This window comes from Myotis nattereri, assembly GCF_964212035.1.
Source record: "Myotis nattereri genome assembly, chromosome: 1".
In the NCBI taxonomy this organism is placed as follows: Eukaryota; Metazoa; Chordata; class Mammalia; order Chiroptera; family Vespertilionidae; genus Myotis; species Myotis nattereri.
The window spans coordinates 45,656,361-45,728,449 of NC_138075.1; the positions used below are offsets into that span (position 1 = coordinate 45,656,361).

Genomic DNA, 72,089 nt, shown 5'->3' on the forward strand with positions numbered 1-72,089 from the left:
TGGAGAAATGGACAGACTCGAGGGATATTTAGGAGGTAAAATGGATAGGATATGTAGGGTAGACCCGTGGGGGCGCGCACGTACAGTGCGATTGAAACTTCGTGGCTCGTGCAGAAGTCGGTATTTTGTGGAAGAGCCACACTCAAGGGGCCAAAGAGCCGCATGTGGCTCACGAGCCGCCGTTTGCCGACCACTGGGTAGACAGAAGGAGTTGTCAAGGATGACTTGTAGGTTTCTGACTTGCCTAGCTGGATAGATGGTATGCAGTGAACTGGGAAAATTAGAAATTCAGTTTTGTACATGATGAGTTACAGGTACCAGTGAGAAACTTAAGAGCTGTAAAATGGAAAGTAGGGATCTGGAGCTCAGATTTGATGCCTGGGATGTAGATAAAGAATTAGTCAGTTATCCGTAATGCCATGTGTATAAATGAGTGAAGAGGGCCTACGATGGAGTCTTGGATACTTACTGACCAGGTTAGAGGAAGATGCATCTTCAAAGAAGATCCAGGAGGAGTGTCCAGAAAGGGAGAAAAGTCAGGTGAGTACTGTGTTTCAGAAGTCAGCGGAAACATTTGTCCAGAAAAAGGAACTGATCAAAAGTTTCAGATGTTGCTGAGAGGTCAAGTAAAATAGTACTGAAAAGCATTCTTTCAGGTTATCAACCTGAGGATTATTTCCCTTTCTTCAAAGGAACCTTACCTAGAAGATTAATATGTAAACAGATTTTTGTTATAAGCTTCTCTGGTTGAAGTGGCAGGTGAGGTTCCTGTCCTCTGCATATTTCACACCCATTTGGATCATAGTTTGAAACCCTCTGAAAAGTTCAGATCATTTTATGATAGATGAAACTCAACAATTGATGTAAAATGATTTGTTCAAAAGTATATTATTATTTAGTGTTTAGAACCCGGTTCTTCTGATTTTTAGCTCAGTTCTTTTCCATATCTATTATCATTTCCAGCTTTCATCATGTCTGAGTTTGAAATATGGTTTAACTGACTGAAGCACATGTATTTTGCTGCAGGTGGATCCTAACTGTGTAATAGGAAGACTGCTTGGATGAATAAACGTGTTTACTTCCCCCCCCCCCCCCCCCCCAGAGGAAAAGATGCTGGAACCACAGGAGAATGGCTTGATTGACCTACCAGATTATGAGCATGTAGAAGATGAAACATTTCCTCCTTTCCCTCCTCCAGCTTCTCCAGAGAGAGATGATGAAGGAGCTGAGCCTGATGACGGTCAGTATAGAGTTCTAAAAAAAGTGTCTATGTTCAGTTATCCATCTATCAGCTTAGAAATGATACATTTTACAAGTGAAGCTTAAATTATTTAAGTAATATTAAATCTTGGTATATCTCACCAGAGTCAGGAAGAGGAGCACCTGTTCCTGTACCTCCAAGGAGAACAGTTAAAAGGAATATCCCCAAACTTGATGCTCAGAGGTATATGTACTGTTGCCTTAAACATTCGTATTTTTTTTAATATCTTTTTTTCTTCCTTATGTTACAATCTGTTGGTAAGGATGATTTGAAAATCAGATATTTATAAAGATATTAGAGGCCCCGTGAATGAAATTTGTGCACTGGGGGGCAGGGGGAGGTAGGTCCAGGACCCTTGCTCCTTACCGCCCACCTGCTCACTGCTCCTGCTTGGCTTGCTGCTCCTTAGTGCTGCTGCAGAGTCAGGAGAGGCTCCCGCCACCACCGCTGCGCTGACCAGCCGTGAGCCTGGCTTCTGGCTGAGTGGCACTTCCCCTGTGGCAGCACACTGACCACCAGGGGGCAGCTCCTGTGTTGAGCGTCTGCCCCCTGGTGGTCAGTGCGCATCATAGCGACTGGTCGTTTTGGTCGTTCCGCCATAACAATCGCTTAGGCTTTTATTATATAGGTTTTTTTCAGTTCAGATAATATCTTTTCTTCTTATGGTCTTGGTTTGGCCTTGATAGTTCTAGAAAACTTGGAATTTAAAAACATATTTTTATTCACAGATTGATTTCAGAGAGAGGGCTTCCAGCATTAAGACATGTGTTTGATAAGACAAAATTTAAAGGTAAAGGTCATGAGGTAAGAAATGCCTGGTTTTTATCTTTGTTTTTGAAAATATAGTTGTCCCTCACTATCTGTGGGAGATTGGTTCCAGGACCCCTGTGGATGCTGGAATCCACAGATGCTCAAGTCTGTTATATAAAATGGCATAGTATTTGCATATAACCTACTTTAATTATCTCTAGGTTACTTGTAATGCCTAACAGAATGTAAATGTTAAGTAAATAGTTGTCATTATATTACATTGTTTAGGGAATAATGACAAAAAATGTCTGTACATGTTCAATACAGATGCAGCAACCATCATAGGCCTAACTACATAGCACATGTCAGCAATAGCATAACATTTATTTTCCCTGAATATTTTTAATTCACAGTTGGTGGAATCCATGTATGCAGAACCCACTCATAGGTAGGGCTGACTGACTATAAAACTGGGTCTGCTATCATGTTAGGAATCTTAGAGTGTTTTACAGATGTAATCATTCATCATTGTATCTTTTGAGAAACTGTGATGTGGAAAGGGCACTGTTAGAAGAATCAGAAAACATGTCTTGGTTTTGCCACCGTATGACTTTAGTAAAATCATGTATGAGTCAGTAAGCCTGACTTTGTACTTCATAATTTTGAGGAATAAAATTTACTTTGTCTACTTCAGAGAGTGGTTTTAAGCTTTATGAGAGCAAGGACTTTACCTGTATTGATCACTTAGGTGTCCCTAAGATAAGGAACCATGCCTGGTTTATAATAGGCATCAGTTAAGTTTTGTTGAAAAATGGAGACATTTAAGAACTGTCACCCTTGCCAGGTGGCTCAGGAATTAGAGTATTGGCTCGCACACTGAAGGGTCATGGGTTCAATTCTTGGACAAGGGCACATACCTGGGTTGCAGGTTTAATCCCCCAGCCCCATGAGGCAACCAATCGATGGTTCTCTTTCCCCCTCTCTCTCTTCCTTCCATTATCTCTAAAAATTAATGGAAAAAATATCCTCAGTGAGGATAACAACAACAAAAAAGCTTTGTATTTCATTTAATATAAAAAACTTTTAATGTTAAGTTGAAATTTCAAACATAGGTATTCTGGTCTGAGACTGTTTAAACTGTTCTTGCTGGTCTTCAGTACTTTGTTCTTGGGATTTCTGAATGTATTTTCACAATGCTGAATTCTCAATGCTTTCTTCTCTATGTATGATTTAGGGGACCAACCACTTTGTTTAGTTATTCCTAAAAGATATCTTGATATATTTTATTAAAGCTTATTTTTAGGGTTACTTTACTGTCCTGCAAAACCACATGTGATTATCTTTTAACTTCTATTAAACTTTTTTTAAAATATATTTTTATTGATTTCAGAGAGGAAGGAAGAGGGAGAGAGAGAGAGAGAAACATCCACGATGAGAGAGAATCATTGATTGGCTGCCTTCTGCAAGTCCCCCAGTGGGGATCAAGCCCGCAACCCGGGCATGTGCCCTTGACCGGAAACGAACCTGGGACTTTTCAGTTCACAGGCCGACGCTCTATCCATTGAGCCAAACCGGCTAGGCCCTATTAAACTTTCATCTGTTTTATTTCCTCTGATTAAAAAAAAAAATTTGTATACAGTGCTCTTTTAGACTGCAATCCTCTAAGCCCTTAATAAATATTTTTCTTTTTAGAATTTCTTCACCTTATAAATGTAAAGTGACACCAATGACTTTGCCATTACTATTCAATTCTAAAATCTGCTGACCAGATCAGTTCTGAGAATGAGTTTTCTCTTTAGCATTTTTATTTTTATGTGCCAGGCTGAAGACTTGAAGACGCTAATCAGACACATGGAGCACTGGGCACATAGGCTATTCCCTAAACTGCAATTTGAGGATTTTATTGACAGAGTTGAATACCTGGGAAATAAAAAGGAAGTCCAGGTATGTGTTGAGATTATTATGAGTTTCATTCAGTGTTGAATAGTACGAGGTAAGATTTAGTTAAGGCTGAGTAGCTGTTTGGGGGTCTTAATTTTTAAATCTGTCTTGGTAGAAAGAAGGAAAATGAGTAGTTATTTAAAGAACATCTTTTTTGAAACTCAGAATGGAATAAATGACTATTTTCCTCTAAATGTTATTAACAAAAATATAAAAATGTCTCTTTCCAGACCTGTTTAAAACAAATTCGACTTGATCTCCCTATTTTACATGAAGATTTTATTAGCAATAATGGTAAGAATATAGGCTTGTCTACTTCATAACAATTTTTCTTTTAGAAATGGACTTAGTTGGGTGGACAGTATTACAGGGCTGGTTTTAGTCTATGTTGAGTATACTAGTATAATTAAAGTACAATAATGAGTTTAAATGCTTTGGTAGATTTAGAATGTTGTGTATGATATTTTTTTCTTTAGAGAAATGGCTGCAATGCTATTAAGAGATGTAAAAATGTATTTAGCCATAGAACATGAGCTTTTAAGAACTCTGATGGTGACCCACTGATCCTTTGTGGTGCTTATTAGTAAAAATATATGACAAAATACATGTACACCATTAAAAACGTGGCTCTGGGAAAATTAGGCAGAATAATTTGATGATGAAATAGTTTTTATTTCACTTAAGAGTGCAGATCCTGGCCTAGCCGGTGTGGTTCAGTGGTTGAGTATTGACCTATGAGCCAGGAGGTCATAGTTCGATTCCTAGTCAGGAAACATGCCCAGGTTGCGGGCTCGATCCCCAGTAAGGGGTGTGCAAGAGGCAGCAGATCAGTGATTCCCTCTCATCATTGATGTTTCTGTCCCTCTCTCCTCCTTTCCTCTCTCTGAAATCAATAAAAACATAAAAAAAGAGTACAGATCCTGGGTATAGGACTTTAGTAAGACCTATGTGACTGTTCCTGGTATTGATTGCATTTGTTGGCTGTACAGTGCAACCATAGGCAGTCACACACATCAAAACATATGGTTCCTGCCGACAGGGTCTGTATAGTTATCAGATTTCCTGTGCGATGGCTCCATACATGTTTGTTTGCTTTTTAAACTTTTAATATATGTGGTGGAAAATACAGGCTCCATATAGAATTCCCCAAAGTTATTTATAAATTACTTTTAGAAGTGAAAGATTGTGATTTAAATAATCCAAGATTAATTGATATTTTGGTAATATATGGTATGTACTGATGGCATAGGATTTGACATATGGAAAGGGATTAGCTATTACAGTACTAAATCCCACACCATCTACCACTGAATTAGTTTATTCAGTGACACTTTTAACCCCCCCAATCAAATCTTGGTTTTTACCTTACTAAAATACATAAATCCACATGGAAATAAGTCATTAATTGTACTTAATAAATCTCAATGTTCATTTTTAAATCCATTCACCAATGCAAGGTTTTTTTGTTGAAGTTTACTAGAAAATTTCATTTACCATTTTGTAATCAATTGGTTTTCTTAAAAATTAAGCAGGGGTTATACTTTAATATTTTTTACTAATGTGTAGTCTTGTTACTCCTCTGCTCAAATCCCTTTAGTGGCTCCTTATTTTGCTCAATGTAAAAGCCAAAACCCTTATAATGTCCAACTTGGCCCTACAGAATCTGTTCTGTGTCCTCAACCCATTCCCCTTGCCTCTATGACTGTATCCCTCCCTACACTGCTTCAGCTACGCTTGCCTCCTTAGCTGTTCCTTGAACCTTCCAGGCACATTTCTGTCTTAAGGCTTTTGCACTCTCTCACTCTGCCTTAAACATTGTCCTCCAGCCTCCAAATTTTTTACTATCTTCAGGACTGTGCTCAACTGTCAACTCTGTGAAGTCTTCCTAACCACATTGGTAAAATTATACTTAATTGTTAATCCTGATTTCCCTATGCTTTTTTTTTTTTAATATATTTTATTGATTTTTACAGAGAGGAAAGGAGAGAGATAGAGAGTTAGAAACATCGATGAGAGAGAAACATCGACCAGCTGCCTCCTGTACACTCCCCACTGGGGATGTGCCCGCAACCCAGGTACATGCCCTTGACCGGAATCGAACCTGGGACCCCTCAGTCCGCAGGCCGACGCTCTATCCACTGAGCCAAACCGGTTTCGGCTCCCTATGCTTTTTAAAATATATATTTTTATTGATCTCAAAGAGGAAGGGAGAGGGATAGAGAGATAGAAATATCAATGATGAGAAAGAATCATTGATTGGCTGCCTCCTGTACACCCCCTATGGGGGTTGGAGCCCGTAACCCGGGCATGTGCCCTTGACTGGAATTGAACCGGGACCCTTCTGTCCGCTGATTCAAAACAGCTAGTGCTCCGTATGCTTTTTTTTTTTAATCCTCACCTGAGGATGTTTTTCCATTGATTTTTAGGGAAAGTGGAAGAGAGAGGGAAAGACAGAGAAATATCAATGTGAGAGAAACACACTGATTGGTTGCCTCCTGCAGGAGCCCCGAACAGGGCCGGGGCCAGGGGAGGAGCCTGCAACCAAGGTACCATGCCCTTGACTGGAATTGAACCCCTGGGACCCTTTGGTCTGCAGGCTGATTATCCACTGAGCCAACCCGGCTAGGGCCTCCCTATGTTCTTTTAAATAGCATTTGTTTCTCTTTATTAAATAATTTGCTTATCTTTTAGATTATGTGTACCAACATGATAGCATCCTGTAACACATTGAATATATCTGGCTTTAGCTTCTTTGCCACAATAGTCTGCCTATGACTTGCAGTAAATGTATTTCATGTGTGGTTCTCATTTGTTTTTAATCCCATTTTTATCCTAGTCTCAGCTCCAGCAGTGGTTACATTCACATTGTTTTTCCATAAAACATTGTATTAAAGAGGCGATTTCTTGTTGATGATATCTTTCCTTTTATAGTTCACAAAAAGTAGATCTTTATCTATTTCATTATTATTAATTCAGAATCTTGTAAGCCCTATGAGGTGAAGCATATTAGAAACCCTACATATTGCACAATTGGTTCTAATACATTGCTTAACTTCCCCAGCAAAGTTTTCTACTTGTATGCCATTAATATTTCCCGATAAAGGAATGCATTTTAGTTTCTTGCCACGAATTTTTTCCATGTCAGGAAGGCAGAAACCTCAAAAGGGGTTTGAATTGTAAAAGACTGGATTAAATATATGAATTTTAAACCTCACTAGAATAATTGTAAAGGTTTGTCTTCATGTTTGAAATGTTTTGATATTTGTGCTGGTTTTTACTATCACCAGCTGATCTCAGTGCATAGTATCTACATAAGGATGGTGTATGTAAATTAATATTTCATTTTCTTTATTATTATTTTTTAATGATGGTCTTGGTGATAAGAAAATTTTTTTTCTTGCCTAGTTGTCAGATTTGATGAAGTTATGTTTTAACCCTATTATGTGAATGATGTAAAAAGAAGGGAAAGGATCAGCTTTGCCATTTATTTTTTACTAGAGGCCCGGTGCACGAGTTAGTGCACGGTTAGGGTCCCTTGGCCTGGCCAGTAATCATGGCCTATGGGGGGGCCAGTCGGCATGGGGGAGGGGCAGTGGGAGGTTGGCTGTGGGAATGCACTGACCACCAGGGGGCAGCTCCTGCGTTGAGCGTCTGCCCCCTGATGGTCAGTATGCATCATAGTGACTGGTCTACCAGTCGTTTCAGTCGTTTGGTTGTAAAGGTCACTTAGGCTTTTAGATATATATTTTTTTAGTTTGCTTGTACTTGTATTATCTTCTACTTTCAGGTGTTTATTTTGCAAACAAATCTTTTTAAACTACCACTTGTTTATTATGTTGGGGTTGTTTTGGTTAAAATTAGTCTGTTAGTCTACTTAACTGGGCAATCAGAATCAGCTGTGTGTCACAATATGCTGAAATTAAAAAATGAGTGAGCCCAACTCTCCTCCCCTTCCTCAATGTGGAGCTGCCTTTATTAAGTTAGCTTATGCCATAGGAAAGCTGACATATGGATAAGTGATAGTTTATCACTGCCCATTCTTATTTTAAATATGGTAGTAAAATTTAACTTTTCATAATTCTTAAATGAATTATAAATGGAAGATTTAATATTTACTTTCCATAACATCGTGGATTATTTTGGGGGTATCCTACTTTGAAATAACTAGTGTACATGGCTTTAAGAGTTGATTAAGAGTAAAAATGTAGAGAATAATGCGCTGAATTAAAAATATTAACTTGGAACTATGTCCACGGATCTCTAAATTTCTCTCCCTAGTTTTGTGTCTGGGTTTTACCCTATTAAAAATAGCCTATATAAAATTATTACTGTGTATTATGGCAAGCTATTAAAATGTTTTTGTTTAACATAAAATAAGAATATTCTTTGGATTCTTTAAGTTCTTTTATTAGTCCAAGCATAAAATATTTCTAATCATAACTAAGAACTTTTGCTTTCCATTCATATATATATTTTAATCCTCATCTGAGGATATTTTTTCCATTGATTGTTATTTATTTTATTTATTTATTTTAAATTGATTTCAGAGAGAGAGAGAGAGAGAGAGAGAGAGAGAGATAGAAACATCAGTGATGAAAGAGACACATTGATTGGTTGCCTCCTGCATGCACCCTGACCAGGGCCAAGGATCAAGCCTGCAACCAAGGTACATGCCTTTGACCAGAATCGAACCTGGGATCCTTCAGTCCGCAGGCCAGTGCTCTATCCACTGAGCCAAACTGGCTAGGGCTTCCATTGATATTAGAAAGAGTGGAAGGGAGGGGGAGAGACAGAGAGAAACATCGATGTGAGAAACACACATCGATTGGTTGCCCTCTGCATGTACCCCGACTACCGTCAGGGATTGAGCTTGCAACTGAGGTACGTGCCCTTGACTAGAATCGAACCTGGGCTCTTCAGTCAGCAGGTTGATGCTCTAACCACTGAGCAACCGGCCAGGGCCGTTCATGTATATTTTTAAATTAGTGTTTTTATTTGACTTAAAATGCCTCTTTAAAGTGACTTATAAATATTCCTTTTACTTGTTTGAATCAAACATGTTTGTAACATTCTCATGCCTCACCAATTGTTTCTTCTGGTCTGCACCTGTCACTTTAAACTGGTTTTAAATTAATAGCTATATAAGCTCTTTTTCTAACTAGTTTAATACTAGAGATGTACTCACTTTTTTTTTTTCTACTGCAGATGAAGTAGTGGAAAATAATGACCATGATGTAACTGCTACTGAATTAGATCCATTTTTGACAAACTCATCTGAAAATGCGACGTTTGCTTCTGAGTCAAGTAGAAGCCTAACTGAAGAGCAACAGCAAAGAATCCAGAGAAATAAACAGCTGGCCTTGGAAAGAAGACAGGCAAAGCTACTGAGTAATAGTCAGTCCTTAGACAATGGTAAATGTTACGCTGGTTTTTATGTGTTACCATTAATATAGCAAGGGCATGTTAGAAATTTTAACTTCTCTACAATCTTCCAAATAAAATACCTCTAGAAATAGAAAAATGATATAGTATATTAAGTTTATGTACAGTTGAGAGAAAAAGACTGTGTGTGTGTGTGTGTGTGTGTGTGTGTGTGTGTATGTGTATGTGTGTTACCTATTTGGAATCTCCAAAGAAGAAATTATCCAAGATGGTTTTCTGAATAGTTGAATACCTTTTAAAGAGTTATTTTAATAATTTAAAATTGATTCTGAGTCTTTCAAAAACTTATTCTTCCCTGACTCCTTAATGCATGTAATATAATTTTATCTTTAGGATCATAATTATGAACATTAATTATTATGGTACTTTTCCTAAACATATAAAATGCTTTTTGCACCCAGTGAGGATTTTAGAGCCATTTGCTAAGATGTGAATAAGTGATCCTAAAAATTTAAAAAAATATATATATTTTCATTGAATTCAGAGAGGAAGAGAAAGAGAGAGAGAGAGAGAAAGAGAGAGAGAGAGAGAGAGAGAGAGAGAGAGAGAGAAACATCAATGATGAAAGAGAATCAGAAGAGAGAGAGAGAGAGAGAGAGAGAGAGAGAGAGAGAGAGAGAGAGAGAGAAACATCAATGATGAAAGAGAATCATTGATTGGCTGCCTCCTGCACATCCCTCACTGGAAATCGAGCCTGCAATGTGGGTGTGCCCTGACCAGGAATTGAACCGTGACCTCCTGGTTCATAAGTCGATGCTCAACCACTGAGCCACACCAGCTGGGCCCTAAAATGCTTTGTTGTTTTTTTTGCCTTGTGTCACTTGTTGTGAGCTATCAGTTTGATTACCTGTTACATTCCCTTCTCTCTAGAAAAACTGCCATAAGATGAACTATTTTAATTTTTAAAAATATTTTTATTGATTTTTGGAGAGAGAGGAAGGGAGAAGGAGAGAGAAAGAGAAACATTGATGTGAGAGCAGAACATCAATTGGCTGTCTCCTGCATACTCCCTATCTGGGCACATGCCTGACCGGGAATTGAATCAGCAACCTTTTGGTGCATGGGATGACACCCAACTGAGCCACACCATCCAGGGCAAATTGTGCTGTTTTTAAAACAGACTGTGGGTTTGGAAACTAGACAACCATGTTTGTTAAAGTTGTATTTAAGCCCTGGCCGATATGTATGGTTCAGTGGTTGGATGTTGGCTTGTGCACTGAAGGGTCTTGGGTTTGATTCCAGCTCAAGGGTAAGTACCTGGTTGCAGGTTCGATCCCAGGCCCCTGTTGGGGCACGTGGGAAGACAGCCGGTCGGTTTCTCTCTCTGCCTCCCTCCCTTCCTCTCTTCCGCTTTTTGTAAAAATCAATGGAAAAAATATCCTCAGGTGAGAATTAACAAAAACAAAACAAAACTGTATTTAGAAATAACTGCCGCCCTGGCCAGGTAGCTCAGTTGGTTTGAGCATCGACTCAATATGCCAAAGTTCTGGGTTTAATCCCCAATCAGGGCACATATAAGAATTAACCAATGAATGCATAAATAAGTGGAACAACAGTTGATGTTTCTCAAATCAATCAATCAAAATCAATAGGTAGGTAGATAAATAAAATTGCAAATTGGCTTTGAATGAAGCAGGATGGCATGTCATTCTCTATTTCCAATCCAGTTTTTCCTTTTGAAATAGGAAAGTAAGAATTAGAGTAAGTACTGAAGATTATCATGTCATAAAACAAAGTTCACCCAAGATAATAAAATTCTCAAGTGGAAAGTATTGTGACTACATTATCATGATTTTTTATAATTAAAATGAATTTAAGTTTTAAATTTACAAATGGATGTTTTATTTCCATGTGAAAAATTACATAAAGATAGAACTATTGTTGATAGCAGTGTCTTCCTTGTCATCATCAATAAGCATTTTAAGGCTCATTTTCTATTTATAATATATGACTTTAAAAATTTGCCCATGTAGATACAAATACCTGAAATTTTCTTTACTATAGATCACTTTGACATACAGCTGTTAAGAGCATTTGAACTTTTAAAACGTGTCTAGTAGTTGTGATTTTGAATGAGAACAGTTGCATTTGGAAGTGATTCAAGTTTGAGTTCAGTACCTTTCAAGACCTCTTACATTAAATTTTTTTTAATTTTTATTTATTGATTTTTAGAGAAAGGAAGGAAGGGAAAGAGGAACATTGATTTGTTCTTCCATTTACTTATTCATTCATTGATTGTTCCTTGTATGTGCATGATAGCAGCCTTGGTAATAGAACCACAACATTGGCGTATTAGGAAGATGTTCTAACCAACTGAACCACCCAGCCAGGGCCAAGACCTCTTGCATTTTTGAATGGACTTTATACATGTATAAAAATGGCTTTATTTGGAAGTAATCATAATTAACATGAACTAAAATGGTCATATTTATCATTTCTATTGATCTAAGCTTGTGAAGAAATTTGTGTTAGGTAAGATTGGATGAGGTGCTTAAATAATGTGTAACAATGATTTCTCTTTCAGACTTGTTAATGAATACATCCAGGGCACAGACAGTTGAAGATGTTAATACGGGTGAGGATCAAAACAAGGAGAAGTCAGATGAACTTAAGGAAGACATTCTAGATAATCTGCATAATGATGCTGCTGCCAATACTGTAAATGAAGAGGAGGAATTAAAAATAGAGAAAACTCAACTGGACCAGTCCTTTTAAATGTACAGCATTAACTTTATGCTTCATTCCGAAAAGTTATTGAAGTTGAAGAGTCCTCAACTAAAAGGAAATTAATTTGGTATCCTCAAAGTTTGAGATTACTATATATTTTGTCTACTTTGAGTGAAATCCTTATGTAGTAAAACCTTTACAGATTCCTGTTTAAAATCTGGTATTTATAATTATACTTGCTTCTCATTAACTTTAGTTAAGCCTATTTACTTTCTTTAGTGTTGTATATAGATATGACTTCATAACAATGACTGGTAGTTAATAAGCACCTTCTGCTGCCAGTGTGCCATTCTGTGCCTTGTTTTCACTAAATTAGGTGGAGTTTTAAGATGTAAATATATATGAATATTAATTTCCATTTAAATAAAAAAAATAAAAATCTTATCAACTATCTAGAGATGCTTTATAAAAGTTTCTTTTTTAAAAAAAAATCTTTTTGTTGAGAATATTACAGATATCCCTCTTTTCCACCCCATTGCCTCCCTCCACCCTGTCCAGGCCTTCACCACCCTATTGTCTGTGTCCATAGGTATGTATATCTATATATATAAAATAGAGAAATATGCTAATTAACCGGGACACCATAATGGGTTGACCAGACAGGAGGTTGCATGCGCAGGGGCGGGGCAGCACGGGCCTCCATTCACCTGCACTGGGGGAGGGCCTGATTAGTAGCAGTCTCAGCTGCTTCCAAGGGTTGGAGAGGGAGGCAGAGCCGGACCGGAGGGTGGGCAGAGCCACCGCACGATTTTGAATTGCGCACTGGGCTCCTAGTATGCATATAAGATCTTTGGTTAATCTCTTCCTGCCTGCACCCCTTCCTACTGAGATTTGTCTATTTTATTCATCAGTTTATTTTGTTCATTAGAATCCTTGTTTGTTTGATTTTTAGGTATAATTGTTGATAGATATGTATTTATTGCCATTTTATTCTTCTCTTCCTCCTGTTCCTCTCCCTCCTCCTCTTCCTCTCCCTCCTCCTCTTCCTCTTCCTCCTTCTCTTCTTCCTCTTTCTCCTCCCCCTCTTCCTCCTCTTCTGTAGAGAAATCAGCAGTCATATGGGAGCTCCCTTGTAGGTAACTAACTGCTTTTCTTTTGTTGCTTTTAAGATTCTTTGTCTTTAACCTTTGCCATTTTAATTATGATGTGTCTTGGTATGGGCCTCTTGTTTGAGACTCGCTGCCCTTCCTGGACTTGTAAGTATATTTCTTTCACCAGGTAGGGAAGAGTTTTCTGTCATTATTCCTTCAAATAGGTTTCAATATCTTGTTCTCTTCTCCTTCTGGCACTCCCATAATGTGAATGTTGGTACGTTTGAAGTTGTCCCAGAGGCTCCTTACACTGTCTTCATATTTTGGGATTTTATTTTTCTTTTTGCTCTTCAGACTGGGTGTTTTTTGGTTCCTCATATTCCAAATCGTTGATATGATTCTTGGTATCCTCTACTCTGCTGTTCATTCCCTGTAAATTATTTTTCATTTCAGTTAGTGTATCCTTCATTTCTGACTGTTCCTTTTTCATATCTTTGAAATTCTCACTAAGATCCTGAGCGTCTCACTAAGTCCTTGAAACTCTCATTAAGATCCTTGAGCAACCTTATAATCATTGTTTTGAACTCTGTATCCTTTAGTTTGCTTGCTGTGATTTCATTTAGTTCTATTTCTGGAGATTTCTTCTGTTCTTTTATTTGTGACATGTTTCTTTGTCTCCACATTTTGGCTGCTTTCCTGTGTTTGCTTCTATGTATTAGGTAGAGCTGCTAATTGGTAAAGTGGCCTTGTGTAGTAGGTGTCCTGTAGGGCCCAATGACTTAGCCTCCCAAGTCACATAAGCTGGGCACTCTAAGTTCCCCCATGTGTGGGCTGTGTGCACAGTCTTGTAGTTGAGCCTTGATTGCTGTTGGCATCACTGGGAGGAACTGACCTCCAGGCCAATTGGCTGTGAGGGCCAGCTATGGCTACAGTGGAAGAGCTGCTGTGTGGGAGACACCCTTATGGAGCAGGGCTTGCTTCATTGGGGCTTTGGTGCTCCCTGAGTCTGCCCCTCGAGTGAGTCGCTTGTGGATGTGTAGAGTTATAATCTGCTATGGCCTGAAACTGTCCACCTAGGTACAGTGGCTTTGGGGGCTCCTGGAGGTGCAAAGTCAGCCACTTCCTGGGGCCACCTGGCAGGAGCTACAGAGCTATCTGCAGATGGCTGCTACTTGTGTTGGGCTTACAAGTGCCCAGCTGAGGCCAAGCTACGAAGCAAGGCAAGCTGGTGCTAGTGCCAGGTCTTGGGCTTCTAATTCATAGATATGGGGCACCCTGATGCCAGCTGCTGCATGTTTGAGAGGTTTTAGGAATGTCTGAAGCCTGAGCCAGGACAGGCCATTCATATGGAAAAGCCACTGCAAACAGCTTGGATGTGGTTGCAAATTGGGTGAGGTGTAGCCTCCGGGAATTTCCAGGTGGAGCCAACAGTGTGAACCAAGCTGATGGAAACTCAGATATGCTACAAGTCAGCTCTGTGGTAGGGGAGATCTCAGCATAGGAACCATGACCCCAGTGAGCACCCCCACCTGAGAGAAAGCCACCCTAGTTCTTGCTCCAATTCTAGATAATCCAGATTTCTCCCATATGTCCCTGGATCTTCCCCCCTTCCCCCGCCCCCAAGCTGCTGCCCCAGTGCTACAGCTCAGAGGAAGTGAGTCCAAGCACTGGCTCTTTATGAGAAATTGCCTGGGTCTCCAGCAGCCTTTGTATCACTCAGCCAATCCCTGCTGGTTTTTATAGCCCAAACTAGAGGCCCAGTGCATGAAATTCATGCACAGGTAGAGTCCCTAGGCCTGGCCAATTATTAGGGCTAATCTATGGGGCGACCGGCGGGGTGATTGGGCACCCCCTGCGGGCACCTGCTTTGGCTGGCCTGGCGCCACCCACTTACTGGCCCTGCTCCCCAATCGCTCTGCAGCCAGTCACCTTCCTCTGTGGGGTGACTGGCGGCTGGGTGATGGGGGCGGGGGAGGGCCTGTTGGCACCCACCTTGGTTGGTCTGGGGCCTGCAGTCTGGGAACAGCCCGTGTTGAGGGTCTCCCCCATGATGGACAGTGTGCGTCATAGTGACCGGTTGTTCCACCCGTCGTTCTGCTGTTCGATCAATTTGCATGTTAGGCTTTTAATATATAGGATTCCCAGCTCTGGAACCCTGGGACCCCTTGCTTCTCTCAGGTCGCCTCTGCAGCTGAGATATCCCTCCCGATGAAAAAAATGCCAGATGTGGGTGTCCGACCAGCCCCTTCCGTGCCTCTGCCCCTCCCACCAGTGTTCATGTATTTTCTTTACTTATTTGTAGAAGTTCTATTCAGTCAGATTTCAGGCAGTTCTGAAGGATGGTTGCTCTGTATTCTAGTAATTTAGATGTGGTTGTGGGACACTGTAACGTCATTTACCTATGCCACCATCTTGGTTCTATAAAAGTTTATTGCTCTTTAGTTCAGCAATTTTCACTTTTGGTAAAATGTTTAAGGTTTTTATATGTGTTCACATGTATTTTGAGAAATGACTTCAATATTTAAAGGGTCACATGAAAGGTTGATATATTGCCTGGCCTGCCTAGGAGTTAGGGAGGTTCAAATGCTCCTTGCTACCTACTGACCAGTTGGAGAGAAACTTGAAAAGTATTATGAAGATAGGGTGGTTTCACAGGAGACCTCTGAGTTAGAGATTCCAAGGATTGGGGATTTTAGAGGGGTAATTGCAGATAAGGAAGTACTACACTGACAACTAAGTTTACAGAAAATCTCTCTAGTTCTTGGCAGGAGATTCCCATTGGGGAAAGGGAAAGGCAAAGCTAGTTTTCACAAACGAGGAGATGGGAAAGTTGCTTTATATGAGAAAGACTGGCAGAGGGATGGTGCTGAAGTGGCTTCCATCCATGAAGCTGGGCAGCTTGCTCACTTCAGGCTTGCTGATTCAGGTGGGGTGACAAGGATGGTTTGGTTAAAGGCCAGGAAGTACAAGAATATATGAGATAATGGGGGCTAGGGAGGCTGTAGTCTTGCTGGGGGCTGTTATAGTAAGCGGCCAAGAGGCATAAGCTTTGAGGATTGTGGCTTGTTCTATCAATAGGGGGATCAACTAGAAGATGGAGCCCAGTCTCTTTAGATGCAACCAATGGCTAGAGAAACTGCTTTCTCAGAATGGCATGTTCTGGCTCTTCACCCTCACCAGCTGGACTAGAGATGACAAAGGGAAAGGGCAGTTACTTTTCCAGTGGGATTTGCTGGTGAAGTGACAAGTCTCCAACAAGAGCAAGACCAAGACCAATGTAACTCATCATCAAAAATGAGGGTGGAAAGGGAGGTTTGAGAGAACAGCTTACCTGAGCACCCCACCCTACTCCTATGCCCTATCACCAGCTGGTGCTGGGGATAGCATGGAGGTTAGAGTCAAATATGAAATAGCTTAAAAGGGATAGGTGGACAGGACCAAGTCTCACTATCTGAAAGTGACTGAAAAGTTAATCTGACAGATGTCAGAGGGGCCTATGACTCCAAATGGCCCACTGTTGCAATTAGTGGAAAGAACTGATTTGAAAGAACTGTTTTTAGGCAAGTTAACCAAATATTAATTCTGGGTTTATTAAAGAGCAACTGGCAACCTGATTTGCAGAGCCAACATTCACTATTCATTTCTGAAAAATCAGTTTCCATAGTGACCTAACTGTACTTTATTTAATGCAACTTTAATGATGAGAAAACATTTTACACATACAGTAGTCCTCCTTAGCTCCAGGGGATATGTTCCAAGACCTCCAGTAGGAGTCTGAGACTGGATGGTACCAAATCCTATCTACACTGTGTTTTCTCTATATATACATATCTATGATAAAGTTTAATTTACAAGTTAGAAACAGTAAGAAATTAACACCAATAATTAATAAAATATAATTATAACATGCTGGAATAAAAACTATGTGAAAGTGGTCTCTTAGCAGACTAGCATGAATTTCCTTTTCCTTCACAATTTCACAGACAGAAGATTCATTCTTACTGTAGATCTTAGTAACTTTAGCATATAATTTTTTTTCTTCCTTACTGAGAACTGTCACCTTTTCACTTAAGGAAGCACTTTATTGCTTCTCTGTGGCACATTTGAATTATCAGCATCACTTTGTGCTTTTGGGCCATTATGAAGTAAAGTAAGGGTTTCTTGAAACACAAACACTGCAATCCTGACAGTCAACCTGATAACCAAGATGGCTGAGTGACTAACAGGTTGGTTGCATACACTGCTTTGCTGTGGGTACACTGGAAGATTCGTGTCTTGTGCGTGATGGAGCAGGATAGCGATATTTCATGCACTTTGCAACTTACGAATTGTTTACTTCTGGAATTTTCCATTTAATATTTTCGGACTGTGGTTGACTGTGGGTAACTGAAACCATGGTAAGCAAAACTGCAGGTAAGGTGGGGGGGGGGGGCTATGGTAAGGGGGGACTACGAAATATTTACCCAATCTCAATCGATTAGAACATTGGGTGACACAAACATTCGACTAATGTTAATGTCGAAAAAAGGGTAAAACATTCACGTAAGATAAAACCCTTTTATTTTATTGAAGTAAGATGAGTATTTCCTATTCCATGACTGTTTGAGACATCTAGGAGAGCTAGGTCCCGTATCTCCTCTAGAAGCATGTACAGGCTTCTTCCCTTGGTTTGGCAGTATTTTTGAAAATCTTCCTGAATGATGTTTACTTTGACTTCTTGGGCAAGCTGAGCTTCCTCCACAGATCGAGTTACTTCCTTCACCAAGTCACTCTTTAGCAAGAGGGAACTCTGATGAAGAAGTTCTGAATCTGGTATCATGTACGGTTTGTTGCTCATTATTTCAAGCCTGATTGTATCAGAATGGCATCGTGAGGCCTGTACGGATATTCTCACCTGTCACAGAGGATAAAATGCGTATTACTAAATCACATTCTTTGTTCTTTACACTGAAAGCAATATGTAATGTAAATACAAGACTTACTGTTACATGGTCAAACAAATGGAACGTAATGGATTCCCCTCCTGTTGTGGTAGAGGTGATTTTGTTCTGAAATCGTTGAAGGGATCCTGGCTTCCATTCAGAACGGCTGTCTGGCCCACATGAGATTACTAAGCCATCTTTATTTTTTAGGTAAGCAGCACCTTTAATCCCAAACCTGAATCATTGCCAGAATAAAAATCCAGAGATAATATATTCTTAGTAGCAGATCTAGAATACTTATCTACAATGCTGGTTTTTCTTCTAAATTAAAAATAACTTTTCCTGTGATTTACCTCTAAATTTTTATTTCATTGATCAGATAGAAACAAAATATCTTGCTACATAAGTAAAATCCTATCCTAAGACTGATACAGACATACTAGACTCTAATCTTTTATACTTTTATAGTGAATTATACAGGATGGGGCAAAAGTAAGTTTACAGTTGTCAGTACGTGAAACGTAGAGTTTATTCTTTTATTATTTAATTACTAGAGGCCCGGTGCATAAAAATTCATGCACTGGAGGGCTCAGCCCAGCCTGCCCCCTCACAGTCTGGGAGCTCTCAGGGGCGGGAGGCAACCTGGCTATCAGGGGAAGGTGATGCCCCATCACATCTCTGCTGCTGCCACTGCCGGCAGCACAAGACTCAGCCAGTCCTGGTTACCTGAGCCTCGGACGGCCCTGGGCAGCTGAGGGAATTGGGGGTCTCCGGAGGCAGGCATCTTGTGGCTGTGGGTGCTGCCATCTTTGAGGGCATGGCAATTAGCATATTCCCTCTTTACTGGCTGTGGGCACCGCCATATTTGAGGGTGGGATAGCAATTAGCATATTTCCTCCTTATTGGCTGTGAGCACCGCCATCTTTGTGATGGTGTGAGGGTCAATTAGCACAGTCACTCTTTATTAGATAGGCTTGTATTATTTTCCATATGAATAACTGTAAACCTACCCTACCGTGTATAATACATTATGTACATATGGTAACTATAAATAATTGCTAAAAGCCCAGCTGGCGTGACTCAGTGGTTGAGCATTGACCTATGAACCAGGAGGTCATAGTTTGATTCCCAGTCAGGGCACATGCCTGGGTTGTGGGCTTGATCTCCAGTGTGGGGCAGCCCATCAATGATTCTCTATCATCATTGCTGTTTCTCTCTCTCTCCCTCTCCCTTCCTTTCTGAAATCAATAAAAATATATTAAAAAAATAATAATTGCTAAAATAAATAAATTATATCTAAAGTACTGTTTGTGTTCTATATTTTTAGTTTAACTATAATTTCTTAACAATTTTTATGTTAGACATAACATACCTTGGTATAAATACGAGCACTCCATTTGTTCTAATTGAATAAATAACCCCATCGGCTATGCAGCGCTCCTCCGTTTCTTGGTCTTTGTCTTTAAAATACATGCACTGGAAGAGCTCAGTAGACTGCTTCTGAGAATGCTGTGCTGCCTGTAAGAAGCACAACCCCAAAGCATGATGAAGACTTCTCTGACATCCCAGACGAAGCATGAAATTTATAGTCTCATAGGACCAAGGTCTTCAAACAAGCGAGGTCTGTCCCAGGCTGGAGCGTCATCCCATACACCACGAAGGTTGTGGGTTCGATTCCCGGGTGGGGCCCATACCTAGTTTCAGGTTTGATCCCTGGTCCAGGTGCATGAAGGAGGCAACTGATTGATGTTTCTTGCATCAATTAAAAACTTTTAATTTAAATAGCCAACATGGCTGGAGGCTATAATAATACTGCAAAGCACAGAACTATAGAACATTGGATATAGAAAATTATATTAAACATTAAGGTAGTTTCTAATCTTATGTGTCTACTTCTATGCTATGCAATATTGAAGCCACTAGCAACAATATGAAATAGAACACAAAACAGCTTCTAAAACAATGATGTAAGTATATTGACATGGTGTGCAAGCAATAACAGATGTTTTAAGTGGGAAAAGGGCAGATTTCAAAACAACAGGTATGGTAAAATATTTTTATAAATAAGCATTATCTAAAATTGTTAATAATGGTTATCTCTGGATGGTAAGATGATAGATGATTTTTTACATTTCTACATTTTAGGGGAAAAAATCTATTGTTAAGTCTTCCAAATCCACATTACGTTATCTCAGGACATTTGTAAATGTATTAAGAGCTACTCAACAAGCTTTATAATTTTTCATGTGATTTCATTGGTTAGAATGATTCTAACGTTTAATTTGCTAGAATATATGGTACTTCATTCTATTACACAATAAAAGGTGATTTAGCGAAGAGATACTGGGTGAAAAAAATTAAAACCCCTCTTACTCGGTTTCTATTGTTGATATGTTTGCATAATTCCTCAAGATCTTTGTTGCTGAACAAATTTTCCTTAACTTCCATTTTCTTATCTTTTGAAATGGCTGCCATTAACAATCGGTGTACTATGATATCTGCATATCTTCTTATTGGAGAAGTAAAGTGAGTGTATTTATCTAATGCAAGACCTTCAAAAAGAACCAAAAGATCAAAATAAACAACAGAAAGTACTTTTGAAACAACCTGCTCAAGGTCAGGGCCACACAAGGAAAACTTTATCGTTCACCATAGTGAAGGAACTCCTCCTCTGCACAGGATCCGGTGGAGAAATAGAGTGCATTGGACATGGCCTGCGTAGCCATAGAGCGGAGCAGTCTGTTCACAATGGGATCATTGGGGTCATTCGCGTTATCCAGAGAATCAGCCAGTGTCTTATTGGACCTGACAAGAAAATGGAAAAACATTTACTTAGTTCCCAGCAATGACTTATAAGCCAACACTCTGAGGGGAGCACCTCACTCGTCAGTCTGTTTCTTAAGCAGTAAAGAGAAATGTGGTGATACCTACAAGGTTAAATTAATGCTTGGCACGTGGCAGGCGGTCAAATACTTGCTGAATTCCTAACACCCTTAACCTAAACATACTGTAGGTCAAAGAATGGACTTTTTCTTTTCTTTTTTTAATCCACACCTGAGGATAGGTTTTCATTGATTGAAGAGAGGGAGGAAGGGAGAGGGAGGAAGAGAGAGGGAGAGGGGGAGGGAGAGAAACATCGATCAGTTGCCTCCTGTATATGCCCAACTGGGATTCGAACCTACAACTTGGGTATGTAACATGACCAGGAACCAAACCACCGGGAATCAAATGATGCTCCAACCACCTGAGCCAAACCGGCGAGGGCTGGACTTTCTCTTTTTTTTAAATCAAGAATTATGGAGTCAAATAGAGATAAAAAACTAAACTAAACTTGAGATACACAAGTAAAAGAAACCTAAATTATTATTATTTAAAGAGAGATAAATCATTCTATTTATTTATTTATTTATTTTTAAAATACAGTATATTTTATTGATTTTTTTACGGAGAGGAAGGGAGAGGGATAAAGAGTTAGAAACATCGATGAGAGAGAAACATTGATCAGCTGCATTCTGTACACCCTCCACCAGGGATGTGCCCACAACCAAGGTACATGCCCTTGACCAGAATCAAACCCGGGACCCTTCAGACCGCAGGCCGACGCTCTATCCACTGAGCCAAACAGGTTAGGGTTCATTCTATTTATTTACTCTCAAATAATTTTCAAAAATCCAGGAAATTGCCTAGCTGGTGTGGGTCAGTGGTTGAGCATTGACCCATGAACCAGGAAGTTATAATTTGATTCCTAGTCAGGGCACATGCCCTAATTGTGGGCTTGATCCTCAGTAGGGGTCGTGCAGGAGGCAGCCAATCGATGTTTCAATCTTTCTATTCCTCTTCCTTCCTCTCTGTAAAATCAGTAAAAAATAATTTTTTTTTTAAAATTAAAAAAATCCCAGGAAATATAGGATTATACTAAAAATTTAATAATAGAGCATACAATTCAGTTCTGTATGTAACCCACTAACAGAAAAGAGGGAAAGGAATGATGGAGAATGAGGAATAGGAAAGCAAAGCAATACAGTGAACAAAAGATACCATCAACTAAGATAGCGGCAAAAAAATCCATTGTGATTAATGAATAAAATTAGCACCTGTTACTTCAAAATAAAATACTGAAAAATCCTCTTATACATCATTTTTAACAGGGAAAGATTTTATCCTGGAGGTAGGGAGTAAAAAGTCTCCGTCCATGGAGGCTTGGACTAATTTGCCATCAGTGTGGTGCCTATGATATGCTGCATTTTTAAAGTAGTGAAATAAATTGAATAATTTTTTGGGATTTGCCTGAGGACTAGAAGAAATTGAATCAAGGTTCTTTACTTCTGTATTACAAATTGTAGTGGGTCTAAATTATGCCTCAATAGACTTGTTTTAATTTTGAGGCTCTATACCTACATTTTAGTATATGAAGAAAAAGCCAAGAAGTTTTCTATTTTTGGTCAACGATCTGGCTATCACATTTTAAGATCTACTGTAAGATAAATAAGTATACAACATTCCCGCCCATTCCTCTGCCCCCTCAAAAGAGGAATTACCGTGTATCTATGAAGAAGCCTTTTGCTTTAGCACATTCTCTTAACTCTGAGAAAAACTCCTGGTGTGGAGGAGGGTGTTGGCGCAACAAGGCCTGGTGAGGAAAGCTCTCCCAGATCTTCTTGGCTACCCAGTGGTTGGCTAGGATCATGCATTCAGCCACCGTCTCATGGACTTCCAGGGGCTGCTTGGGGATGAGGTCACGAATGTTCTTCTTCTCATCCAGCTGCACTCGAACTTCTACCCCTTCCAGTTCCAGGGCACCACAGAGGTCTCGTTTAGCTCGGACATGGCGTGCGATGTCGGTCAGCTTTCCAATCGCCCACACTAACTCCTCTAGCTTGGCTTGTCTGCTCCTCTCATCCAAGTCTCTGAATTCTGGAATATCATCGATGATGTTAAAGTTTCCGTCCAGTAGTTCCTGGGCTGCTTCATAAAACAGTTTGTATGATGATCGAATAATGGTTCTGCCATACCACACTTTCTTAATTTCATAGGAGGTCTTATCCAATTCCCACATGATGCTTACAGCATACCTACAAACCAGTAACACTGAGATGATTATTTAATTCTTCCATGTTTGAAGCAAGCAGAACTCAACTCTAAGTGTAACTTGAAATAAATGGCATTGCTACAAGTTTTTGGTCTGATGTCGCAACCTAAACACTGCACCACTAAATCAACGTTAGACTAGATTTTGTTGAGCTCTGAGCAAATCTGAAATGAGTTCACCTGTAATGTTAGAACTCCTCCCTTACAGCTTTCCATTTTAATTAGAATAGCACAGCACTGACAGAGGGAGTCAGGTCTGCTGGCTCTCTAGTAAAGAAGAGCTAAGCCTTCCAAATCCTACAGAATGACACTGAACCATGGCATCAGCCTTGACGGTAGGTAAATTAGCAGAAAGTTCGTTTACCACTCAGCTACCAAATCACTCTGTTTAAAAACCTGCAACATTTCAACTCGTAAAAACAAAGCGCTAGCCCAGCTGGTGTTGGTAAGTGGTTAGAGCGCCGGACGGCACACTGAAGGATTTGGGGCTCGATTTCTGGACAAGGGCACATGCCTGGGTTGCAGGTTCAATCCCCAGTCTTGGTCGAGGGCATGTGCTGGAGACAACCAATCGATGTGTTTCACATCAATGTTTTGCTCCCCCCACATGCCCGTTTTCCTCCCTTCCGCTCTCTCTAAAAGCAAAGGAAAAAAATATCCTCACCAAAACTCCCCCCCAAAAAACAAAACAAAAAAACTCTACCAAGGGCTATTTTCCCCCCAAGATAGAAAAAGCTCTTATAAATCAATTACTAAATAGATCAAAAACTCAAAAAAAGGGTAAAGAAACATAATTAATTCACAGAAAGGGATATGTAAATGACTCATAAACATAAAAATGTTTAACTTTACTTGCAGTAGTTGAATTAAAATGCAAACTAAAACCACTCTAAAACACAATTTTCATCTATCAAATTGTCAAAGTTAAAAAAATTACAACATACTGTGTTGGCAAGGCTGTGGGGAAACAAGCATTCTCATCCATAGATGGTGAGAACGTAATTATTGTAACCTCTTATAGGGAAATTTGATTAAATCTATCTAACACAAATAATATACCTTTTAAAAAAATTTATTAAATATTTTTTAAAGGTTTGTTTTTTTAAAAATTTATTTTTATTTTATTTTTAAAAAATATGTTTTTATTGATTTCAGAGGGGAAGGGAGAGGGAGAGAGAGATAGAAACATCAGTGATGAGAGAGAATGACTGATCGGCTGCCTTATGCACACCCCACACTGGGGGATCAAGCCTACAACCCAGGCATATTCCCTGACCAGGAATCGAACTGTGACCTCCTGGTTCATAGGTTGACGCTCAACCACTGGGCCACACCGGCCGGGTTATATATACCCTTTGACACAGAAATTCCACTTTAGGAATTTATCCTCCAGATACAGTGTGCTTTTACAAATATGAAATGACTTACGTTCCAAGTAATTCAGTACAGGTTTGCAGTACAGGTTTGTTTATTAATTATGGTATTGTTTTCCACACAAACAATTGTAAACCTACTTTTGCCCCACCCTATATATAACACCAATCACCATTTGTGTGAAAAAGAAAGACCACATGTTGCCCTAGCTGGTTTGGCTCAGTGGATTAAGGGTCCTAGGTTCGATTCCAGTCAAGAGCACATGCCTGGGTTGCGGGCTCAATCCCCAGTTGGGGTGTGCACTGGTGGGGTCCCTCGGCCTGGCATGCAGGGATTGGGCTGAAACTGGCTCTCTGACATCCTCCGAGGGGTCTCAGATTGCGAGAGGGTGGTTCTCAGGTGACGCACCCTGGAATCGGGCTCCCTCCTCTCTGGTTCCGGGTGCATCACCCGAGAACCACAGCTGCCAAGTCACTGTAGCTCAGCATTGCCTGCATTGAGTGTCTGCCCCCGGTGGTCAGTGGTGTCATAGCTACCAGTTGGATGGTCCAACGGTTGCTTGGGCTTTTCTATATATAGATGGGTAACTAAGGGAAAGTGATAGGAGGGATTCTTTCACTAAATATGTTTTAGAAGTATAAATTTTGGACTACATGGTTTTATTACCTATTCAATAATAGATAGAAACTTTAACTACAAAAAAATAACACACCTTCCTAAGTTCATGCTCCTCATGCAAAACAGCCTCAACCAGGGACTACAAATGCACAAATGTTTCCAGACTTTAGCCAACATTAAAAAGCCAAAAACAGAGGGAGAAATGGCCTCACAGGGAGAGAAGGAAGAGAATAGAAGGCTGGAGAAATAAAGCTTTCTGAAAATAAGTGGTACAGAACGGTGTAGAGGATACAGGGAGGAAGCAGGGGTGGGGTGTGGGGTGATAGAGCGTGTTAGAAATAAGAGGAGAAAGAGGCCAGAAGCAAGAGCACCAGGTGTCACACAGGTAAAAATAATGAATTCACCTATCAACGCCTCCCAGGAGGGAACACAAATCCGAGCTGAGGATGGAGGGCAGCATATCATAGCGTCGGTCTGCTAAATAGTAAGTGGTAGCCCTGTGAAAGACACACATACGGTACATGACCTTCAGCAGCAAGAAGTAGAACTGCTGACTGCATGGGTTGCTGTGAGGTAAACGGCCAAAATCTCAGTACAAATTCCCCAAGGCTGTTGTTTTTCCATAAAGTGCAGCCGACTGGGTAATAAAGCTATTCCCATGTTCCCACTTTCCTAAGCGATGCTGCTTCGGGCTGAGTATGCTTCCACTGATATAAAAAAAGAAAGAGAAAATGACATGACTCTTAGTTGTATAAAAAAAAATTAGAGTGTAATGATCCAGTATTTATATAAAATAGTATATTGCTACATGAAAAATTTAACCCATTTCAATTTAGAAAGAAATAATGTGTGAAAAGGTTCTGTTACAAAAAGCAAGGTACATTGACCAAGGTACTATTTTTCTAAAGGGAAAAGGGGAAGTGTATCTCAACGTTTTCTTCTGGAAGCGATCTTCAGAATTGTTAATAAACTGTGAAATCTATGTTTTGAAAATCTGAAACTAGCATAGTTACAAAATATGTTATAGTTACATACACGTGATCACACTGCTGACTTCAAATAGCATTACCTTGTCTTGGCTTCAATGTCAACATAAGAATTTGGAGCGACAAAGTGTGTGACATCTGCAATGTGGACCCCGAGCTCCAGGTTGCCATTGTTTAAGGTTCTGACTGAGAGGGTGTCATCCACATCTTCACAACCTTTGGGGTCAATGCTGAATACAAGATGGGTTTTCCTCAAGTCTCTACGTTCTCGTTCCTCTTCAGGACTCACCTTCCAGGGATTTTCTGGTGTGTTTACTGGCATCTTACACATCTGTACAATGAGAGGCCAAATACTGATTAATTCCCCAGCACACAATTCCTTTAAAAATCTACTCTGACAATCTCAATGTGACCTCATAGAAATCCCATTCATTACCTACTACCCTCTGCAATTGACCTGTGCTTGCTTCTTTTGATCAATAGTGATTTATCAGGTGCCTCATATGTGTCAGGAAATGTGCTAGGCTCTGAAAAGTCAGGAGTCAATAGAAAAAACACAGTCCCCTTCCCGTGGGGATCCTCCCAGTCTGACAGGAATGTTCCACAACTTTTACCAGCCTCTTCAGTTATGGGGCTCGAGCAGAAATGAATGGGTGGCTTATATAAAGGGTACAGCCTCTACCCCACTTTCAAACGATCCATTTATTTAAATGTAGTTGAGCTTTTAATTCAAGTCAAACCCTGAAAAAAAATCAACATGTCCCAAATATTAAAAGCTTATTTTTTTAAAAAAAGGTATTCCTCAAAGATAATTTAAGCAGGACCAATCTAGGGTATTCTCTCTCCATTATTACCCACTTAAACCATCAATTTGTAGTTCAGTAGGCTAAAAGGGAAGAGCATTCTAGTCCTGTAAGTCTAATCCATGCTTTATTTTATTCTAACATTTTCACTATGAGCTGAAACAAGTCAACAAATATTTCTAAAAACTAATGTTAAACATAAAAATTTAACAATGTAAAATATTCTGAAATATTTTACTAATATATCTACTGATCTGTCAAAATTCCACTGAAAATAACACCCAATGCTCTTGATGGCAATGCAAACTGGTCCAATTTTTCTGAAGAACAATCTGCCAATACATAACAAAAGCTATTTAAAATTTTTATGTCCTTTGATTTGGTAATCTCACTTGAAGGATTACATTCCAAAGAAAATGATTAAAAAGAAAAAACACACAATGTTTATAAAAGTACATATTTGAAATAGTATTTTTTATAATACTGAAAAATTAAACAGCTCAAATGCCCAATAACTGAGGAACACTTAAGCAAACTAGAGTACATCAATCTATATATATAAAAGCCTAATATGCAAAGTGTCCCCTCAGGAGTTCGACCAACTTGGAGTTTGATTGCTCGCTATGATGTGCGCTGACCACCAGGGGGCGGCATGGAACGAAGGCAGGCCCCAGCCGGCAGCCACTAGGGACCTATCCATGCACGAATTTCGTGCACTGGGCCTCTAGTATACAATAATTTGCCATAACTATTAAAAATAAGTAGGCTCGGGCGCATGCGGGGAGGAGGGAGTCAACTGGAAAAACAACAACAAAAAACAAAGGGGACATCTGTAATACTTTCAACAATAAAGATAAATTAAAAACATTAAAATAAGTAGGCTACATTAATATATAAAAATAATTTTAACTGAAAGAAGCAGAAGAGAAAATAGTATGTGCACACTAGGAATATAGCTATGCAAGAATAATAAACAAGATTTATGAGGATTTTAAAAGATTGCAAAGTGATGAAAATAGCTGATGCTTTATGTTCATGAAAGTTTTGTCTTCTGTAAAGGTTACAAAAGCTGTTTCATAATAAGCAGGATATTTTTTACCCAGGATCAGAGATGTACGGAGCCCAACGAGCTGCTTCCCGCAGCCTTCTGCAGGCCTCTGTGAATGATTATGACAGGGAGCAGAGCCCAGTGGGTCTGTAACTAGGTACCCGTGTAGTTGCTGGGGATGGATGCATACTGACTATAAGATACTGACATGCCATTTTTAAGCACAGTTGGAAAATGTAAAAATTTGAGAGCTGTGAAGCTATAGGAAACTAACTGCACTTGAAGCTGATTTCAGTCTGGTTCAAACACAGAATAAAGAAGAGTGAGAATTTTTCATTGTGTGTAGCTTTAGACAGTGGGTTGTGATAGTGCAAAGATTTTTTTTCTCTCTTAATGATGAAACAAACAACAACGAAGGCAAAAAGAATATGCACAAAATGTCTTTCACCCGACCAAAGTTCTCAGAGAAATCTGACCTGAGCTTCTGAGAAAGGGGCAACCGAAATGTTGTTTTCCACCAGGATGGTTGCAATTTCTCCTTCGAGATCTCCAATTCTTCCTAAAACACGCACAAAATGTCCATTTGGGTACACGGATGTCGACTCCCAGGAATCAATGCGCACAACCACCCTGAAGTCCTGCACAAAAGGAGAGAAAAAACAACCACTACCATGAGCCCAGCGCCAGGAGGTAAGTGGATCAATTAGCAGCACCAAACAAACAAGACATAAACCGCATCGAGCTCCAAAAGTAGCCAATTTGCAAATAACGGGTGTGTATTTTTTAAAATAGGTCTTCCTGTTTTACCAAATTTCCACATGGCATATAAATGCCTAGCACAGTGCTTGGGAGGAAGGCATCACCTCTCTACATTAAATAAATGGGCTGGAAATTTTTAGTTTATTAAAGAAAGTTTATTTAAAAAAAAAGCCTACTAATACATTTTAGTTAACATTTGCAACACAAGGAAATAATTCATTTATGCATAGTCCAAATTAAATTCCAAAACAAAAATCTTAATTTTTTGTGTGTGGGAGTTACTTTCTTATTTCTTAAGTCATCTTCTGTGGGGAAGAAGGTATCAGTGTGATTGACGCCAATGCTCCCCAATTCTAGCAAACCATGGATAAGGAAAGCAATATTTCCAACCGGCCTCAGGAAGCTGTATAAGGCTTCCAGACGTAAAGGTACACAATGACCAGGTTACTGTCTCATTTAGAAACAGCAAAACATCAGGCTAATCCAATTGGGTGATGCTTATACTCTTCACCACAGTAAAAGTTTAATTTCTAACTTTCTTGTTTATGCCTTCTCTCTGGTGCTATATTCCTTTATGGATAATCGATTCTGTGAAGTATCACTATATCATCTCTACAGGGCAGTGATCGTATTTCTATCGCTTGCTAGAAGAAAGCTTGTTAGTGTTGGCACAGTGTATCTATTCAAAGTTTCTGTGTTGGACAGCTGGGTAATGTATGTTCTCTCTGGTTGTCTTACACAGCTCTTTCTAGGACGGTTTCTCTCTGGCCTTCATTCATTAACCAAGGACTATTTAATAGATGGTTCTATATATTTAGAATTTTTAAAAAATGGGATCTCAAATGCCAGATGCTATCAATAATTTATGCCTTCTTCTTCTTCTTTTTTAAAAAATATATTTTTATTGATTTCAGAGAGGAAGGCAGAGGGGGACAGAGATAGAAACATCCATGATGAGAGAGAATCATGGGCTGGCTGCCTCCTACAAGTGCCCCACTGGGGATCGAGTCCACAACCCGGGCATGTGCCCTTGACCGGAATCGAACCTGGGACCTTTCAGTCCGCAGGCCGACGCTCTATCCACTGAGCCAAACCAGCTAGGGCAATTTATGCCTTGTTATGCAAAGGAATTAATAATGTTTTCTGGAACTGTTCAAGAGCTGGCAGAAACAGGAGGAAAACAGTAGAGGTACAACGTCAGCTACCTGGAGGGCTTCTGCCTGCTGAGTGCTAATTCGGATTTTGGGAATTCTGTAATCCCAAGGTGTAACTAGGATTTTCTGAGCATTTTTCCCCTGAGATTGGACCTCTTCTTTGGATGGAAATGTCACCACATAATCCCGCCAGTTCTTCTGAAGGATGCCCACCACTCTGCCTTTGGGGAAACAAAACAAAACAAAACAAAACCTTAAGTGGTGAGATGTCACCTATTTGGACTCAGACAAGTTTAGCAGTAAGTGAGGAAGAAAGCAGGAAATACAACATCCCATTTTTTTCAAGCACATCCACACACGTCAAGAGATGCTTAAAATTTGCCTTCCTAGCATTTTATTGTTAATACAGATTTTTAAAAAATTAAAAATATATATTTATTGATTTCTGAGAGGGAGAGGGAAAGGGAGAGAGAGATAGAAATATTAGTGATGAGTGAGAATCATTGATCAGCTGCCTCCTGCACATCCCACACTGGGGATGGAGCCCAAAACCCAGGCATGTGCCCTTGACCAGAATTGAACCTGGGACCCTTCAATCTGCAGGCAGATGCTTTATCCACTGAGCCAAACCGGCTAGGGCTAAAAAAATTTTTTAATAACATTGGCAGTATGCCCTTTCTTCTGAGGGGCCTGATGTGACATTTAGAATCCCTTAGTCCCACTTTCTCTTTTGTTCTTACCTTAGTGACCTCAGGTTTAGGTATGTTGGGAAAAGTCAATGATTTTCATTGACTGGGTTTTTTTAAAACCCACTCCCTCTACTGGGCATTTTTACTATTTTTCTTGCATTTTCCCACCGGCCAAGACTGTTTGGCTCAACATGATATACAGAAAAGGATACAAATCACTTAAGTCTGAAACACAACACTTTTAAACATCACTGACTGAAAAAACAAGTGTTAGTATTTAAAAATGTTGCCTTTGCCTGGCCAGAGAGTCTCAGTGGTTGAGCGTTGACTTACGAACCAGGAGGGTACAGTTTGAGTCCCAGTAAGAGCACATGCCCGATTACGGGCTCACTCCCCAGTGTGGGGTGTGCAGGAGGCAGCCAATCAATCATTCGCTCTCATCATTGATGTTTCTATCTCTCTCTCCCTTCTCCTCTGAAATTAATAAAAATATATTTTTCAAAAAGTGCTATCTTTTCTTTTCATAAACATTTATTGAGCCTCTATCAGCATCCCGTGCTAGGTACAGGGAATGTAGCAGTATCAAAACAAAGTCCTTGATTTCCTGGAGTGTACATTGTAGTCTGGGTGTCTGTAGGGCTGGGAAACAGTGAACACAATAAATATATGCGAGATAGTAATGATTGCTAAGAAAGATATAAGTAGGGTAAGGTAACCCAGAGTAATAAAGGGTCAGAAGTAGCAGTTATTTTAAATAAAGTGACAGGTGAGCAGAGACTTGAAGTGAGGAAAGGAGGTGTGAGGATGTTGGGGGACAGCTTGTTTCCGGGGGTGGAAAGGACAAGTTGGTGAATGTGGCAGGAGCAGAATGGTGAAGAGGACAATAACAGCAGGCAGCCCACACTGGCAGGACCTTGCAGGCCAGAGTAGGGACTTTGGATTTTATTGAGAGAAACAGGAAGTAGCCATTGGAAAATCTTGAGTGGAGATGTGGCAAGACCTAGATTTTTAAAAGGACCACAGTGACTTCTGTGTGGAGAAAAGACTATCTGGGAGCAAGGGTGGGAGCAGGAGACCAGCGAGGAGGCTGCTGGGGCAATCTCACCAAGGAGTTGTAGTGGACCCAATTAGGAGAGAAGCGGTGGAGGATGGAGTGGCTGAATTCAGTTGGAGATGCTAGGACTTGCTGACGTGTGAAAGAAAATTCAAGGATGACTCCAGGGTCTTTGGGTTGACCAGTTTAAAGTGAACAGGCTATTTATGGAGATGGGGAAGACTCAGGGAAGAGCAGGTTTGGGGGTGGAAATAGGGAATTTGTTATTAGGCATGCTAAGTTTGAGATGCCCATTAGACATCCAGGGGAAGATGCCAAATGAACAACCGAGTAGACAAGACTGGAGGCTAAAGGTGTCTGGGCTGGAGATAGAAAGCCAGACTGAATGAGAGCTCCTATGGAGAGTGTGCAGGAGAAAGAGATCCAGAGAGGAGCCAGGTGCATGCAAGAGGACAGACAATAGGCTGAGAGGAACCAGCAAAGGAGCAACCTGCAGGGGAGCAACCTGCAGGGGAGGGAAGAACCTGAGGGGGAGCAACCTGCAGGGGAGGGAAGAACCTGAGGGGGAGCAACCTGCAGGGGAGGGAAGAACCCAAAGCCAAAGACGAGGATGTGGTCCAGAGGCCAATTGCTACCAACAGGTACATATGCCAAGGACTGCTGGCAATGAGGTCGCTGGTGACTGTGACAAGAGGTCAAGGTTTTCTTTTTAGGGTGGGGAGTGGGGGACGCACCTGAATGTAGTGTCTTTGGGAGAAAATGGGCAGAGAAGACGCAGAGAGAATGCAAGTTAACTGTTTCACTGAGTCTCGCCACAAACTGAAGCAGAGAAAAGGGTGGTAGCTGCAGGGGATGTGGGGCTCAGGGGGGTTTTGTTTTGGTTTTAAGATGGGAGATACTGCAGCATATTTGGGTGCTGATGAGAATAAAATAAACCTGCAGAGAGGGGAACAGATAATGTAGGAAAAGAGCCGATATCGTGTATTAATAATTGCAAAATTTCTGGATTGTTGAGGAGAGGCAAAATAAACATTTCACAAGAAAAACGGGTAACCGTGGGACTTTCCAGCTGGCTCACCTGTGGGCATGGGCTCACTGGGGGACTCCCCTGTGGCCTTGTCATCACTGTCGTTCTCACACAAGGCAACGGTTCTTCCTTTCCATTCGCTTTTAGGAAGCAGTTCCACAACCACCGTGTCTCCATGAATTGAGCGGTTTCGAGCCTTCATCCCGTGGATGAGGATGTCGCTAACTAAACCTGTGTTTGGGATAGCACAGAGAAACCCCGTAAAGTCAAGGGGGGTGCCACACCAGGGAGGCGCTTCGAACATAATATATCTGAGGTCTAATCAGCTTTCCTACAAAGAAAAGCCTCCTTCTTTAAAAAAATAGGTCAAGCTTCTTTATTTTGTTCACAGGCTAGGAATGAGGAAACACAGCCACCATGTCACACTCTATAATGTGCTTTCATAAAGGATCACCTTCAATCATCCTTTAAAATAGGTAACAGTTCCCTACATGAGACCATGTAAGCCTACACTGGGATTCTGTCACACACCTGCAGGGGCCACGCAGCCAGGGCGAGGCCAGCAGGCTGATGAACTATGGATACTGCAGCACTGACATGGAGGGGGGTGGGGTGGGGAATTCTGACGAGCAAAAGCCCCGAGAAAGCCATTGCGTCTCATTCTCCTTTAGCCCAGCCATGCTCCCTGACTGTCAGGGTTTTCTGCACCTTGTCATTGTAGAAGTACGAAGTAGACTCCATCATTCAACTTATTTACATATTTTCTTCATTTTATACTTTTTTAGTGATTCCAATGAGGTAATATAGCACATTGAGGCAATTCAGGGCAATGTCTTAAAATCACGGTCAGACTGCCTCAGTGGCAGTCTCAGCCCCCCACTCAGCAGCTGTTGATCTTGGGCAAGTTACTGTGCTTCCCTGGAATTTAGTTTCCTCACGTGTAGCCTTGTGTATTCTCATGTAGAAAAGGTGGAAAACAATAATACCTATGTTAAGTGTTCAGAAAAGTACCTAGTATATAGTAACCACTCAATAAAATATTAGCTATTATAATTTTTAAAGTTTCTGACAATAAATTCAGAAATTATCAACAAAAAGTTAGAGAAGAGAAAAAATCAACTCATGATCCCACACGCCCAGTGTACATGGGGATATCTGACATGGCATATACGATGTGACAACTTCAACTTTACTTTCTTCATTGTGTAATATCAGAATGAAAAGCTAGTATGGAGATTTATGTAAGGTTTATACTGAACCTGAATCTTTACTGCTGGCTCCTTGAAGTCGCACAAAAGCTTCTATTTGTGCTCTGTGTTTGTTGACGTTCAGAATTCCCTGAAATCATAATAAAAATCAATGTGAAAATTTTTTTCCTGCCTGCTTTACCTCCAAAAGATAAAAACTTAAATTTAAAAAACCTATATAAAAATATCCCCATAATACTCTTATAAGGTCTGTGATCCCTTTGTTTTGGACTAATATTCATCACCTCAGGTTTCTTTTCTCCAGAAAATACACCATCATTTTGAACTATTCTTAGTTATACCAAGTGTTGAAAGTGCCAGGATCTATCTTACCTAAGCGATGAGTGGTCTTTAAAAACCTTCTTTCTCAAAGAACTCTCCCAAGAATGTTGTGAAATTTACTCCCAAGTTGGAAGAATTAGTCCTTCTAGGTATATTAATTTAAAATGCCCACACTTAAGGGAAGGAATTCAGTGTTGTATTCTCAAATATCTGCCTGCATAGAAGTAATCTGAGTAGTTTGTTAAAAATGTAAAATCCAAGACAGAACAATTCTGTATCTTGATTGTGGAGGTAGACACACAAATCTAACCATGTGATAAAACTGCATAGAAACACACACACACACACACACACACACACACACGAGTACATGCAAAACTTAAAATCTGAATAATTTTATCTGCTTTATTCTCAAGACCCTGACAGCATACGGGTTCTAAGTTCTGGGGGGGTCATAAAGGGCCCTTGAAAGGGGTGAAAAAATGACAAAGGAATGAAGAAGCCAAATTTCACAAATTTTACAATTTTGCCAAACCTCCAGACCTTGATTCAAAAATACATTCTCTTTCCTAGTGATAGAAGGCATTTACAAGGTTGCTCATGTGATGCTCAATGTGTAATCCAATTAAGAACACGACAGAGCAGTTCCAACCAGACAGCCACGTCTACAGGAAGAATGACTCCCAAAGCACCTTAAACATCGCTGGCCTGGGCTTGCTCATACCCACCCATCTTGTTTACAGCCTTTGACATTAGACACCCCTGACAGGAGACAAGAAGAGCACATACTGGCCGGTCCTGATGTGCACTCTTCATTACCACCTCACCTGGATATAGCGTCCGGACTTAATGCCAGCTTCTAACACTTCCAGGGGAAGGTGTTCAGGGTACTCCTTCCTGTGGCTCTCCTGACTCTCATTTTCTCTTTCCCGCCGAGACTGAAGGATAGAGTCACAAAGCTCGTGGGCGGCTTTTAAATCAGGCCAAAAATTGTCCAGGTAATTCTGCATTCAATGGAGGCACAAGAGAAACATGGTCAGAAGAGAATAACTCTTCATTATAGTAGCATTATAAAACAATCCCAAACAGGAATGGCCAGCATGCAGTTTTGAAGATGTGTCAAATGAGCATTACTTTCCTAAACCTCATGCTACCAGTTCACTTCCTGCCATCTCATTAACCCCTGAAGCCTTGCCAATGAGCCCCAGGGAGGCTGTTCCTCCATGGAACCCTTCCACCTCCCTGATTACTCTGAACTTTCAAATCTCCTTCTCTCTCTCTCCACAGACAGGCATATACACACCAACAGTCTGCCTGGCATGTCATTGCTGCAGATAATGGCCTATAATGAATGGACAGAAAAAGCTCCTATCTTCTTTTTTTAATACCTTGCAATGTTTGAAATTTATAAGAAACTTAAGAACATAAACATGGCAAGAAGTAAAGTGTATAAGAAAATGTCTCCCTGCCCTCAATCCACTGGCAATGCCAAATGAGCAGAAAGTGGGGAAAGTCAAGTGAGCAGAGTACTGGTATTCTTTGGTGTTAGGCTTTCCCCCACTTCATAAGCTCCCAGAAGACTGAGCCTTCTTCTCAGGCTGTCCACAGATGTAGTAACACTCCTCATGTAAATGATACTCGAAGTTGCCATTAGTGTGATGACCTGGTATGAACATAACTTTGAAGCAAGTGGCCAGAGTACCCCCTGGTATTACCAAATACCATTGACCATCTTGGCGTAGTTCTTTCAGAAAGGCCCTGGACAAAACCCCAAGGCGATCACGCACAAGAGGACGGTGTGGTGGGTAAGGTTAGCTGGTTACTTCTATTCTGTGTGTCCAGGGAACACTCCCTCAAATGGACGACTCTCACTAAACAAAATCAAATTTAGATAGGATTTTTAATTCAACTTTAAAAAAATATTTATTGATTTCAGAGAAGAAGGGAGAGGGAGAGAAAGATAAAAACATCAATGATGAGAGAGAATCATTGATTGGCTGCCTCTTGCAGGCCCCACACTGGGGATCGATCCGGCAATCCGGGCATGTGCCCTGGCTGGGAATCAAATCTCTTGGATTATAGGGTAACGCTCAACCACTGAGCAACACCGGCTGGGCATTAATTCAACTTTAAGTCTAAGGTAGGATCTAGCATTCTCTTTCTGTGCTTAAAAAGAAAATAAATGATCCTTGTTAACTCTAGCTTTCCTCCCACTAATGTCAGGGTCCTGTTCAAACTACTTCCTTTCTTACCCTAGTCCTCCCAGAAGTTCTTTCTGTGCTAACATTGGTACCCCAATTCTGTGGTCACTTATCATTTATTAGCACCAAGAATTAGTCTCTGCTCAAAAAAAGCAACTGTTGCACACCATGAGTATGAGCCTCAGATACCAAAGGCTTGGTAAAAGCTGGGTTTGATTCTTCCTAAGCAGAATAGGAAATGTTTACTTAGAATTAGTGGCAGTTGCTCTTGTGGTGCAGCTGGGTAAGGTGGAAAAGATAATTCAGAAAATTGTGTGGGGGGGAGGTCAGGAAAGACACCAGAAGTTACAGGAGCCTTGGTAAAAGTTGTCTGCTTAAGTATGTGTGTGTTTAAATGTATGCATTTTTATTTAACAAATAACTTCAGTAAACAGCACTGTAAAGTGAACTGTTAAAATTAAAAGGCATTTAAAACAAGAATGTGAGCAGTATGAAACAAAACTCGGTGAGAAGTGAATATACAGTGGTCTGTTTTAGTGCTAATTGAAAATAAGGCTTGCTTAAGTGATAGCTGTTGCATAAGCCACAGTACAACTTAACATGTTCATTGACAAAGCAAATAAATGTTTTATAGCTAAAACATCAAGGAAAAAGTGCTGATAAAAAAGTCTGCCCGGTCAATCTGGCTCAGTGGTTGAGTGTCAACCTATGAATCAGGAGGACATGGTTGACTTCTGGTCAGGGCACATGCCCAGGTGCCTGAGTGCCTGGGTTGCGGGCTCGATCCCCAGTAGGGGGCATTCAGAAGACAGCCCATTGGTGATTCTTTCTCATCATTGATGTTTCTGTCTTTCTCTCCCTCTCCCTTCCTCTCTGAAATCAATTAAAATATATCTACACTAATAAAAGAGAAATATGTAAATTGGTCACCACTCTGCTATGCCCACCAGCCAATCGGGATGAGCATGCAAATTAACCCAACAAAGATGGCGGGTTATTTTGCATACACAGAGATGGAGCGAAGACTGAAGACGACTGAAGACTGAAGAGGCTTGGCTTCTCCGCTGCAGCCAGACCAAAGGCCTGGGTCCCGGGTGCCGGAGGAAAACCGGTGCCGGCAGCCAGGGGAAGGAAGGAAGGCCTATTGCGTGAATATTCGTGCAATGGGCCTCTAGTATAAAAATAAAAGTCTTACTCCTAAATTGCAAAAAAAAAACACACCCCATACATAAATCTAAACTAAATTGCAACTAACTACATTAAATGATTAGAAGTGATTTTATTTTATTTATTTATTTATTTTTAGAAGCGATTTTAAAAAAAGCAACAGGCTTTAAACAAAATAAAATGAATAAAATAAAATAAATTCATCCAAAGGTCTCCAATTTAGCAAATTCTATATAAATTAAGGACTTTATGTAAATCAATAAATTTATTTTGCAGAAAAATTTCCAGTACTTTTATCCAAGGTTTGAATTTATAAAGAGAAGGCATAAAAGTTACCAAGATTAAATTTTACTATGATAAACCACCTATTCCAGAGGGTTTATCGCCTTCGCTCTTCCCCATCTAACTTCAAGTCCCCACAGAAAATTCTGGGCTTCCTTCACACATGATCTTCACAGTATCTCCTTTCTCCTGTTATCATTCACTTCTATGAAGCCCTCAGTCACAGAGGAGTTTGCTTAGGAGATGCTATACAAAATAAAACTGTACTATACCACTGAACTACAAAGAAAAGCAATTTTCACAAAAAGCAGAAAAATGTAATTTTAGTCAACTGTCCTCTGCAGGAACAAGACATGATATATTGCAACAGAAAAAATAAGTGACACTGCCATTAATATCCAGTGCCCTGGAATTCACTGGCACGCCAGAACACTTTTTATAGTGGGGCCAAGAGAATTCTATTGGCAAATCTTTAACAATACACACACCTTGAAACACTTATAGAATCTACAATTTGAAATCCAACTAGACTTTCTGTAAACTGACAGGGGTAATGGAGGGCCTCATTCTAGTCTCTCAATCAAAAAAAGATATCAACCATTGGAACTTGATTGACCAACTGGGCAGACAGAAGAGACAAGTAATCGACGGAGAGATTAATACTCATCCTACTGTCCCAAAAGGTACCTACGAAATAGGAGAACTGTGTTGCTAAGACGGCCCAAGAACCTGTCACCGAGAATGCTGCTCCTTCCTGTGATCTGTACACCAAACAGCCCTCACATAAACAATATCATGTCTCACCCCTTCCTTTAGGCTCTCAACCCCCATGCATATTCATAAGTGGGGAAGAGTGAAGAAACTAGACTGGCCTTTAAAACTGTGTTTTATGTGCATTCAGAGGAATTATTTGGGAGCCAGTAAAGCATGATAGTTAAGAGCTTTGAAATAAAGACTGCCTGGGTTCTAATCCCAGTTCTACCACTTTCTACCCATGTGACCTTGGGCAAGTTGCTTAGCCTTCCTGTGCTTTAGTTTTCTTCCTCACCAATAAAATGGGGATGATAACACATACCTCACTGGGTTATTGCCAGAATTAAATGAAATAATACACTTAGAACAGTGTGTGGCATAGATATGTCGGCTATTGCTAGTTGGTGGAACTATGTAAAATCACCATTTTGTAGGTCAAAACAACAGAACCGTGGCAATTTTATAAGATTCAACCTATCATCATCATCATCATCATCATCACTAATATTGTTATTGCTGAAGCTACATAAGTTTCTGTCAACAGGGGCTTGTTGGACTGAGGTCTCCGATGCTATAGGCCTTACAGTCACAGGTAGTTTGCCCATATTTGCAAAAGTCAAGATTAATTAGCTGGGAGTAATGAAGATATGGAACTTCTTCAAGTCTTCCTTCATTCTTTATTTTCCTTTCCTATATTGCCAAAGGGATCTAGAGTGCTCTGGGAACTACTCAGGAAATGAACACACACACACACACACACACACACACACCAGCTGGAAATACCTTGAAAGAAATCACAAACACTCCTTCTGTTTCGCTTCCATACTGTGGAACTGCCTCTTCATCTTCTGTCACCATAATGATGGGCATCCTGTCCTGGCAGTGGTGATAGTACCAAACGGCTGCATTGTATATGCTCCTAGAAAAGCAAAGGGCAGGTGAGCCCTCAAACACAAGCTCTTACTCAGAATTTTATATCTTACTTTCGATCTGCTATCCTTTGGTTTATACAGCGAACTATCCACTCAACAAATACTTCCTGAACACCATTATAAATACACCCGGGTTGGGTACTCTGGGGGACACAAAGATGAATCAAAAAGTGCTTGACATCTCTTTTCCCTACGACATCCAGCCACCACGCCAATCTCTTTCACTTCTTCATACGGCCTAAATCCCGTGAGGTTCTGCCATCTGTTAACACTTTTTAATTAGAGGGCTGAGTGACACAGCACCACATGGATGACAAGCTATGTGAGGCTTAAACGATAAAGAAACCAGCCCCGGCTGGGTGGCTCAGTTGCTTGGAGCGTCCTCCCATACACCAAAAGGTTACGGGTTTGATTCCAGATCAGGACACATACCTCGGTTGCAGGTTCAATTTGGGTCAGGGCGGATATGGGTGGCAACGGATGGATGTTTCTCTCTCCCCCTTCCCTTCTCTCTAAAAATAAATGAAAAAGCATATCCTAAAAAGCTAAAGGGGGCACTAACTCAAAGCCCTAGCCTCCGACCTTCGAGGTAACTTCTTACGCACACACTACTCAGCTTCTCAGAGGATCCCAGCAGGACGGAGCCTCGGTCTCCACAGCATTAACACATCCTTTCCTGCGTTCCCTCCTTCTCTGTCTCACTCTCCCTACTTCCTCAGTCCCGCTTATGGGAATTGCCTCAGAAGTAAACAACTCACACCAAGTCCTTGCTTCAGGCTCTGCTTTTAGGTGGATCTAAACCAGTCGTGGGCAAACTACGGCCTGCGGTCCGGATCCGGACCGTTTGAAATGAATAAAACTAAAAAAAAAAAGACCGTACCCTTTTATGCAATGATGTTTACTTTGAATTTATATTAGTTCACACAAACACTCCATCCATGCTTTTGTTCCAGCCCTCCGGTCCAGTTTAAGAACCCATTGTGGCCCTTGAGTCAAAAAGTTTGCCCACCCCTGACTAAACTATGACACGGCTCTTCCTAAAACAGATCTACTGGAATTAACCTGCCAGTTTCAGCTTAATAAGACTAGCTGGGATAATAGAGCTATGCCAGAAAAACTGAGATCTTAGCTTAAGAGTAGGACTCCCCGTCTTCCCACACACAAGCATTAAAGTGATGATGTTTGGATCACTGGAATGACCCTGCTAGCTATTACGGTCTGGGGCAAACTTACTCTGGGTATAACCTCCCTAATTGTAACTTCTAAAATAGATCAATTAGGTATTCAACTGACATATCTAAAATATTGACATGGTAAGCAGTTCAACATTAATCATGGTTCCAGAATAATTGTTGATTTTAGCATACCGCTTAATGCCCAAATAGCCAACGATAAAGAAATTACAGAAGATCATATGAACACTCACAGCAATTCAGTGCCATACCTGGTCTGCCACTTTTCCATGGATTCTCCTCTTTCCCGAGGGAGATAGCAGTATTGCTGGAATTCATTAGCAAAGAGAACGCAATCATGACGCGCATCCTTCAGGAGGTTTCGCAATTTATTATACTGTCTGTGACACAGAGGAGAAAAATAAATCTAACATAGCAGGTACTCATCTACTGCCAGCTCTTGCTAAGGATCAAAAAAGATGAGGCAGTTTAGAGAAAAAGATGGATCATTTAAAACCCGAGAACCATTTATTTAATATTGGCCTTCGTGTGCACAGTATCATTGGGCTGCTCTTTCTCAATTTCTGTCTGCTAGAATGTGCCTGGGCAGGGCCTCATTAATCAGTCTGTGGATCAACCCAGCCCCTCTGGACCTCTTCCTCCTTCTGGGACTTCTGGCCATTTATTATGTAATTATACGACGCTGCCCCACAGAGCCCCCCACTTCAACGGCTCACGGCGGACACAGGCCAGCAGGCTTTTGCACGTTACTTTTGTACCTCACTTTGCTCTCTAAGTGGCAATAGGCATTAGTAGCTTTTACTTTTTGCTGGCAGCCCTAGAAAACTAAGTATGGGGGTTTATCTGTAAATTTTATTTATGCAGCCACGTCATTTACATGAGTGAGGCCAGCTTCACCTGTCAGAGAACTAACAGAGAGTTTTAAGGTTTCCCATCAGGAGATCCTTCCAACGTTAGTCCAAGTCACAAATCAAATATGAGGTCTTATATGGGTCAATTTCTGAGAAGGTGCTTTTCAATAGTCTGGGTAATGTGGACTACAGAATATTTAGTTATTTCTCAGGAAGACAATGTTTATTTAAAAAGAGATTGATATTAAACCAGATATTAAATTAGCATAAAAATTATCCAAGGTCAATGCCTTATTATTATTTAGTATAATAAAATTTGTGCCCTTCCATTCCCACCACCAGGTTGCCACCATGGGTTTTTAAGAAATTAGTCTTTTCATGAAAGCAAAGGCAGAACTCTCCAAATAAATGCTAACCACCATTATCTGCATGGCCTCAACATTTCATTAGAAAACAAGAAACACTGATTTTCTTTTCTTAGTAATCTAAAACTGAGCCAACATAAAAAACATTATTTGAATCATCAAATAATACAACTTATAATTCCCTAATAAACAAAGGGATTGATTTTCACTTCTGTGGATGGCAGCTTTCCTTAACAGATCCCACTGTGCAGAAAAAGCTGCCCCACCCCAAAATGCCTAGAACCCACTAAATTGGTAACTTTCCCATGTTCACAGATACACTGAAAATCATTTTTAAAACCTCTTAGATTATGCACAGAAGAGTCTACACCACCTGTCAACAGTGATCATCCCTGCAGACCGGTGAGGCCAAGACTTTTACTTTCTGCTTTACACATTTCTGTCATGCATGAATTTTTTCAAATCAGCATTTATTTGTTAAGCAATAAGAAATATTTTAGAAGAGGCTTCATAAACATCTACAATTTATTATTTCAGAGGAAACACCAAAAACATACTGCCCATTTTTCCTGATCATATCCTTCATAGTTTGTGTTCCCTTTCTCTACCATCACATTTTATACACTCCCAATAAAGCACCTGAACTTAGTGTAATTATTTGTTTACAAATCATCCCCCTTATTCAACATCCTTCATCCAGCAAATTTTTGCTGCTCTCTTCCATGTGCCAAGTCTTTTGCTCCACCACATGCCCTCAGGGGCCGCCACCCAGAGATCTCACTGCTGTCCTTTGTCTGAAGCAGTCCTGCTCATGGTAAACCCAACAGAACCACCCCTTCCTCAAAAAAAAAAAAAAAAAAAAATGAAATGAAATAAAATAAAAATAAAAACGAGAACTACCAAAAGACCCAGCAATCCCACTTCTGGGTTGAGACCCCGAAGAATTGAAAGCAGGGTCTCAAAAGATATTAGTACACCCCTGTTCAGAGCAGCATTATTCACAATAGCCCAAAACTGGAAGCAGCCTAAGTGTCCTTTGACAGGTAAATGGAAAAACCAGAAGGTGCTATATATCTGTATGTATCATGGGATATCATTCAACCTTAAAAAGGAAGTTCTGGTACATGCTATAACATGGATGAAGCTTGAAGACATGATGTCGAGTGAAATAAGCCTGGCACAAAAGTGCTGTATGAGTCTGCTTATATGAATTTCCTTGAGTAGTCAACTTACAGACAGGAACTAGAATGGTGGTTGCCAGGGGATGGGGAAGGAAAGAGTGGGAAGTTAGTGATTAATGGGGGTAGAGTTTCAGTCTGGGAAGATGAAATAAGTTCTGGAGACTGGTTGATAACAGGAATGCACTCCATGTCACTGAACTGTACACTTTTAAATGGCAAATGTTATGTTATATATATTTTACCACAATTTTTAAAAATAGCTATACTAATTGGTAAAACAAAATAAAACAAAAACCAGAACTGCCCATTTTGGTGGGACAAGTGCCATGAAGGCAAAGTTCGGGGTGTGACAAGAACACGAGAGGGATGGGGAAGGCATCTGGGAGGAGGCAACACTGGAGTCCTGAAGGATGAATGGGAGTTAGCCAGACAAAGGGCCCAAGGGAGGGAGAGGGTACTGATGCTCAAGACAGCAGACAGTGTGGTTCATCTTTGTATCTTCAGTGCTTAATCCAAAACAGGTGCTCAATAAACGTTTTCCAAACGAATCAATGAACTCACAACCTCTGTGTGACAACAGTGATCCAAATACAGGATATTCCTCAGAAGAAACTGACATTCTCAGAACCCAGTTACTCTTTTGCTATGCTTCCTACACAACACAGCATTTGTTGTGCCACTGCATTTTTTTTTTTTTTTTTTGTGAGGGATTACAAATTTATTCGATCATTCGCACACCAGGTGGCTGAGCTTGGATGGCTCCAGCCGCCACTGCATGTTTGACCCAGGTGTTCTCAAATCCTGTCCTTCCCAAATACTGATGTTCTTGTTCTACAAGCCAGATCCAGGGGGTTTAGCACCAAATGAGAAGAAAGATAATTCTTCCTAATGTTTAGAAAATTACATAACTTAAAAAAGAATTTTCTCAATTTTAAGTTTCATCCCCTTATATTTTCCTTAGATTTTGAGTGTGCTTCCACTTGTCAACTACCTATCAGCTGGATAAAACAAATAAACAAATGGCACAAGACTATTAACGGGGAAAGCAGGAGAGAAACAGGGAATCACTCTGAGTGTGACATTTGGATTTTCTTGTAGGCATGGGGGCTCATGGTTATAATTTAATAGTACACACATACAATACAGTCATTTTTTTTTGCTAGTCAGGGTTGGCGGTGCATATTATACTAGTAGAATTGAGAAACTTGCATGGAACCAACAAAGAACATCCATAGTGCCTTGAACAAGTTTGGCCTGAATGATCGGAGAATAATAGTTTTAGACAGTGAAGTACAATTAAATTATCTTAAGTTTTAAAAATTCCAGTCTTACAGAAAACCCCTAGTTTCCCTGGACTGGCTTCAGTGTTTTCCAAATCTCTGTTATCAAAAACATTTCAAACAATTTCTTAGTGGGGCTGAACTTACCTTCTTTAAATTGATTTTTTTTTTTTTTTTTTTTTTTACTATTTTTATTCAAGGTGATCTCACAGATGCAACATCCCTTCATCCCATCCCCCTGCTGACTATACTCTCTGGGGATTAGAAGTGGGTGTCCCACAATCAGTGGGGAAGTGAGTTGCGCATTCAGCATTGTGTTTCCTCAACCAGTTTCCCCAGAACCTTGGTAGGGTCTAGTAGACTTACTTTCAAAGGTCCTTGAGTTTTCTACAAGAATTTTATGTTTCCATTTATATTAGGTGATACTGTTAAAACATTTCTAACAGAGTATCTTTTGGACCAGCTGAATGACTGCCTTCTAACTGCAGTGCCCTTTGAGGTCAGCGCCTGCCCTCCTGGCAGCCTCAGACACTTCAAACTCAAGACCTCTCTCTGCCCCTCCCCCTCAGACCTCCTTGGGTGCATCCTCTCTCCATCCACTTACATAAGCCAGAAAGCTTAGCGTTATCCTTGACACCACCTTCTTCCTCACCTCACTTATCTAAATCCATACTAAGCTCTACAGATTTTTTTTTTAAAAAAGTAACAGCTTTATTGAGATATAATTCACATACCATAAAATTCACCCTTTAAAATGTTCATTTCAATGGTTTTTAGTATAGTCACTGAGTTATGTAACCATGCCCACGATCTAATTCCAGAACATTTCATCACCTTCAAAAGAAAAATACCCATTAAGCAGTCATTCTCCATTTCCCCTGACCCCCAGCCCCTGGCAACCTAACTAATCTACTTTCTGTTTCTTGGATTTACCTATTCTGACATTTTATATAAGTAGAATCATACACTATATAATTTTTCTGTGTGGTTAGTTTCTTTCACTTAGAATAATATTTTCATGGTTCATCTAGTTGTGGCATGTACCAGTTCTTCATCCCTTTTTATGGCTGACTAATATTTCTTTGCATGAATAAACCACATTTTATGTAACCATTCAGCAATTGATAGACATTTGGGTTTTTCCATTTTTTGGCTAATATAAATAGAGCTGCTATGAACATTCATGTACAAGTTTTTGCGTGGACATGTTTTCAATTCTCTTGGTCACATGCTTAGGAAGTTCTATAGATTTTACCTACTAAGTAGCTATTTGAAATGTCTATTTCTCTCCATCTCTAAGCTACCAACATATCTCGTCTGAACTAAAGCAACAGCCTCCTGTCTTCTGCCTGCCTTTTCTCCACTGGCCCTGGCATCTTTTCAAAACAGCAATCTAATTATGTCGTTTCACCCTGCTTAAGACCCTTCACTGACATCCCTGAGGCCCCGAGGTCTACCATCCAATCCAGGGCATTTTTTATGTTCCTTGAGCAGTATTCCCTTCCCTATGACCTTGCACAGCAGTTTCCTCACCTGGGAAGCTTTTCTCTGGTTTATACCCACTCATCCCTCAGAGCTCAGTAGAGGCACCGCCCTCAGGAAAGCCTTTCCCGTCTCCCTGATGAATTCCAGCTCTCCTGGAGCCCTGTACCTGGCCTTCAGTGCACCTGTCACAGCTGCAGTTCTCCATCTGTTTACCTGATTCTGCCTGTTCCCCTCAAGACCATATCCACTTTTGTTCACTACTGTGTCCTCAGTGCTGGCAGTTTCTGGAACCTACAGTCTTTCAATAAAGATTTGTTGAATAAAAAAACAAACACCTGTGAATGAATGTGGTCAACAAGACAGCCTTACAGAGTTATCAAGAAACCCCTCATTAAATAGTCATTTGAGGATTGTTAGATGGCACAATGTGTGATTATCCTGAACAATCAAAACCTTAACTTTTCATACTGTTTTGTATAATATACTAATGAGACCAGGCCATTTTTCTGCATCAATATTATTTAAATAAAAAACCCCCAAAGTCATATTAAATATAGGAGCAGATTAGAGCTATGGCTCTCTCCAACTCTGGTAATTTCACTTCAGTAAATTAATGTCATCTGTCACATTAAATTAATGTTCATTTGCAGTTTTCTGATTTTACAGTTTTGTTTATTGAATTTGAAGGTTTGATTTTTTGTTTTGTTTTGTTAATCCTCGCCCTAGCATATTTTTCCATTGATTTTTAGTGAGAGTGGAAGAGAGAGGGAAAGACAGAGAGAAACACATCAATTGGTTGCCTCCTGCACAAGCCGACCAGGGAGGGCCTGGGCCAGGGAGGCGCCTGCAACCAAGGTATGTGCTCTAGACCAGAATCAAACCCAGGACCCTTTGGTCCACAGGCAGATGCTCTATCCACTGAGCCAAACTGGCTAGGGCTCTATTTGGTCTTAGTGTTGTATTAAGTACTTAAGCATGAGGACTTACACCTAGATTTATGTTTAAAGATATTTAAATAGTAATACAACAAAATAATTTAAATTAACACTGTGTGTCCATGAGAAATGTTTTCTTTTAGAAACAAAGTCAGTGATATTACTCATATTGAGTAACACTGATGTATTGGATGGGGATAGATCATGTTGGCCTCTTAGATCCTCTTTGACTATAATAGTCCATGATCCCTATCTTATGATATATATTGAGGAACTAGGCACGAACTATTGAGACTCTGAAGCTATACAGAAGAAATCAGAAAGGGGGGTCAAAAAGAGAAAGCAAGGCATCCTTAAACTAGACACTAGACCAGAGCAGGACTTTTATTTTATTTTTTGTTAATCCTCACCCGAGGATATTTTCCATTGATTTTTTTTTTTTAATAGAGTAGAAGGGAGGGGGAGAGACAGAGAGAGAACACATTGACTGGTTGCCTTCCGCATGCACACCCTGAGCCCGGGATCAAGCCTGCAACTGAGGTACCTGCCCTTGACTGGAATCCACCCAGGACTCTTCAGTCTGCAGGCTGACACTCTAGCTGTTAGGTTTGATGGAGCAATTGAGTTGATACCCTTCCCCCAGGAACTGGCTTTTCATGTCATTTCACTATGGACATTCTCTTTGCTGAGACCACTTTACACTTGCAGTGACCACATGCCATTCTCTCCACTGGGGGTATGCATAAAGAAGTCTCCACCCAGAAAAATCCCACCAAAGGTCCTTTAAAAGCCGCTGACTCCCCTCACTGGGTGCAGGAGCCATCCAGGCTCAGCCACCTGGTGTGCGGATGATCAAATAAATTTGTAATCCCTCACCACTCTGGCCTCGTGCATTCCTCCTTCGGAGACCTAACACTAGCCACTGAGCCAAACCGGCTCTAGCCAGAGCAGGTATTTTTAACTGACAAAGCTTTCCTAAGCAATACTGTTCCTAAAAGCATATAAAAAATTATTTACCAGCATCTCAAAAATTTCCAAGGAAGAACTGAAAAACAAAATGTTTCCCAACATTAAACGAAGCAAACACCACAGAGCTTCTGCTAGGCCACATTTGGTTAAATATAAAAAGTCAAATGACTTACACTTTTGTACAATATACTAATGAAACAGGCCATTTTGAACACTTATGAATGCCAGATTAATAAAGCAAACTCCTGGATGTTATCTATTCAACAGCTATCATCAATTCTAAAGTTAGTTTTCAACATATGACACTTTCTAGGGCTTAGGTCATTTAGCTATGTCAATCTGCATACACCAGCTGGTTGCTTAACAGATAAACAAAGCACCAAGTCCCAAACTTGCTGATTCCTTTCCTGCCTCTTTTTTCTCGACATCAATCATGTTCATTATCCCTCCTTTAAGACCAGTCTCTAACCCAGTCATGGCGAACCTTTTGAGCTCGGCGTGTCAGCATTTTGAAAAACCCTAACTTAACTCTGGTGCCGTGTCACATATAGAAATTTTTTGATATTTGCAACCATAGTAAAACAAAGACTTATATTTTTGATATTTATTTTATATATTTAAATACCATTTAACAAAGAAAAATCAACCAAAAAAAAATGAGTTCGCGTGTCACCCCTGACACGTGTGTCACCTTTGACACGCGTGTCATAGCTTCGCCATCACTGCTAACCCTTTCAGAGGACTTTGTAGCTTAATCCTCACACCCCATATATACTTCTGCACTTTGTATAGTCCACATTAAATTATCCCACCTGTGTCTAAGGTGTGTCATAATTACCTTCTTGCTTCTTGCATCTGACCCCAACAAGACAATAGGTCTGTTGAGAAAGGAACTAAGACTGTACTACTCCAGAAGGCCTGAAACTAGGGGCTCAAAAACTGCTTACCAAATGGGAAAACCAGGGTATTATCTTATGGCCTACTTTATAACTCATCTTTTGTTTTCACATTTAGTATATTCATAGACATGGTAAAGCGATGGAAAACCAATAGTTTTTCATCAAGTTAACTACTTTTGAAATGTTCAGGAGAAAAGACATTTAAATCCCAATTCTTTGTTTTTTAATGTCCCAGCAATTGGTTTTAAAAACAATCCTTAATATTAAAAATATTTTAGAAAACAGAAGCTGAAAAGGCTCTGCAGTGTGTTAGCAATCTGAATGATAACAACAAATTGATTTTAGTAGCAGAAATTGAAATACGACACCTAGAGCAGCATTTAAATCTGAATGTGTATAAACATCTATATCTTTCTGTCTGAACAAAATCAACTTCAAGCTCATTTAAAAATATTCTGTCTGAAAAACCTGCACACAATCTAGTTAATGCATATTTTTTGGAACTGAGCATATAATAAGGACAACTTATCATTTTCATATACAAATAAACACAGTTCATCTTTTACGACCAAGATCTGAAGAAACTACAACATTTAAAAAAGAATAAATGCATAGTTTCTGCTTTTTAAATGACTTGGGCTGTTAAGAGTCTGGATATATAGTTTGTAATACTGTATGCTGTTTCCATACAGTATGAGGCTTCAAGTTCAAATCATAAATCTTTTCCCAATGTTAACTGAAACAAAACCAATTTTTGAGCATTTGTTTAAAAGGTACAAGGCAAGCATTTTAGACTGATTTCAATAAAAAAATCCTTTGTTTAGCAAATACAATTACTATGGTTGGTAGTTATACTAGTAACCTAAAAATAAAACAAGTTATTTCTGATTTCATTGAATAAATCACTACAAATACGATTTGTATCTACCATAACAGAGTCTAAAATTTAAAAATAAAGTACTTTTCTCCAAGGGAATAAAAAGTAAGCATCTGAAACAATAGATCTATAAATAAGATTAAATAATATGCATTATCAACAAGAAATAAGCAATAACTGCTATAAAATGTAAACCAAAAGCCAAGAATCTTACATACCCAATACTGGGGACACTGTAGCTTATTGATCTACAGTCAGATCTTTTGGACAGATGTTGAAGCAGAAATATAAAATAATGTTATTGCATTCCTACCAGCAAAGAGAATACTAAATTAGTTCAAAAACTGTTTTCTGACAAAATAATAAATGCATCCCCTCCCGCTGCAACAAAGGATCTTTTCTAAAAAAAGGTGTGTGTGGGGGTGTATCAACGCCATAAATAAATAATGCAAAACAGATACCTCCGGCCTCTTTGATGCTGCACAGCTTGACAAGCTGTTTGCATGAAAATAATTCCCTTTAATTCAGGAAACTCCAGGATCTCGAGGTAATCTTGAACAACTTTCCAATCGGGGATCATGTAATGAGTCACATCACCAGACAAGAGTTTCCCCTCTGAAACATAATTCAAAAGGTAAGAGATTAGACAACACTTGCAAACCTGGTTTATTACTATTTCAATGTCATGGTGCCCTCCTGTGCGAAATAACTTCCAACCTTAACTACGCTGTGAAGTTTTTAAAGGACAAGACAAATGTGCTCTGGTAGAGGCCCAACATTCAGGTAAATTCAGCACCTTCATTTTTCTGAAGTGGTGATAAATAAAAGTTCAGTGTGGTTTAGTGTTGCCAGTGGAGGAGGGGATAACTGATTTTTTTTTTATTTTAAAAAGGGCACATCTTCACACAACCTGAATATTTGTGTTAACTCGGGAGAACCTCACATTTAAACGAGGCACTCAAACATGTACATGTTAGCCACTTGTTTCTGTCCAGCAGTTCCAAGCCGGTACTGGCTCCGGTTTGTGAACATGCGCAGAAGCCTCCACGGTCCAGAAAAGACGCTCGGGGCAAGCGAGGGCGGTGGCAGGGTGCCCGCCCAGACCGCGTTAGGGCGCTGGGGAGCCAAGCGGTAACCGAAATGCGCACCTTAACCATCAATTCCCAATCAAGATAAGGATTCCAAATAGCCGTTGAAAAGGCCCAGGACGCTCATCTCCCCCAGAGGGAAGGGGACCTGCAAGTAACCTTCTGCGCCCAATGGGCCAGTGCGGGAAGGCCTAGTGCACTGCGGTCCCCAGTCCAGCTCCCCCTGACCTTCCCGTTCACCGGGGCGCACATCGTTCACTAACCCCAGGTGAAGAGGGCGCTCTCTCCCATGGATAAACGCCCGAGGCATCGGTGCTGGGGCCAGAGAACGTGTAGGGAGCGAAGAAAAGAGCGGCGGCAGGGCCCGCGCCCAGGCCACGGGTTCGCGTCCCGCCCGTCGCTGAGGGGCCCGCAACTCAGGGCTCCCCGGTTCACCGCCTGCGCCCCTGGGGGCAGCCAGGCCCGGCTCCCGCGCTCAGGGCTCCCGGGGGCCCAGTCCCCAGGCTTCGGGGCCGGGAGGTAGCTGCTCTGGGCCCTCCATTTCCTGGGCGCAGCAGCCGGGAGTCCTACGCGGAGCGCCCCCCAAGCAGCGCGCCCCGCGTCTCCGCGGCTCGGGGCCGCCGCTCCCAGCTCCCGACGCGCAGTCCGGACGCAGGGGAGGCCGGGGCGGCGGGAGGCCGGGGCGGCGGGAGGCCGGGAAGCCGGGAGGCCGGGGCCTGGACTCGGCGCGTCCCCGGCCTCGCGCTCCGCCTCCAGCCGCGTCCTTCCGCCGCCCGGGACGCACGACTCCGCCTCGCCGCCCCCGCGCCCTCCCGGCCGCGGCTCCCCTCGCTCCCGCCCGGCCGCCCTCGGTCCCGTCCGGCCCGGGCCCCTAGCTCTCGGCCTCGCTCTCCGCGTTCGCCCCGCCGCCCGCCTCCGCCGGGCTGACCGTTGCGGCAGGCGGCGGGCTGCGGGCACAGCGGGCTGTTGCAGGGCACGCTGGGCCGCAGGTAGTGCTCCCGCACGATGCGCAGCGTCCGGCCCTGGAAGGTCCTCAGGAGCAGCACCTTCTCCCGCTTCTGCAGCATGGCGGCGGCGCGGCCCAGCTCCGGGCCCAGCTCCTGGCCCAGCTCCCGGCCCAGCTCCCGGCCCCGGGGCCGCCCCGAGCAAAGCGGCGGGCGCGGCGGGGCCGGAGGCGAGGCCGCGGCTTCGGGCCCGCCCCCTCGGCCGGCGGCCTGGCCCGGGGTGGAGGGTTGGGGGGTGCTCCTGGCCGGCTCCGCCTGCCCCCCACCCCCCCTCCCCGCCTCAGTTTCTCCCTCCCCTCAATTGCCTGGGAGCAGGAAGGTGGCGGAGGGGCAAGCAGAAGGCTTAAGGGAAGATAATCTATGGAAGCTACCCTGGGGTCTTGTGAAGAGACACTTGCTACAACTACAGAGGATGATTCTACTTTGTGTCTACCCCCCCCCCCCCCCCCCCCGGTCCAGATGGGAATGAGCAGCCATATTAATAAGGGTAATTATTACTGTGTTCTTGCTGTCCCTGAAAGAGCTAAACGAATCAGCAAATAAGCCAGGAACCCTGCCAGCCCGTTCCCCCCCGCCCCCCTTCAAAAAATTGTATTTATTTTTTATTCCATGTATTTTTAATCCATATTAAAATGGAAACAATGCAGAGGAAATGAAAACCAAGCCCGTCCCTTGAGGTGTAGACATGTCTCTAACCCCCATGTCGTAGCATTTGCAGCCTCTGGCAAAGGAAGTTTCCTTTAAACTGGGTGGAGACTCACGCAGTTTCTTCTGCGATCACACAGCCTTAGTTGGAGAGAAGCCACTGTTCGTTCAAGCTCTCAACAAAGACTTTTGAGCTGCACCAGAAGCATTACATACAATTGTCACGTTTAATTTCCGCAAGTCAGGGGAGTCCGGCATTATCATCCCCAATGTACAGGCGATGAAACAAGATTATTAGGGAGGTTAAGTGGCCAAAGTTACCCAGTTATTAAGCGGAGGAATCAACATTGAGGCCAAAGCAGGCTCTTCACTAATTACTGTGCTATTCACAGATGAATAAAATGCAGCTCTTGTATCTAAGGAGCTGATAGTCTGCTTGTTGAGCTCTAGTTCAGGCAGTTGGACCAGCTGGCTGGGAACATCGGAGTTTCCTGTTAAGCTGAAGGAAGCAGAACTAGGGTGTCCTGTTGGATCACTTACTTTTATTCTAGGGGGACATAGTAAAAAAGAGTCATAGTCCCTCACTCATTGTGTTTTTATGCCAAGGTATCTGCAGTATGGGATAATGTGAGGGAGATCTGAGGTGGAATTTCACAAGTTAGGAAAACATGATAGGGCTGGTCCATAGACCAGAACACTAGGAGGCCCCATAAAGCAACCCGCAGTGCAGGAGACCCCCCCTAATTCAGGAGGCCAGTTCTGGAGATCCCAGAGGATGGCACATTTGTCCTCCACATAAAAATGCTTCCTACTGCTGCCCGCAGTTCCCTCCAAAGCTCTCCCATTTTCATTTTTCTCTAACTTCTAATTCTATGTTCTTAACATCTCTCCTTGGCATTTTGTAGCTTTAAGCTTTCTCTAAATTGTAACTAATGATCTTTTGAGGAAGAGAGTGTATCTGGCAGCTGTATGAAAGCTGATTTTATCAGTATTTAAAATAATCCATAGCTCACCAAGCTTTTTTAAAATTTTTTTGCTTGCATTGAGGCAATGATGTATAAATTATGTTCTTTTAAAAATATATATATATTTTTAAATTTATTTTTTAGAGATTGGAAGGTTGAGAGGATCACCAGTTGGCTGCCTCCCTGCTCACCCCCTAGTGTGTGTGTGTGTGTGTGTGTGTGTGTGTGTGTGTGAAATCCAACCTGCAACCTGTGTATGTGCCCTGACCAGGAATCAAACCTGCCACCTTATGGTGTATGGGACAATGCTCCAACCAACTGAGCCACACCAGCCAGGGCTAACTTAAAAGCATGGCCCCTTAGTTCTTGGAAGTGATGACCTAAAATGGACAAGCATCTGATTCACAGACCATCTGATTCCTGTTGCCTGAAAAAAAAGAGGTTTCTATGTCAGAATAAACTAGGCTATGCTGCAGTAATATACAACTTCAAAATCCCAGTGACTTAAAAAAGCCAAGATGTTGCACGGGTGACTAGAAGCTCCACTCTGTTGTCCTTCACCAGAAGCTAGACCGATGGAGGCCAGTCCTCTCTGGAATACTGTTTGGTATTCTTTGCCAGAGGGAAAAGAGCCCTTTGGAGAGTCTTCCCCCAGCAATTAAAAGCTCAGACAGGAAGTAATACATGTTCCTTCTGCCTGTTGGCTGGAACGAGTCACATGACCACACACCCAAAAGCAGAGCACAGAAACCCTTTGGTGAGCAGCAGTAGTGGCGGAGTGTCCTCAACTCACACCCTTTTGTCAGTCTGTTCTGCCATCACCTTAACCGTTGTGCCTGTGACTACTCCAGCTCAGCCCCACTATCCAGTGTCTGCTTCAGTGTTCTACTGCTCACCTCTTTTTACATCCTCACCCCTCTCCTCAATAGCAAATGACCCAAGCATAAGTCACCATATCATCTGTAATCCTTATTACAGTCCTTCAAGGTGAATATGTGTTTTGTGTGTGTGTGACAGAGACTGGCTCTCATGTTCAGCAAATCCATGCCCTCTTCTTCTCTGGGCACACAGATGAACCACATTTCCCATCTTCCTTTGCACATAGATAGGTGTGGCCACAGAATGTTATGGCACCATTTCCAGGACTGGCCCATAAACACCTCTCATGAATGCTCCTCTTTCCTGTTCTACCAGCTAGATGCTGGAAGCTCACGGGATCTTGGAAGCCAGCATTGAAGACAGCAAGCCCCCTCCTGCCCCCGTCAACATGGGTCTCAGAAGGACTATGCAGAGCAGAGCCCTGCTTCTCCCACCCAAGAGCATCCACAGAAGATTAATATAAAGAGAAATAAACTTTTGTTATAGCAGCTAGCATTACCCTAGCTAATACACACCTATTTACAAAGGAGAGTAAAGGCTTGAGAGTTGACTATTTGTTTAAAGAAAACACACCCTTAGTAGATAGTAAATAGTCTCGATGAAGCTGCTCAAGGATGACAGCAGTTCTAACTTGTGCAATCCTCTAGGACAGTGGTTCTCAACCTTCCTAATGCCACGACCCTTTAATACAGTTCCTCATGTTGTGGTGACCCCCAATCTTAAAATTGTTTCTGTTGCTACTTCATAACTGTAATTTTGCTACTGTTATGAATTGTAATGTAAATATCTGATATGTAGGATGTATTTTCATTGTTACAAATGGAACATAATTAAAGCATAGTGATTAATCATAAAAACAATATGTAATTATATATGTGTTTTCCGATGGTCTTAGGCGACCCCTGTGAAAGGGTCGTTTGACCCCCAAAGGGGTCGCGACCCACAGGTTGAGAAACCGATGCTCTAGGAGGTGGGAGAGCAGCTGTGGTCTTCCGTGCTCCGGTTTGGTCGGGGCTTTGGTGCCATGGCAGTGACACACGGGAAGGATGCTTGGTGGCTTGCCTCTCTTTTCAGTTTTTTCTTTCCCTGTCAATCTAAGTGCAGAGAGACAGCCTGGTGCCCAGATAGCAGAATGCTGTGACAGCTCTCAGCACTCTGTTGCTGATGGAAATCGCAGTGGTGGCCCGGCTTCCCTGGTGCATGACTGCAGCCCCTTTTCAGGCTGAGCCCCAGCATGCTTACACTGCAGGAGTCTGTAACATTTGCATGCCTTGTGCAGATGCACTCTGGGAGTGCAGACATCAGCAACCACTGGATTATAATCAAAAGGTCTCATCAAAAGGTTAGTCTACAGAGGGTAGGACATCTGTACAAAGGGCTAAGAGGACAAGGAGGTTAAATCTATAAAAGGCATTCTGGAAGCTGAGCTCCAAGGGCTAGAATGGATTACTGAAGCAGGCTTTGAAATATTCTGTCTTGACTTATCTATTTAAAAGTACAATGGTACAACATGCTTGTTGCGACACATTCCAACAATACTGAAGTATGCCAAGTAAAAACATTGATGTTCTGCTTGCATCCAAAGTCTCCTTCTCCCGAGTAGTTTACCGTTGTTGATAGTTGGTATTCATCCTAGAATTTGCAACTTTTTGAACAGCTTGTCAATGTATGCAGTATCAGCTAATTACACCAACGTTTCTCAGGTGCCAGGCACTGTTCTAAGCACTTTTCTTATGTTTTTTCATTTGATCCTCAAAACAATGCCTTGACTGTGATACTGTTACCAACTACATTTTACAGAAGCACAGAAGGATTGAGACACAAGTCACACATTCAGTGTGTGGCAAAGCTAGACTTAGACTCCGAAAAGTTTGGCTACAGAACTCAGACGGTTGACTCAGTCATTACACTTTCAGCTAGTAAACAGTGAGTTACCTAATGGAGCACATTCTATATGGTGGACCATGGGTGAACCCACTTATTTTAGGGTTAGAGACCTGGAAACAGTGCCATTCAAATACTGACCCCACTACTTTCTTTTCTTTTTTTTAGGTTAATCCTCACCTGAGGATATTTTTTCCATTGATTTTTTTAGACAGTGGAAGGGAGGGGGAGAGACAGAGAGAGACATCGATGTGAGAAAGACAGATGTGAGAGACACATGTTGATTGGTTGCCTCCCTAACATGCCTGGACCAGGGCTGGGGATGAAGCCTGCAACTGAGGTAGATGCCCTTGACCGGAGTCAAACCTGGGACCTTTAAGTCCGAGGGTTGATGCTCCAATCACTGAGCCAAACTTGCTAGGGCAGTGGTTCTCAACCTGTGGGTCGCGACCCCTTTGGCGGTCGAACGACCCTTTCACAGGGGTCGCCTAAGACCATCCTGCATATCAGATATTTACATTACGATTCATAACAGTAGCAACATTACAGTCATGAAGTAGCAACGAAAATAATTTTATGGTTGGGTCACAACATGAGGAGCTGTATTTAAAGGGCCAGAAGGTTGAGAACCACTGCGCTAGGGTGACCCTACTACTTTCCTAACTTCCATGAGCCTTAGTGATTTTGACTATAAAATACAGCTAGCAGGACAGATGTTGTTGGCCGTATTAACAAGTCAATGATTCTAGAGTCATGTACGTGTCTAAAATTATCCCATTTATCTGAAGAATCAACTTACTTTCAGTTGTGTACTAGCTCAGCGGGAGAGCCATGGGAGGACAAACGGCTGCTGAGGTTACTCTGCGACTTGTTTTAGGGATAATTTAATTTCATATGTTAAAGGCTCTTAAGCCTAGATTTTCACTTTCCCCAGCAGATACAGTGGCTCCCTTTTGGCTTTCTAAAGATGCTATGAATTCCCATAATCCACTTTGCAATGATTAATCTAAAATGTTCTGCTTAACTCTTTCTAATTTTTTTAAAGAGAAAATTATTTTGTACTTACCAATTTTATATCTCAGCAAGTTTGTTACTGTACTGTTAACCTACCAATAATTTTGTTCTTCTTCCACTAAGGGGCGCTGTTTATTGATATATATAATTTTTTTTTTTTTTTTTTGTGGAGGGGAAGGGCTCTTCAGCTGAACTCCTTTTTTGTGCTGGTATCTGAGTAGCTGAAACTTGGCCTTTTGCATACTACCATTAAAATACATCCAATTAGTTGAGACAAACAAATCTCAGTAATAACAAAAGGAAAAAAACCGTTAGTATTAAACAATACATTTATCCACAAGCTTAAAGGTTCAGATGCTCCAAAATTAATTAGAAACTAAGCTTCATTGATTAATACAGAAAATAAAAATACTTTAAATCTTGAGTAAGACTAGAAGAAAATTCAGTTATATGGATAGCCACTTATAATTCAAAAATAGAAGCATTACTATTTGTCATTTAATTTTTTCATATTGATCTTATTTGATGAAATTAAATTTTCATTTATCTTGTAGGATTATCATTACCAGTGGAATATTAGCCATGATATATTAGTTATTTTATTGGGTGAATGTATTAGAAGGAGGTTTCCTGTTTATTTGCTATGTTCTTACTGCATATGTTTAAATTTGGGAAAGTGAATTCCATTTTATGTCTTATAAAGATAGACTATGCATTATAAAACCTTATAATTACAATAGAAAAGTTGTGAAAGTGGCATAAAGAATAAGTCGTGCTTAACAATGATCCTAACTTCTAGAAAACCTTCTAGGTTTTGGATAAACAAAGTATTAAACTTTTCAATTTAACTTATTTAATAAGTAAAAGGCATATTAAACGACACTTTTGTATTTGGTTCCAAAGGAAGAAGAATGAGGGATGAGGGCTAAAAGTTAAAGTTACATTTATACTTAACTTTCTTTATATTTTAGGCAACAGTAAGAACGTTATATCTGCTTGTAATAGATTTCTATTGCTGCATAACAAGTGACTGCAGACGTAGCAGCTTAAAACACACTCATTATCTCAGTTCCCGTAGGCCAGAAGGCTGGGCATGGCCACATTAGGTTTTCTCCTCAGGGTCTCTCAAGACTGAAATCGAGGTGTTGGCTGGGCTGATCCCTTTATGGAACTTGGGGTCTTCTTTAAGGCTCACGGGGTTGTTGGCAGAATTCAGTTCCTTGCAGTTGAAGGACTGAGGCCCCTGTTCTCTTGCTGGCTGTCAGGCAGGGCAGCTCTCAGCTCCAGAGGCCCCTGCAGTTCTTTGCCATATGGCCCCTCCACATGCCTTCTCACGCTTTCCCCAGGAAAACCCAGTCCCTTTAAGAGCTCACCTGATTAGGTCAGGGCCACTGAGGATAATCTTCTATTTTAAGGTCAACCGATTTGGCAATTTAATTGCATCTGTAAAATCCCTTCACAGCAGCATCTAGATTAGTGCTTGAATAACCTGGAGATGGTATGTGTATGCCAGGGCACAGGAATCTTGGGAGCCATCTCAGAATCCTGCCTACCTCTCTTAGTCCATTCAGGCTGTTCTAACGAAATACCATAGTCTGGGTGGCTTATAAACAACAGAAATTTATTTCTCACGGTTCTGGAGGCTGGAAGTCTGAGATCGGGGGGCAGCATGGCTGCATGAGGGCCCTTTTCTAGGTTGCAGATTTCTTGTTTATCCTCATATGGCAGAAGGGCTCTGGATCTTTTTGGTTTCTTTCTTTTTTTTTTTAAGGCACCAATCCTATTCATGAGGGTTCCACCCTCATGACCTAAGCATATCTCAAAGACCCTACTAATACAATCATCTTGGGAGGTTAGGGTTTCAACATGAGTTTGGGGGAACACAAACATTCAGACCATAGCACTACCGTAATAATTTATAATAAACAGTTTCTCTCAATAAATTATATTTAAAACTATGGTATTTAGTAAGTATCTGAGAACAGCAAAAGTGATGTTCTTAAAAAGAAATGAGAGACCTAAGCCAGTAATCCAGAGGCTATAGCAAAAGTAAATGAGTGATAGATTTATGCTGCCTTAGTTCAAGCTAAGGGGGAGAAAACTGCACCAATACAAACACACATTCTATCAACCTTAAGTAGCAATGATTTACACTGGGCCCAGATTCACTTAGGAATCACTGCATAGAGTCCAGCCGCTTTTGCTAACACAGGATCAGCTTGGAGAGGGCTGTGTGTCTGGGGGTCTTGTGGGTAAAAACCATCTTTTGTTTTAACCCTCAGTTCCTACCTAAGAGGAGTGATGCTGAGTCCCCCAGATTAGAATCCTTTCTCAAAACCCCACTGTGACAGGTGATAGAAAGCCTGGCATTTTTTGAAGATTTGAATTTTAAATATAAAATTTAAAAAGGATGTCATCATCAGAGACATCCTTCATCGGGTGGCTAACCTGGGAGACTGGTTAGCTGCTGGTATTTGCTGCCCACCTCCCATACAGAATTGTGATGGGGTCAGAGCTGTGATTAAGGAACCTTCTCTGATTGGTGTGTTAGGTTGGGGAAAAGCAGGAGGGATTTTTTTACATTTTTTTCTATTATACCTGACATTTTAACATTTAAAAATATTCTTTTGCCCAGGAGAGAAAAGGCCTGGATTTTTGATATCTTTCATTGAAACAATGAGACTCTTGTTATGTTTGCCACTTTAGCCTTCAAGGTCTTATCTTTTTTGACTTGGAGAACTGAAGGCATTTTGATCCTCTTCCAGTTCTACAAATATTGTTTTTTAATAAGCTTGAGGCATGCCCTAGCCAGTTTTTCTCAGTGGGTAGGGCGTCGGCCTGCAGACCAAAGGGTCCCGGGTTTGATTCTGGCCAAGGGCACGTACCTTGGTTGCAGGCTCCTCCCCAGCCCAGGCCCTGGTCTGGGTGCGTGTAGGAGGCAACCAATCAATGTGTTTCTCTCACATCGATGTTTCTCTCTGTCTTTCCCTCTCTCTTCCACTCTCTCTCTAAAAAAGGAAGGAAGGAAGGAAGGAAGGAAGGAAGGAAGGAAGGAAGGAAGGAAGGAAGGGAGGAAGGAGCTCAAGGCATCGCTGTTGAGAAAGAAAGAAAAAAAGAAAGAAAGAAAGAAAAGAAAAGAAGCTCAAGGCATCACTGTTGATCAGAGAAAAGCATTATCTCCCTCCTTAAAGTGAAGAGCACCTGCCAGTCTCCCTATCCAGAAGCAAGAGAGAGGAAGAGCTGTTTATTGAACCCACAGAGCACCATTATTTCAAAAGTACAGAAAATAGAGAATGACATTAAACCCATTGCTTCATTGATCGATACAGAATATAGAGATATTTATAGACTTAAAAGCAAGGCCGTGGACCCACTTACCCACCAAACATATTTATCTATTTATGACTAGTGTGATATTTGTGACATTGAAAACATGTTGCATTTCCTTTAGCATTATGTTCATCATCGTAGTGAAAATGTAGAAAGGATAAATGATTAAACAGGAAGTAAAGTGTATTGCTAATCAGATGGTTGATTAATAATGAGCAGGCTATAATAAACCATACTTTTCTTTTATGAGCCACTTGTTTTAGGCTTTCTTCAATTTTAGAAGAATAGGAGGTATACATATTTATATGTATATGGATGGATACATCATATATATGATATATACATCACATATATGTAAAATCAGTAATGATTGGCTGGGTTATGCTGCAATAACAAGTAGCCCTCAAATCTCAGTGGTTTAAAAGAAAAAAGGCTTACTTCTGGCTCACATCATATGTCCCTCTGCTCTGTGTCATCCTTACCAAGAGACCTAGCCTGATCTCTGCCATGCTTCTGCAATTGCTTGGCAGGGGACAGGAATGAGACAAATTGTATGCTTGCTCTTAAAGCTTCCATGACACCAGTGACTTCTGTTCACATATCAGTAGCCAAAGCAGGTCACTTGGTCACATCCAATTCCTAGTGTAGACAGCCAGAAATATTTGGTGAACAGAACTAATCTCTCTCTCTCTCTCTCTCTCTCACACACACACACACACACACACACACTTTAATGTGTAGATTGAAACGGGGGAAATAAGTTCAGTTGCTGAAGAAAATCAACTTTGACTTATCATTGTAATATTGTTACATCAGGAAGTTTAGAATTAGTAAAAGCAATGGCTTAGGCTGTGTTCATAGAATATACCACAGCCAGGGAGAAGGATAAGGCAGATATTTGTATACATTCATGCAAATAATCCCTAGAAATATTGAATTTTTTAAAAAGCTAGTAGCAGAATATCATGATCTCATTTATTTTAAAAGATACAAAATACATAAATATGTTTATATGCATATGTATGTGTCAAGTGCATAGGAAAAAGCCTAGACAGCTGATTACTAAACAGTTACTATTCATGGGGAATATGGAGGGATTTGTATGGCACATAGGAGATTATAATCCTTTTTACTTTACATAATCCTGTATTGTTTGAATTAATTACGACCATTTATGTATGTATTGTATTAGTTTCCTAGGGCTGATGTAACAAATTACCACACACTGCTAAAATAGAAATTTACTCTTTCCCGGGGCTGGAGGCCAGAAGTCTGAGGTCGGCCACGTCCCTCCCTCTGGAGCAGGGGTCCTCAAACTTTTTAAACAGGGGGCCAGTTCACTGTCCCTCAGACCGTTGGAGGGCCAGACTATAGTTAAAAAAAAACAACTATGAACAAATTCCTATGCACACTGCACATATCTTATTTTGAAATAAAAAAACAAAACGGGAACAAATACAGTATTTGTATTTGCATGTGGCCCGCGGGCCGTAGTTTGAGGACCCCTGCGAGGCTCTAGGGGAGAATCCTTTCCTTGCCTCTTCTAGCTGCTGGTGGCTGTGGCATTCCTTGACTTGTAGCCCCATCACTCTAATCCCTGCCTCCATGGTCACATTGTTTCCTACTTTTCTGTGTGTTCCCGCTGTGAATCTCTTATGAAGACATTTGTCATTGGATTGAGGCCCCGCCTGGATGATGCAGGGTGGCCTCACATCTCCAGATCCTTAAGATTCTTTTTCCAAATAAGGTCTCACTGACAGGTTTGAGAGACAGGACAAGGACATACATGTTTGGGGTGGTAGGGTGGGGGGTTGGAGGGCATCATTCAACCTACTACACTTGTGTAACCCGAAAAAATTAAAAAGGGAAACGATTGAAAAAAATTGATCATTATTAAGAGTGATTGCTTCTGGGAGGGAAACATTTCCAAATTTTCTATAGGGAACCTAATGTAACATTAATAATTAGAAAAAAAAGACATACAAAATATAGAGCAATAATAACCACCACAACAAAAGCAAAACATGGGCAGATCCTAACTTACACATACTCCATTAACAAGTGATCTTGACGCTCAGAACAGAGTGGAAAGGTCATATCCTCAACTCAGGGATAGGGCCAGGTAGGGGCTTAGATTTAGGACAGGGGCCTTGTATCAGCCTCGGGTTCTTAGAGCACTAGATACATTAGCCTTCTCTCACATGCAAGGCAGAGCCTTCACCTGGGCCCAGTGCCCAGGAAGAGGCACCCACACCGCCAAAAGAGAGGAACTACTTCCCTGGTATTGACTTACAGAAATTAAATTGCTTTTCTTCCAAAGAAGCAACATTATTGAGCAGAGGTTGCAAGCATGGGCCAATTTTAGTCCACCGATGAGTCCTGTTTCATCTGCACTGTGTGTATAAAATTTTTTTCAAATTAGTTGCCAACTATTTTCACATAAAATTTTGGTTTTTGGCTTCTCCTGATCTGCTGCATTGGGTCTGCATTCTCCCATGGCAGCCACCCACTGGAGCTGGGGAGCGGCGCTCCCTTTAGATGAACAACACACGCGCAGCACAGCCCCTGTTATTTTCTATTTTCCTGACCTGACTCTCCTCATTTGCATTGCCTACCTGACCACTATAGGTATTTGAGTTTGCAAACCCCTGATGAATAGAAGAAAAAATCACTTTGTGATATTATGGTGCAGTCCATTAGGGGTTAAGTAGGCTTATGCACACCCTTGCTTCCAGGAAAAAATGCATTCTAAGTTCCAAACAGCCAACAAATGAACCTGAAGCATGCAACCAGTTCATAAATTGGTGGCTCCTCTACAGTGATGTTTTATAGTCTGCCTAAACAAGTAATGGAAAATGCATATCCATATATGCACTCATATCAGAAATTCAATTCCACAGGCTATTTGGGAACGAAGTTTCAAAATTCGGCTGAGGATGATTATGTCGTCTGTCTGAGTTTGTGCAGACGGGCGTGTGTGCACCCACAGGAACATGAGCATGTTTTCACTCCACTTGGGCCAGAACCTGTCCTCCTGACCCCTACTGAGGGATTACTATGTCATGAGCCAAAATTAGTCTCATCATTATTGGGTTGGAACCAGGACCGCTACAGAATTTTCTCATAGGGGTCTGCATTGACTCTTGTCCAGTGTTTCCAGTGAAATTCTTGAATTTTTAATTTGAGTTGAGCTGTGGAGGTGAGAGGAAGTGGGTTGTAGAGAGTGTCGCCTCAGTTGGGGCTGAAGCCTTTGGGAAGGCAGTCCTTTTCTGTGATTTCCAGAACAGATTGCTGACTTTCAAGATCTCTGTGTAGAAGAATGTTCTTAAGGTTTTCCCCTCCTAAATTAATACGTATTTAATGAGTACCTATTCTGTTCAGAGCACTAGGCTAGGGCACACACACAAAAAATGGACATGGTGGCGCTTTCAGTCTGATTAGGAAGACACAAAGAGGCAAACATTAAATAACAGCACAGTGTTATGTAAAACATGAAATGCCACAGGTAATGAGCCATGATTTGCCCAGTGGATGTTTATTTGGAAGTGTATTGCCAAATACACTTAGAGACTATAAATGTACAATTTATACCTTCAGAGAAGAGAAATATCATTTCAGGCCAGCGGATGGCCAAGCATTAAGTCTAAGCAGAACAGAAGGTGAAACACCAAGAAGACACTTGGCAGTGGAAAATGGTCCATGACAGAGAACTGGGTCAGAATTGTGGAGGATCTTGAATGACAGGATAACCAATCCTGTGCTTTGTTGCATAGGCAATGGGGAGTCCTGGAAAGTTTGCGATCAGAGGAATGGTATGATCCAAGAAGTGTATTTGGAAGATCAATCTGGAGGTGATATCAGGATGATTTGGAACAAGAAGGAAATGAGAGCAGAAGGGACACTGGGAAGGAAGTTCCTGTAGAGGAGAAATGGCTTAACCTTGGAAAGGCAGAGGAACTTGAAAAGAAGGGATAGATCGGGGGCATAAGGACTGCGGGCTAGACAGGTTGTAATGAACAGGGGAGGAGGAGGAGCAGCAACATCATGGTGGAGGAATGACTCTAGGTTTGGGCTGGAAATTAGGATATCAGTGATACCTTTGGTAAAAGAGCCAAGTGTGGCAGGAGGTCCAGTGGGAGATGGCAGGAAGAGCAGATTGATTTGAGTCCTGCTTGAGGCCTTGATGGGGCACCCAGAGATAGTTCTCTACATTTTCAGCTGATCTTTGCACATGGTCATCCCTTCACTCACACTCCATGGACTTAACACCAGTAAGTGGTTGCTGACTTGTTGGACCTGCAAGCCCCCCAAACCTCCTCCAGCTGGTGGTCAGTAGTCTCCGATCTAGTAGACCACCCATCACACATCCTTGCCTGGTTGAGTGTTTTATAGTTGAACGACTTGAAAGATATGTAGTAGTTACTCTAGTCTATATCTCTATCTTCAGGAAGCCCACACCTCTGAAATTCAACAAGCTTTTCTTTTTTTAAATCCTCACCTGAGGATATTTTTTCCCCATTGATTTTTTAGAGAGAGTGGAAAGGAGGGAAAGAGGGAGAGAGGGAACCATTGATAACATTGATGTGAGAGAGACACTTCGATTCGTTGCCTTTCACATGAGGCCCTTGTCCAACCAGGGCCAGGGGAAAAACCTGCCACCCAGGCACTTGCCCTTGACTGGGAATCAAACCCACCACCTTTCGGTGCGCAGGCCAATGCTCTAACGACTGAGCCACACCAGCCAGAGCTCAGCAAGCTCTTTTGACTATGCTTTCAGGGTTTACCACACTCCACCACTGAAGTCCTTCCTTATGCTTATTTTACCTTGCTCAAATTGAGCTTGACTTTCACAATGGAGTTACAATGTGCCCCCCGCCCCCTTTCAACTAGTTCCCCTTGAGGTTTATGAGCTCATGTATGTATGGAGTAACTCTGTTAAAAGAAATGCCAGCAGCGATATTATTATGCTTCTATTGAATACTCATTAATTACTGCAATGCTTTTGTCAGAATTGGGGGAGGCAAAGAAGTTGGCACCCGACTCTTTGGGATTGTTGTTGAATGCAAAGACAAAAATCTCCAAATGAAGCCTGTACTTAGGTACAACAGCGGGTGCATTGTTTAACAGGATTCTGAGTAAACGCGTCCTTATTCCTTTTTATTTTTCCTATCCCTTTGTCTTCAGTTTTCCCCTGTCGGGCATCAAGTGCTTTTTCTCCGCCATTTGTGTTCCTTTCACTTTGATCTGCATCTCCCTTCTTTGCCAAACACAACCAGTCTGCATTGATATTCATTCACCCCACAATTACCCAGTCCATTTTGTGGTCGAAAGCTGAGACTGGTGACGGGTGCAACTTGGAATATATAAACATGACTCTTTTTCAGGGAGCATCTAAGATGCCAGTCTTAGCAGCCTCATTTTAAAAACTATTTATATTCACAAAAGTCTATAATAGCATTTTTATTGTGTATGTCTGTGAGTTGGGTGCTTTTTCCCCCCATGCCTGCTTCTTATTATCGCTCAACGCTGACTACAGCCTTAAATGATAATGAAAACAGAAGCACTCTTTTCAAGAGGCGATGACTGCTTCCCACGTCCTTCAGTGTGTATGTGCTCCCCTGCCTGAAGGGGCCGGGTTAGTGTTTAAAACATCCGCTCCGACTCAGTCAGAACCCAAGTTTATTTCCTCGCAGCGTTGACTCAGTCTTTTATTCTTCTGCAGAGAATAAATTGAATACCAGTGTGTGGGTGTCTTTCAGACGAGACCTTAGGGGCTCTCTGTGACCACTGGGGACATTGGAGTTCTTGTCCTGCTGTCGTCCTTGGTCTGAGCTCCAGAACCTGGCTTGGCCCCAGATGTCACACACTCGCCTTTGAAGAGAGATGTTTATTTGGGCCTTTCTTCCTTCAGGTGCTGCTGTTTCCTTGCTTCCAGAATGTGACCTGCTGCTTTCACCCTCTCGTTTTCCAGTGCATTAAAAAGCACACCAAGCAACAAAAGAGCTTGCCTCAGAGTCAAAGGGCTACAAATATAAGCTTGTTATCTGTGTTCCATTATTGTGAATAACTCACAACTCTATTGCCATGTGTATGATTGACTTGCAATTATGGGTTGTGTTTTACAGCAGCTCTGAATGGTATTCTCCCCTGGTTGTTCCTTAAGCCAAGCCTGGAACCCCTGGGTCACATGAGAAAGGGGGGATTTTTATAGACTCCACCCTATCGTTGTTGCTTTTTCCCCTCCAAGCCTTGATATTGGATCTGTAATTAGTGATGTAATAATAATACCTTCCATTTGCTATATTATAACTTTTCAAAAATGCTTTAGCATGCTCTCCCTCCTGGGAGCACGCCCACACCTTCCCCTTCCTCCCTTTTTCCCCTGAGGCGCCTTACCTTTACCTTTCTCTCTCCTAAGCTCCAGGGCTCTTCTTTTGCCTCTATCACTTGTATCCTGAGCCCATTTCTTCTACTGCTCACATCTTCTTCCTCTGTGACTTTCTAAATAAACTTTTTCTGATCAACAACAACAACAAACACCCCAAAATGCTTTACAAGTTCTGTGATTGACTCTCCAAAAATGCTTTTGGTACAGGGAATGCAGATCTTATGGCCTTATTTTATAAGGAAACAGACAAAGCAAGGCTACATGACTTGCCTAAGTTCTTACAGCAAGTCTAAGATGGATCTGGAACTGAGACCAGATTTCCTGATTTCAGGGTGTGTGGTTTTCCTCAGGCCACTGCATTTTATAACAAACACAAGACAATTGTTTTTACATACAGGGTGGGGCAAAGTAGGTTTGCAGTTGTGAGTACATGAAACAGTTTATTCTTGTATTATTATTTATTAATTACTGTATTATTTTTCCATATGAACAACTGTAAACCTATGTTTGCCCCACCCTATACAAGATTTCATTTGATTCCATGATGACCTCACAAGCTGGGTGAGCAGGTATTATTATTTATATCTTCCTGATCAGGAAGTAGAAGCCCAGAGAAAATGAGTTACCAAGATAATATGGTGATAAACAAAAGAGGTGGGATTTGACTCCAAGACTCCAAGCCCACTCTCTTGGTGACACTTTGCTAGCTGATTAATGACAACACCACTCATTTAGTTGCCTTGACCAAAAACTGAGACTCATCCTTGACTCCCCTTTTTTTTTTCTTACCCCATGTCTAAGCCATCAGCAAATCTTATTCCAAATCAAGCATTTCTCACTACCTCTACTGCTGTTATCCTGGTCTAAGCATTTGTCTTTCTCACCTGGATTTCTGCAGCGATTCTGCAAGGCTAGTCTCCAAAGATGGTCTCCAATGAACCGGGCCTCCTGTGGTCATGTGGTTCTACAGTGTTGAATTTCAGCTGCTCTGTGAGTAGTTTAATTAGTAGAAGGTGGATGGTGTGATTCTGTGCATTTCATGAAGGCTTTTGTACTTCTGAGAGCCCTGAGCCACCTCTAAGAAATCCAGTTACTCTTCTGGAGAGACTAAGTGAAGAGACCACTTGGAGAGGCCACGTGAAGAGGGAGCGGCCCAGAGGCTGCGTGGAGTGAGAGAGCCCCAGCAGTCAGTGCTCCAGCTCAACCCAGCCTCTTCACTGTCCCACGAAGGTGCTAGGTATGTGAGTGAGCTTGATGGACATTTCAGCCAGTTGTACCCTCCTAGGACTACAGCCCAAACTGGTATCACATGGAGTAAAAGAACCACCCAGCTGAGCCCAGTTGACTCACAGAGTCATGAGAGATAATGAAATGGTTGTTGTGTTCAGCCACTAAGTTTGGGGTTGGTTTGCTATGTAGCGATAGATAACTAACATCTAGGCTCCTTTGCTTTCAGTCTTACTTGCCACCAGTCTATTTTCCATACAGAATATATATCTTTTTAAATTGTGGTAAAAGAAAACTAACATAAACTCACCATCTTAGCCATTTTTAAACCATTTTTAAGTGTACAGTCAGTAGTGTTACATCCATATTGTTGTACAATCTCCAGAACTCTTTTCATCTTGCAAAACAACTCCTCATATCCTCCTGCCTCCAGCTCCTGATAACCACTTTTCTTTCTGTTTCTAAGAATTTGACTCTCTAGGTTCTTTGTATAAACGGAATTGTACAATATATGTTATGTTTTTTTTAAATAAAATATATTCTTAATGATTTCAGAGAGGAATGGAAAGGGAGAGAGAGATAGAAACATCAATGATGAGAGAGAATCATTGATTGACTGCCTCCTGCATACCCTCTTTTGGGGACTGAGCCCAAAACCCAGCCAGACATGTGCCCTGACTGGGAGTCGAATCATGACCTCCTGGTTCATAGGTCAACACTCAACCACTGAGTCACACTGGCCAGGCACGATTTTTAATTTTTTGAGGGTCCTACATACACAGAAGATTTTCAAACAAATTTTGTCACGCCCTTCTCAAAACCTTCCATTGGCTTCTCATTACTTTTAGAATAATATTCAAGACCCTGACTATGGCCTACAAGGAACCAATCCATGGCCACGTCACCAGTCTCATCTCCTGTCCTTCTTCCCCCTCCTCTGCTTTAGCCATTCTTAGCATCTTGATGCTCCTTGTCACACCAAGCATTGTCCTACTGCAGGGATTTTCTACTTGCCATTTTCTCTGCCTAAAATGCACTTCATTGGTAACTAGCATGGCTTATACTGTCACCTCATTCAAGTCTCAGTTCAAATGTCCCCTCCTTCTGAGATGCCTTCCCCCACCACCCAGTTTAAAATAGTACCCTCATCCTCTCAATATCTTTATTTTTATTTTATTTTTTTAAATATATTTTATTGATTTTTTACAGAGAGGAAGGGAGAGAGATAGAGAGTTAGAAACATCGATGAGAGAGAAACATCAATCAGCTGCCACCTGCACATCTCCTACTGGGGATATGCCCGCAACCAAGGTACATGCCCTTAACTGGAATCGAACCTGGGACCCCTCAGTCCGCAGACTGACACTCTATCCACTGAGCCAAACCGGTTTTGGCTCAATATCTTTATTTTTGATTTGTTATTTATCTCTACCTGATAAGTAGGGAATTTATATTCATGGCACACACATATAATACAGACTATGTGCCTGACACATTAAATACTTTACATAATTGATATAACTGATCTTAATAACAACCTTGTGAATTAGGTATCGTTATTATCTCCATTTTACAGATGAGAAAACTGAGACACCAGATGGTATATAACTTCCCGAAGGTTCTGCCTCTAGTAATTGACAGAAGCAGGATTGAACCAAGGCAGTTGGGATCCAGAATCTACTATTATACTCATCTCATTATAGATGTGTATGTGTAAAATATGTATAAATCATGTATGTGCTTGTTTATTGTCTATCTATCCCGTTGGGTGTAAGCTCCACAAGGACAGGACATTGTTTTGTTTACTGTTCCCCACGCTTAGGACAATGTCTGGTACAATTAGATTTTCAATAAAAATGTATTGAATGAATGAATGAGTGAATGAATACATGGGTTATTTGCATACATATTTAAAAAAAATTTATTTCAGAGTGGAAGGGAGAGAGAGATAGAAACATCAATGATGAGAGAGAATCACTGATTGGCTGCCTCCTGCATGACCCCACTGGGGATGGATCTGGCAACCTGGGCATATGCCCTGACCAGGAATTGAACAGTGACCTCCTGGTTCATAGATCGACACTCAACCACTGAGCCACGCCATATATATATATATATATATATATATATATATATATATATATATATATACTCTCAATTGTTCTCCATATTATTTTTTTCTCTCTACTTTTCAATTATGTAGGAGAGTCCTTCTAGCTACCCTTTTCGACCAGATTGTCATTGAAATGCAGGTCAAAAGAAAGGAAGACTGGTGTCTATTGAAGAGTGGCGTCGATGCATTAAAAGGTACCCTGGTGGCCCTAAAGACTTAATGCAGCTTTATAAAATGGCTAATTTACACACTGGGCTGCTCCAGCTTACCCAGGTGCGCCTGGATTACATTACACAAAAACGTAGATGGCACACAAATATAATAAGCTGTGGCTCGGCTCAGTTATGCCCTTATTGTCACTGCTAAAGACGAATCTCATAATTCCCTGGTAGCAATGTCAGTCTTTTATCTTTCCCTGGACTCATGAAGATACAAGTCACATCCACGGTGCCTGTTCTGTGTGTGACAAGGAAACTCAGGCAGCCAATCGTTACAAAGGTGATTCATTCATTTGCATTCAGAAATCCTGTTGGTTAAAAAGCAATAAAAGTGTTGGGGGCTTTTTCCCCCACTCTATAAAAAGTGGCTCACTGATGAAATATACGCCTTCACTCATCTGGCAGACCTGCTATAAAAAATAACATTTGCAGTGGAAAGTGGGACTTTTGCTTGAGGAACTGATGTGTACATATAATATTTGTACATTTCTTAGATGGGCATGGACACTTGGCAATGCTTTCAGGTTCCAAAGTCTTGCAAAGATAAAATTTACTGTAGTGTGGTGGGTCTTGATGTTTAAAGTGTATGCAAGGAATTGTAAAGCAGGAGATTGCAGGATGAAGCGGTAAGACAAATGAAAGGACTGGAGCAGTAGGATGCTGACCTTCAGTGGAGTGTTAATTTGATTCACATGCCAGTCCTAAGAAAACACTGGCTTTCTTTCCTGCATGCTCCCTGCCTGTTCTAGCTCCATCTCGGCCCTGGTTGTCTATGTCTGCTCCTGCCCTGAGTCTGTTCTTTAAGCCCTGACTTTGGCCACAGAAGCCAGTGTAGGGCCAAGCAACCCAGACAGGGCCCCGGAGCACCAAGCAGATCCAGAGACATGAAGTTGCTCAGGGAAAGGGAAGAGACAGCATCATGGGGCAGAGGGAGGGTGGAGTATTCCTGTGTTGCTGAAGGCTGGTTCACCCCGCTGGGGCAAAAACCAGTAGGGAGGTGTAGGTGTTTATTTTCAGAGCAGGAGATGCACCTTCACTGATGCTCTGCTGTGCTAAGTACAATGCTGGTGCAGATAAATGTTAATAGCAGCAGCCATCATGATGAGGACAATACTGATGAGGACAATAATAATGTGGTAACCTCACCTCGGCATGCCCGTGGTTAAGAGATTTAACCACTTCTTGTATTTGATGTTAATGTACCAAGGCTAGGGGTCCTTGCCACTGATCCTGACACCCTGGTATTTTTCCTGTTTTTCCATCTTGGACTGACTCCGGGACTATAGAAAAGAGGTCCTGGAGACCAGAGCTTCCTGCGTAGTCATCTTCAGAACAGTCACTCTGAGAATGAGCACATGCCCCTCATGTGTCTTGTCTGCCAATCAGACCCCTCTGTCTACAGAGAGCCTTTTAAAAAACAAGAATGAGGCCTTCATTTTAATTGTTGTCTTTTTTGGTCCCATGTCAGGATTATGACTTTTAAATAAGCTATACCAGAATTTCTTTTTTCTTATCTTGCACCTAATTAAGAACGGTGAGGGGATATCCTTTGGTCTTATTGTCTTATAATTTTAATTACACTGATCTTGGTTTAAAACAGGACCCATTTAAGTGCTGAAACGATATGTATTTTCAGTGAGGTGTTTTCTTTTCCTTTCACGCCCCTTAGCAGAGGACACAGCTAAGAGATAGCCCTTCTCTGGGCACCAAACCTAACTAAGCTGGCCTTGCCCTGGATGAAGGGCGAGGAGCCTCCAGGGG

The 72,089-nt window shown here is 41.3% G+C and overlaps 2 protein-coding genes across 2 annotated transcripts; one reads left to right on the forward strand and one right to left on the reverse strand.

Moving 5' to 3' along the window:
• The first annotated feature begins 479 nt into the window (after positions 1-479).
• Positions 480-12,515, forward strand: TIPIN (TIMELESS interacting protein). The gene is made up of 8 exons (XM_081111230.1): positions 480-540; positions 1,103-1,240; positions 1,366-1,444; positions 1,990-2,065; positions 3,833-3,955; positions 4,183-4,246; positions 9,158-9,364; positions 11,919-12,515. Exons 2-8 carry the CDS (start codon positions 1,111-1,113, stop codon positions 12,107-12,109), a joined length of 870 nt encoding a protein of 289 aa, XP_080967356.1. The 5' UTR covers positions 480-540; positions 1,103-1,110; the 3' UTR covers positions 12,110-12,515.
• Positions 12,516-17,695: 5,180 nt separating this feature from the next.
• On the reverse strand, positions 17,696-51,728 carry DIS3L (DIS3 like exosome 3'-5' exoribonuclease; the record flags this gene model as incomplete). The annotated part of the gene is made up of 17 exons (XM_081103074.1): positions 17,696-18,046; positions 18,135-18,309; positions 19,447-19,592; positions 20,448-20,626; positions 20,725-20,879; positions 22,613-23,146; positions 25,559-25,651; positions 26,224-26,471; positions 28,468-28,629; positions 29,956-30,125; positions 32,726-32,905; positions 33,934-34,012; positions 35,031-35,207; positions 39,390-39,525; positions 40,983-41,111; positions 50,035-50,188; positions 51,590-51,728. The coding sequence occupies 17 exons, from the start codon at positions 51,726-51,728 to the stop codon at positions 17,711-17,713; spliced, it is 3,192 nt and encodes a 1,063-aa protein (XP_080959200.1). The 3' UTR covers positions 17,696-17,710.
• Positions 51,729-72,089: the final 20,361 nt, after the last annotated feature.

Coding starts and splice junctions, on each gene's coding strand:
- TIPIN (XM_081111230.1), top strand. CDS start 1,111: ATGCTGGAACCACAGGAGAATGGCTTGATTGACCTACCAGATTATGAG. Junction 2,066..3,832: donor TTAAAGGTAAAGGTCATGAG/GTAAGAAATGCC, acceptor TTTATGTGCCAG/GCTGAAGACTTGAAGACGCT. Junction 9,365..11,918: donor TAGTCAGTCCTTAGACAATG/GTAAATGTTACG, acceptor TTTCTCTTTCAG/ACTTGTTAATGAATACATCC.